General features: G+C 46.6%; 2 protein-coding genes across 3 annotated transcripts; both read left to right on the top strand.

Moving 5' to 3' along the window:
* The first annotated feature begins 35,918 nt into the window (after positions 1 to 35,918).
* LOC123447533 (mavicyanin) lies at positions 35,919 to 36,831 on the top strand. The gene has a single exon (XM_045124141.1). It carries the CDS (start codon positions 36,127 to 36,129, stop codon positions 36,727 to 36,729), a length of 603 nt encoding a protein of 200 aa, XP_044980076.1. The 5' UTR covers positions 35,919 to 36,126; the 3' UTR covers positions 36,730 to 36,831.
* Positions 36,832 to 39,965: 3,134 nt separating this feature from the next.
* LOC123450013 (serine/arginine-rich splicing factor RS31-like) lies at positions 39,966 to 43,229 on the top strand. Of its 2 annotated transcripts, none has more exons than XM_045127408.1 (5): positions 39,966 to 40,309; positions 40,747 to 40,859; positions 40,969 to 41,201; positions 42,225 to 42,601; positions 42,746 to 42,839. In XM_045127408.1, the coding sequence occupies exons 1-4, from the start codon at positions 40,204 to 40,206 to the stop codon at positions 42,583 to 42,585; spliced, it is 813 nt and encodes a 270-aa protein (XP_044983343.1). In that variant the 5' UTR covers positions 39,966 to 40,203; the 3' UTR covers positions 42,586 to 42,601; positions 42,746 to 42,839. The 2 variants fall into 2 exon arrangements, with proteins under 2 accessions (XP_044983343.1, XP_044983342.1); XM_045127407.1 differs by having other exon boundaries at positions 39,967 to 40,309; positions 42,225 to 42,556; positions 42,746 to 43,229.
* The last annotated feature ends 28,860 nt before the right edge of the window (positions 43,230 to 72,089 follow it).

Raw genomic sequence — 72,089 nt, 5'->3', positions numbered from 1 at the left:
TTCTCCTCCTCCTCGCGGCCTTATCTCCTCCCCTCTGCCTCTCGTTCCCCTTTCCCCTCTCGGATATCTCTCTCCCCGAAGCTCCGGTCGCCGTCGATCCGTCGCCTCCCGGTCCTCCCCGACCCTGCCGGCAGCTTCACAAGAACCGCCGTGAGCTCCTCTTCCCGTTCCCCCTCTTCCCGAGGCCATTCCCCTCCTCTAACCCCGTTAGCCGCCGGAGCCCGAAGGTCCTCGTCGCCAGCCATGTCGTTGTCGTCGTTGTGGTATTCCGTTCGCGAGACCGAGCTCAGAAATGAGCTCCTGGAGCTCTGTAGATGCCGTAGGGCCCCTCTCCCAGCTCGCTAGCGTCTCACAACACCACTCCCGACGATGCCCGAGCCGCAGCCGCCGCTGACCCCGTCGCCGGCGTGGATTCCGGTGACCACTGGGTCCAGCTCCTCCCCCTTTAGATGCGGCGCTTCACTAGCTAGCCGTAGCACTAAACCGCGCCCAAAACCGATGCTTGTGGCGTCCTTTAGCTCAACTCCGGCGAGTCCTTCGCCGCGCCCATGGTCGCCGCCGGCCATATTCCGGTGGGGGCTGACGTGGTCAACCTAATTACCCACTAAACATCCCCCTAGCCACTGAAAGTGGGCCCCAGGGTGGGTCAAACCCCAGTTAGGGGCTGGTCAACTCGGGGCTTAGTCCCTGGTCACTGACCAATGGACCCCACTGGTCAGGTTTGATCTGGCCCAGCCTCTGTTGACCAGAGACGTCACTGTGACGCAATAAAGGAATTTATAATATAAAAATAATTCCAAAAATGTCTAAAACTTCTAAAAATCATAGAAAATAATCTGTAAGTTCAATGAAAATAATTTATATATGAAAAAGTATCAGAAAAATTCAAGGAATCTGAATATGTCATTTTCAAACATGTTTGAAAATGTTACTAAACCCAAACATGTAGATTAATGAATAAGTTAACTCTTATAAATACTTTGGAGATGGAATTTGGAAATTATTTAAATTTCACTACAAATGATATGATCAAACACTGTCCAAATCACAAACCAGCAACCTAACATGTCATTCCATGCATGTTAAAAGCAAGTTGATGTGAGCATCAGGTCGAATCAATTAAAGTGGTATCCGAGAATACCTCGTTTGAAGTAATATTTGAATTTGAATCAAATCAACTTCAAACCTAATAAATGTTAGCTATAATAGTATACCACTTTGCATCCTCATGCCATGCTCATGCATCATCTTGTTGCATATGCTTGTTATTGATTGTTGTCACTCTTTTCGGTAGGCTCCGCTCCTCCGGATTCCACCGAATATCCGACTGACGGATATTGTCCCTCCTCTGAGCAACAAGGCAAGCAACCATTTTGATCACCCCGATAAATCCCATGTTCTCGCTCCTGCACTTACTTATTGCATTAGGATCAAATGCTTCAAATGCTTTTGCCACGTTAGTTGAAACCACTTCCTTTGCATGACCTATCCCTGTCACAGTAAATAGCTGAACCTTGCAACCTAGCATACCTGGTAGTTGCTTGAGCCATGATGTGCCTTATCCTGCTATGCATGCTATGCTTAGAGTTGTGTATGGTCTGTCATCTGGAAGATGAACAGAATTGTGAGAATGTGTTCAGTAAGTAAAGGTGGTGTGTTGAACCTGATTTTGTAAAGGTACCGGTGAAAGGCTGTGTAGGAGTACATGGCGGGTTATTTCATTGGAACCGTCCTTAGGAACTGTTCCGTGTATGTAATCCAAGACGAGATACTACCACATGCTGGGCCCCGAAATATGACCCCGCTCGACTTATTAATCGCTTAGTACTCGGTCCAAGAGTTGCAAGTAGTTTCTGGTGTTTATAGTCATGCTGGAGGCCGTGCATAGTGCTGACCTGAGAGGTGGGCTGTGATGCGGTAGGAAGTGGCACGGTGTACCAAGTGGCACCCGGATGGTGGGCTTGGGAACCCCGCGCTCACCGTTTGGGGCCGTTGCGGAAACCTCGGCCGGACTTCCGTGCGGGTTACCCTCAGATAGGCAATAGACCTGGACTAGGTACTAGTGTGGTTAACGGTCGTGGCCGACTCCCTCGCTGGGCTTCCGCTTGAAGGTTGCCGAGGTGCATGACATGCACATGGCGATAAGTGGCGAGAGCTTGTGTGACGAAGTACACCCCTGCAGGGTTATGATCTATTCGAATAGCCGCGTCCGCGGATATGGACTACTTGGAGACATATGTTGTTCATAGATAACTTCAATGGCTACTCATAAAATTGTCAAGATAAGCGTGAGTGTCCTGGACGACATTTCCGTATGGAGACGGAATCATTCCATGATAGAGTATTGTTGTGGTGTTAGTGGACTCGTGTGTTGGGGAACGTCGCATGGGAAACAAAAATTTTCCTACGCGCACGAAGACCTATCATGGTGATGTCCATCTACGAGAGGGGATGAGTGATCTACGTACCCTTGTAGATCATACAGCAGAAGCGTTAGAGAACGCGGTTGATGTAGTGGAACGTCCTCACGTCCCTCGATCCGCCCCGCGAACAATCCCGCGATCAGTCCCACGATCTAGTACCGAACGGACGGCACCTCCGCGTTCAGCACACGTACAGCTCGACGATGATCTCGGCCTTCTTGATCCAGCAAGAGAGACGGAGAGGTAGAAGAGTTCTCCGGCAGCGTGACGGCGCTCCGGAGGTTGGTGATGATCTCGTCTCAGCAGGGCTCCGCCCGAGCTCCGCAGAAACGCGATTTAGAGGAAAAACTATGGATGTATGTGGTCGGGCAGCCGTGAGAAAGTCGTCTCAAATCTGCCCTAAAAGCCCCATATATATAGGAGGAGGGAGGGGGACCTTGCCTTGGGGTCCAAGGGACCCTCAAGGGGTCGGCCGAGCCAAGGGGGGGAGGACTCCCCCCCCAAACCGAGTTGGACTTGGTTTGGTGGGAGGAGTCCCCCTCCCTTCCCACTTCCTCCCTCTTTTTTTTCTTTTCCTTTGATTTCCTTCTCTTGGCGCATAGGCCCCCTTGGGGCTGTCCCACCAGCCCACTAAGGGCTGGTGTGTCTCCCCAAAGCCTATGGGCTTCCCCGGGGTGGGTTGCCCCCCCCCCCGGTGAACTCCCGGAACCCATTCGTCATTCCCGGTACATTCCCGGTAACTCCGAAAACCTTCCGGTAATCAAATGAGGTCATCCTATATATCAATCTTCGTTTCCGGACCATTCCGGAAACCCTCGTGACGTCCGTGATCTCATCCGGGACTCCGAACAACATTCGGTAACCAACCATATAACTCAAATACGCATAAAACAACGTCGAACCTTAAGTGTGCAGACCCTGCGGGTTCGAGAACTATGTAGACATGACCGAGAGACTCCTCGGTCAATAACCAATAGCGGGACCTGGATGCCCATATTGGATCCTACATATTCTACGAAGATCTTATCGTTTGAACCTCAGTGCCAAGGATTCGTATAATCCCGTATGTCATTCCCTTTGTCCTTCGGTATGTTACTTGCCCGAGATTCGATCGTCAGTATCCGCATACCTATTTCAATCTCGTTTACCGGCAAGTCTCTTTACTCGTTCCGTAATACAAGATCCCGCAACTTACACTAAGTTACATTGCTTGCAAGGCTTGTGTGTGATGTTGTATTACCGAGTGGGTGTTGGAAATATGCCCTAGAGGCAATAATAAATTAGTTATTATTATATTTCTTAGTTCATGATAATCGTTTATTATCCATGCTATAATTGTATTGATTGTAAACACAATACTTGTGTGGATACATAGACAAAACACTGTCCCTAGTAAGCCTCTAGTTGACTAGCTCGTTAATCAAAGATGGTCAAGGTTTCCTGGCCATAGGCAAGTGTTGTCACTTGATAACGGGATCACATCATTGGGAGAATCATGTGATGGACTAGACCCAAACTAATAGACGTAGCATGTTGATCGTGTCATTTTGTTGCTACTGTTTTCTGCGTGTCAAGTATTTCTTCCTATGACCATGAGATCATATAACTCACTGACACCAGAGGAATGCTTTGTGTGTATCAAACGTCGCAACGTAACTAGGTGACTATAAAGATGCTCTACAGGTATCTCCGAAGGTGTTAGTTGAGTTAGTATGGATCAAGACTGGGATTTGTCACTCCGTGTGAACGGAGAGGTATCTCGGGGCCCACTCGGTAATACAACATCACACACAAGCCTTGCAAGCAATGTAACTTAGTGTAAGTTGCGGGATCTTGTATTACGGAACGAGTAAAGAGACTTGCCAGTAAACGAGATTGAAATAGGTATACGGATACTGACGATCGAATCTCGGGCAAGTAACATACCGAAGGACAAAGGGAATGACATACGGGATTATATGAATCCTTGGCACTGAGGTTCAAACGATAAGATCTTCGTAGAATATGTAGGATCCAATATGGGCATCCAGGTCCCGCTATTGGATATTGACCGAGGAGTCTCTCGGGTCATGTCTACATAGTTCTCGAACCCGCAGGGTCTGCACACTTAAGGTTCGACGTTGTTTTATGCGTATTTGAGTTATATGGTTGGTTACCGAATGTTGTTCGGAGTCCCGGATGAGATCACGGACGTCACGAGGGTTTCCGGAATGGTCCGGAAACGAAGATTGATATATAGGATGACCTCATTTGGTTACCGGAAGGTTTTCGTGCATTACCGGAAAAGTTTCGGGCTCATCGGTAGTGTACCGGGAGTGCCGGGAGGGGTGCCGGGGACCATCGGGAGGGGTGTCACGCCCCAAGGGGTCTCATGGGCTATGGGAAGAGATAAACCAGCCCCTAGTGGGCTGGAATAAGTTCCCACTAAGGCCCATAAGGTTTGAGAAGGAAAAAACACAAGATGGAAAGAGTTTCCAAGTGGGAAGGTGGAATCCTACTCCAAGTAGGATTGGAGTAGGACTCCTCCACCTCCAATTTCGGCCAAACCTTTAGGTTTTGAGGCTGCCTCCTCCCCTCCCTCCCACCTATATATACGGAGGTTTTAGGGCTGATTTGAGACGACTTTCTCACGGCTGCCCGACCACATACCTCCATAGTTTTTCCTCTAGATCGCGTTTCTGCGGAGCTCGGGCGGAGCCCTGCTGAGACAAGATCATCACCAACCTCCGGAGCGCCGTCACGCTGCCGGAGAACTCTTCTACCTCTCCGTCTCTCTTGCTGGATCAAGAAGGCCGAGATCATCGTCGAGTTGTACGTGTGCTGAACGCGGAGGTGCCGTCCATTCGGTACTAGATCGTGGGACTGATCGTGGGATTGTTCGCGGGGCGGATCGAGGGACGTGAGGATGTTCCACTACATCAACCGCGTTCACTAACGCTTCTGCTGTACGATCTACAAGGGTACGTAGATCACTCATCCCCTCTCGTAGATGGACATCACCATGATAGGTCTTCGTGCGCGTAGGAAAATTTTTGTTTCCCTTGCGACGTTCCCCAACAGTGGCACCATGAGCTAGGTTCATGCGTAGATGTCTTCTCGAGTAGAACATAAAAGTTTTTGTGGGCGGTGATGTGCGTTTTGCTGCCCTCCTTAGTCTTTTCTTGATTCCGCGGTATTGTTGGATCGAAGCGGCTCGGACCGACATTACTCGTACGCTTACGAGAGACTGGTTTCATCGCTATGAGTAACTCCGTTGCTCAAAGATGACCGGCGAGTGTCGGTTTCTCCAACTTTAGTTGAATCGGATTTGACCGAGGAGGTCCTTGGATGAGGTTAAATAGCAATTCATATATCTCCGTTGTGGTGTTTGCGTAAGTAAGATGCGATCCTACTAGATACCCATGGTCACCACGTAAAACATGCAACAACAAAATTAGAGGACGTCTAACTTGTTTTTGCAGGGTATGCTTGTGATGTGATATGGCCAACGATGTGATGTGATATATTGGATGTATGAGATGATCATGTTGTAATAGAAATATCGACTTGCACGTCGATGGTACGGCAACCGGCAGGAGCCATAGGGTTGTCTTTATACTAACATATGTGCTTGCAGATGCGTTTACTATTTTGCTAGGATGTAGCTTTAGTAGTAATAGCATAAGTAGCACGACAACCCCGATGGCAACACGTTGATGGATGATCATGGTGTGGCGCCGGTGACAAGAAGATCGTGCCGGTGCTTTGGTGATGGAGATCAAGAAGCACGTGATGATGGCCATATCATGTCACTTATGAATTGCATGTGATGTTAATCCTTTTACGCACCTTATTTTGCTTAGAACGACGGTAGCATTATGAGGTGATCTCTCACTAAAATTTCAAGACGAAATTGTGTTCTCCCCGACTGTGCACCGTTGCGACAGTTCTTCGTTTCGAGACACCACGTGATGATCGGGTGTGATAGACTCAACGTTCACATACAACGGGTGCAAAACAGTTGCACACGCGGAACACTCGGGTTAAGCTTGACGAGCCTAGCATGTGCAGACATGGCCTCGGAACACATGAGACCGAAAGGTCGAGCATGAATCGTATAGTTGATATGATTAGCATAGGGATGCTTACCACTGAAACTATTCTCGACTCACGTGATGATCGGACTTGAGATAGCGAATTTGGATCATGTACCACTCAAATGACTAGAGAGATGTACTTTTTGAGTGGGAGTTCTTAAGTAATATGATTAATTGAACTAATTGTCATGAACATAGTCTAATGGTCTTTGCGAATTACGATGTAGCTTGCGCTATAGCTCTACTGTTTTTTTATGTTCCTAGAGAAAATTTAGTTGAAAATTGATAGTAGCAAACTTTGCAGACTGAGTCTGTAAAACCGAGGATTGTCCTCGTTGCTGCGCAGAAGGCTTATGTCCTTAATGCACCACTCGGTGTGCTGCACCTCGAGCGTCGTCTGTGGATGCTGTGAACATCCGACATACACGTTTCTGATGACTACACGATAGTTCAGTGCAAAGTACTTAATGGCTTAGAAGCAAGGCACCGAAAACGTTTTAAACGTCACGGAACATAAGTGATGTTCTAAAGAGATGAAATTGTGATTTCATGCTTGTGCCCTTGTTAAGAGGTACGAGACCTCCAACAAAATTCTTTGACCACAAAGTAAAGGAGAAAAGCTCAATCGTTGAGCGTGTGCTCAGATTGTCTGAGTACGACAATCACTTGAATCAAGTGGGAGCTAATCTTCCAGATGAGATAGTGATGGTTCTCCAAAAGTCACTGCCACCAAGCTTTGAGAGCTTCGTGATGAACTATAACATATCAAGGATAGATACAATGATCTTTGAGCGATTCGCGACGTTTGACACTGCGAAAGTAGAAATCAAGAAGGAGCATCAATAGTTGATGGTTTGAAAAACCACTAAGTTTCAAGAAAGGCGAGGGCTAGAAGGGATACTTCGTGAAACGGCAAAACAGTTGCTGAACTAATGAAGAGACCCAAGATTAAACCCAAACCCGAGACTAAGTGCTTCTGTAATAAGGGGAACAGTCACTGAGGCGGAGCAACTCTAGATACTTGGTAGATAAGAAGGCTGGCAAAAGTCGAGAGAAGTATATTTGATATACATAATGTTGATGTGTACTTTACTAGTACTCCTAGTAGCACGAGGGTATTGGATACCGGTTCGGTTGCTAAGTGATTAGTAACGCGAAATGAAAGCTATGGCATAAACGGAGACTAGCTAAAGGCGAGGTGACGATACGTGTTGGAAGTGTTTCCAAGGTTGATATGATCAAATGTCACACGCCCCCTTTACCATCGGGATTGGTGTTGAACCTAAATAATTGTTATTTGGTGCTTGCGTTAAGCATGAACATGATTGGATTGTGTTTATTGCAATACGATTATTCATTCAAAAGGAATAATGGTTACTCTATTTGCTTGAATAATCACCTTCAATGGTTTATTGAATCTCGATTGTAGTGTTACACATTGGTGCCAAAAGATACGAGTTAAATGATGATAGTACCACTTACTTGTGGCACTGCCGCTTGAGTCATGTTAGTATAAATTGCATGAAGAGGCTCCATGCTGATGGATCTTTACTCACCTGATTTCGAATCACTAGTGACATGCAAATCATACCACATGAGCAAGGCCTTGTTTTCATTGAGATGAAACAAGATAGTAACTTGTTGGAAGTGATACATTTTGATGTATGCAGTCCAGTGAGTGCTGAGGCACGCAGTGGATATCATTATGTTCTTACTTCACTGACGACTTGAGTATATACAGGAGTATTTACTTAATGAATCACAAGTCTGAAATATTGAAAAGTTCAATTCTGTTTCAGAGTGAAGTTCGTCGTAACAAGAGGATGAACTGTCTACGATATGATCATAGAAATGAATATCTGAGTTACGAGTTTTTGGTACACAGTTAAGACAATGTGGAAATTGTTTCACAGTTCATGCCACCTGGAACATCATGGTGTGATGATGTGTCTGAACGTCATAGCCACGCACTATTTAGTATGGTGCATGCTGGGATGTCTCTTATCGAATTACCACTATCGTTTATGGGTTATGCATTAGAGACAACCACATTCACTTTAAATGGGGCACCGCGTATTTCCGTTGAGATGACACAGTATAGACTGAGGTTTAGAGAAATCTAAACTGTCGTTTCTTGAAAGTTTGGGGCTTCGAAACTTATGTGAAAAAGTTTCAGTCTGATAAGCACGAACCCAAAGCAGGATAAATGCATCTTCACAGGATATCCAAAACAGTTGGGTACATCTCCTATCTCAGATCCGAAAGCAAAGTGTTTGTTTCTAGAAACGGATCCTTTCTCGAGAAAAGGTTTCTCTCGAAAGAATTGAGTGGGAGGGTAGTAGAACTTGATGAGGTTATTGAACCATCACTTCAACCAGTGTGTAGCAGGGCGTAGGAAGTTGTTCCTGTGGAGCCTACACCAATTGAAGTGGAAGCTGATGATGGTGATCATTAAGCTTCGAATCAAGTTACTACAAACCTCGTAGGTCGACAAGGTCGCGTACTGCTGCAGAGTAGTACGGTAACCCTGTCTTGGAGGTCATGTTGTTGAGCAACAGTGAACCTACGAGTTATGGAGAAAGCGATGGTGGGCCCAGATTCCGACAAATGGCTGGAAGCCATAAAATCCGAGAGAGGATCCATGTGTGAAAACAAAGTGTAGACTTTGGTAGAACTACTTGATGGTCATGGGACTATTGGGTAAAATGGATCTTTAAAAGAAGACAGATGATGATGGTGATAAGTCACTATTAAGAAAAGCTCGACTTGTCGCAAAGATGTTTTCGACAAGATCAAACAGTTGACTATGATGAGTCTTTCTCACTCGTAGCGATGCTAAAGGTCTGTTAGAATTATGTTAGTAGTTGCTGCATTATTTATGAAATATTGCACGTAGAATGTCAAAACATTGTTTCCTCGACGGTTTCCTTGAGCAAACATTGTATGTGATACAACCAGAAGGTTTTGTCGATCCTAAAGATACTAGCAAGTATGCAAGCTCCAGTGATCCTTCAATGGACTGGTGTAAGCATCTCGGAGTTGGAATAAGCACTTTGATGAGATGATCAAAGATTTTGGGTGTGTACAAGGTTTATGAGAAACTTGTATTTCCAAAGAAGTGAGTGGGAGCACTATAGAATTTCTGATAGGTATATGTGGTTGACATATTGTGGATCAGAAGTAATGTAGAATTTCTGTAAAGCATACAAGGTTGTTTGAAAGAAGTTTTCAAAGGAGTACCTGGATTACGCTACTTGAAGGTTGAGCATCAAAGATCTATGGAGATAGATCGAAAGCGCTTAATAGAAGTTTCAACAAGATGCATGCCTTGACAAGTTTTTGAAAGAGTTCAAAATAGACCAGCAAAGAAGGAGTTCTTGGTTGCGTTGTGAGGTGTGAATTTGAGTAAGACTCAAAACCCGACCACGGCAGAATAAAGAGAATAGACGAAGGTCGTCTTCTATGCCTTAGTCGTAGAATCTAAAGTATGCCATGCTGTGTACCGCACCTGAAGTGTGCCTTGACTCAAAGTATGTTGAGAGGTACAGAGAGTGATCCATGATTGAATCACTAGCAGCGGTCAAAATTTATCCTTAGTAACAAATGGACTAAGGAATTTTTCTCGATTATGGAGGTGGTTAATGAGTTCGTCGTAAAGGGTTACGTCGATGCAAGCTTTGACACTAATCTGAATAACTATGAGTAGTGAAACGGATTCATATAGTAGAGTGGATATTTGGAGCATTTCCGAATAGCACGTAGTAGCAGCATCTATAAGATGACATAAAGATTTGTAAAGAACGCACGGATCTGAAAGTTTCAGAACCATTGACTAAAACCTCTCTCACAAGCAAGACATGATCAGACCCCATAACTATATGGGTGTTGGATTCGTTGGAATCACATGGTGATGTGAACTAGATTATTGACTCTAGTGCAAGTGGGAGACTGTTGGAAATATGCCCTAGAGGCAATAATAAATTAGTTATTATTATATTTCTTAGTTCATGATAATCGTTTATTATCCATGCTATAATTGTATTGATTGGAAACACAATACTTGTGTGGATACATAGACAAAACACTGTCCCTAGTAAGCCTCTAGTTGACTAGCTCGTTAATCAAAGATGGTCAAGGTTTCCTGGCCATAGGCAAGTGTTGTCACTTGATAACGGGATCACATCATTGGGAGAATCATGTGATGGACTAGACCCAAACTAATAGACGTAGCATGTTGATCGTGTCATTTTGTTGCTACTGTTTTCTGCGTGTCAAGTATTTCTTCCTATGACCATGAGATCATATAACTCACTGACACCAGAGGAATGCTTTGTGTGTATCAAACGTCGCAACGTAACTAGGTGACTATAAAGATGCTCTACAGGTATCTCCGAAGGTGTTAGTTGAGTTAGTATGGATCAAGACTGGGATTTGTCACTCCGTGTGAACGGAGAGGTATCTCGGGGCCCACTCGGTAATACAACATCACACACAAGCCTTGCAAGCAATGTAACTTAGTGTAAGTTGCGGGATCTTGTATTACGGAACGAGTAAAGAGACTTGCCAGTAAACGAGATTGAAATAGGTATACGGATACTGACGATCGAATCTCGGGCAAGTAACATACCGAAGGACAAAGGGAATGACATACGGGATTATATGAATCCTTGGCACTGAGGTTCAAACGATAAGATCTTCGTAGAATATGTAGGATCCAATATGGGCATCCAGGTCCCGCTATTGGATATTGACCGAGGAGTCTCTCGGGTCATGTCTACATAGTTCTCGAACCCGCAGGGTCTGCACACTTAAGGTTCGACGTTGTTTTATGCGTATTTGAGTTATATGGTTGGTTACCGAATGTTGTTCGGAGTCCCGGATGAGATCACGGACGTCACGAGGGTTTCCGGAATGGTCCGGAAACGAAGATTGATATATAGGATGACCTCATTTGGTTACCGGAAGGTTTTCGTGCATTACCGGAAAAGTTTCGGGCTCATCGGTAGTGTACCGGGAGTGCCGGGAGGGGTGCCGGGGACCATCGGGAGGGGTGTCACGCCCCAAGGGGTCTCATGGGCTATGGGAAGAGATAAACCAGCCCCTAGTGGGCTGGAATAAGTTCCCACTAAGGCCCATAAGGTTTGAGAAGGAAAAAACACAAGGTGGAAAGAGTTTCCAAGTGGGAAGGTGGAATCCTACTCCAAGTAGGATTGGAGTAGGACTCCTCCACCTCCAATTTCGGCCAAACCTTTAGGTTTTGAGGCTGCCTCCTCCCCTCCCTCCCACCTATATATACGGAGGTTTTAGGGCTGATTTGAGACGACTTTCTCACGGCTGCCCGACCACATACCTCCATAGTTTTTCCTCTAGATCGCGTTTCTGCGGAGCTCGGGCGGAGCCCTGCTGAGACAAGATCATCACCAACCTCCGGAGCGCCGTCACGCTGCCGGAGAACTCTTCTACCTCTCCGTCTCTCTTGCTGGATCAAGAAGGCCGAGATCATCGTCGAGTTGTACGTGTGCTGAACGCGGAGGTGCCGTCCATTCGGTACTAGATCGTGGGACTGATCGTGGGATTGTTCGCGGGGCGGATCGAGGGACGTGAGGACGTTCCACTACATCAACCGCGTTCACTAACGCTTCTGCTGTACGATCTACAAGGGTACGTAGATCACTCATCCCCTCTCGTAGATGGACATCACCATGATAGGTCTTCGTGCGCGTAGGAAAATTTTTGTTTCCCTTGCGACGTTCCCCAACAGTGGGCCCCGAGATACCTCTCCGTCACACGGAGTGACAAATCCCAGTCTTGATCCATACTAAATCAACTAACACCTTCGGAGATACCTGTAGAGCATCTTTATAGTCACCCAGTTACGTTGCGACGTTTGATACACACAAAGTATTCCTCCGGTGTCAGTGAGTTATATGGTCTCATGGTCATAGGAATAAATACTTGACACGCAGAAAACAATAGCAACAAAATGGCACGATCAACATGCTACGTCTATTAGTTTGGGTCTAGTCCATCACGTGATTCTCCCAATGACGTGATCGAGTTATCAAGCAACAACACCTTGTTCATAATCAGAAGACACTGACTATCATCGATCAACTGGCTAGCCAACTAGAGGCATGCTAGGGACGGTGTTTTGTCTATGTATCCACACATGTAAATGAGTCTTCATTCAATACAATTATAGCATGGATAATAAACTATTATCTTGATACAGGAATTATAATAATAACTATACATTTATTATTGCCTCTAGGGCATAATTCCAACAGTCTCCCACTTGCACTAGAGTCAATAATCTAGCCCTCACATCACCATGTGAATAAATCTAACACCCATACAGTTCTGGTGTCGATCATGTTTTGGCCGTGGAAAAGGTTTAGTCAGCGGGTCTGCTACATTCAGATCCGTGTGCACTTTGCATATATTTACGTCCTCCTCCTCGACGTAGTCGCGGATGAGGTTGAAGCGTCGTTTGATGTGTCCGGTCTTCTTGTGAAACCTTGGTTCCTTTGCTAAGGCAATGGCACCAGTGTTGTCACAGAACAAGGTTATTGGATCCAGTGCACTTGGCACCACTCCAAGATCCGTCATGAACTGCTTCATCCAGACACCCTCCTTAGCCGCCTCCGAGGCAGCCATGTACTCCGCTTCACATGTAGAATCTCCTACGACGCTTTGCTTGGAACTGCACCAGCTTACTGCACCCCCATTAAGAATAAATACGTATCCGGTTTGCGACTTAGAGTCGTCCGGATCTGTGTCAAAGCTTGCATCGACGTAACCTTTTACGGCGAGCTCTTCGTCACCTCCATACACGAGAAACATCTCCTTAGTCCTTTTCAGGTACTTCAGGATATTCTTGACCGCCGTCCAGTGATCCACTCCTGGATTACTCTGGAACCTACCTGCCATACTTATGGCCAGGCTAACATCCGGTCTAGTGCACAGCATTGCATACATGATAGAGCCTATGGCTGAAGCATAGGGGACGGAGCGCATATGCTCTCTATCTTCATCAGTTGCTGGGCACTGAGTCTTACTCAATCTCGTACCTTGTAACACTGGCAAGAACCCTTTCTTGGACTGTTCCATTTTGAACCTCTTCAAAACTTTATCAAGGTATGTGCTTTGTGAAAGTCCTATCAGGCGCTTTGATCTATCCCTATAGATCTTAATGCCTAGAATGTAAGCAGCTTCTCCTAGGTCCTTCATAGAGAAACTTTTATTCAAGTAACCTTTTATGCTTTCCAAAAGCTCTACGTTGTTTCCAATCAGTAATATGTCATCCACATATAATATCAGAAACGCCACAGAGCTCCCACTCACTTTCTTGTAAATACAAGATTCTCCAACCACTTGTATAAACCCAAATGCTTTGATCACCTCATCAAAGCGTTTGTTCCAACTCCGAGATGCTTGCACCAGTCCATAAATGGATCGCTGGAGCTTGCACACCTTGTCAGCATTTTTTAGGATTGACAAAACCTTCGGGTTGCATCATATACAACTCTTCCTTAAGGAAACCGTTAAGGAACGCCGTTTTGACATCCATCTGCCAGATTTCATAATCGAAAAATGCAGCTATTGCTAACATGATTCTGACGGACTTAAGCATCGCTACGGGTGAGAAGGTCTCATCGTAGTCAACTCCTGGAACTTGTGAAAAACCCTTTGCCACAAGTCGAGCTTTATAAACGGTCACATTACCGTCAGCGTCCGTCTTCTTCTTAAAGATCCATTTGTTCTGAATAGCCTTGCGGCCCTCAGGTAGTATCTCCAAAGTCCACACTTTGTTCTCATACATGGATCCTATCTCGGACTTCATGGCTTCTAGCCATTTGTTGGAATCTGGGGCCACCATTGCTTCTTCATAATTTGCAGGTTCATTGTTGTCCAACAACATGATTGATAAGACGGGATTACCGTACCACTCTGGAGCAGCACGTGGTCTCGTCGACCTGCGTGGTTCAACAGAAACTTGAACTGGAGTTTCATGATCATCATCATTAACTTCCTCCTCAACCGGCGTCACAACGACAGAGGTTTCCCCTTGCCCTGCGCCACCATCCAGAGGGATGAGAGGTTCGACAACCTCGTCAAGTTCTATCTTCCTCCCACTCAATTCTCTCGAGAGAAACTCCTTCTCGAGAAAAGTTCCGTTCTTAGCAACAAACACTTTGCCCTCGGATTTGAGATAGAAGGTGTACCCAACTGTCTCTTTTGGGTAACCTATGAAGACGCACTTTTCCGCTTTGGGTTCCAGCTTTTCAGGCTGAAGCTTTTTGACATAAGCATCACATCCCCAAACTTTAAGAAACGACAACTTTGGCCTTTTGCCATACCACAGTTCGTATGGTGTCGTATCAACGGATTTCGATGGTGCCCTATTTAAAGTGAATGCAGCTGTTTCTAATGCATAACCCCAAAATGATAACGGCAAATCAGTAAGAGACATCATAGATCGCACCATCTCTAAAAAAGTACGATTACGACGTTCGGACACACCATTACGCTGTGGTGTTCCAGGCGGTGTTAACTGCGAAACAATTCCACATTGTCTTAAGTGAGTACCAAACTCGAAACTCAGATATTCACCCCCACGATCAGACCGTAGGAACTTGATCTTCTTGTTACGATGATTTTCCACTTCACTCTGAAATTGCTTGAACTTTTCAAATGTTTCAGACTTGTGCTTCATCAAGTAGACTTAACCATATCTACTTAAATCGTCAGTGAAGGTGAGAAAATAACGATATCCGCCGCGTGCCTCCACGCTCATTGGACCACACACATCGGTATGTATGATTTCCAACAAGTCATTTGCACGCTCCATTGTTCCGGAGAACGGAGTCTTAGTCATCTTTCCCATGAGGCATGGTTCGCACGTGTCAAGTGAATCAAAGTCAAGTGACTCCAAAAGTCCATCAGCATGGAGTTTCTTCATGCGCTTTACACCAATATGACCCAAGCGGCAGTGCCATAAAAATATGGCGCTATCATTGTTTACTCTAACTCTTTTGGTCTCAATATTATGTATATGCGTATCGCTATCAAGATTCAATATGAACAATCCTCTCACATTCGGTGCATGACCATAAAAGATGTTACTCATAGAAATAGAACAACCATTATTCTCAGACTTAAAAGAGTAACCGTCTCGCAATAAACAAGATCCAGATATAATGTTCATGCTCAACGTAGGCACTAAATAACAATGATTTAAGTTCATCACTAATCCCGATGGTAGTTGAAGTGACACTGTGCCGACGGCGATTGCATCAACCTTGGAACCGTTTCCTACGCGCATCGTCACTTCGTCTTTCGCCAGCCTTCGTCTATTCCGCAGTTACTGCTTCGAGTTGCAAATGTGAGCAACAGAACCGGTATCAAATACCCAGGCACTACTACGAGAACCGGTTAAATACACATCAATAACATGTATATCAAATATACCTGATTTTTCTTTGCCCGCCTTCTTATCTGCCAGATACTTGGGGCAATTGCGCTTCCAGTGACCCATACCCTTGCAATAGAAGCACTCTGTTTCAGGCTTAGGTCCAGCCTTGGGTTTCTTCGGCGGATTGGCAATAGGCTTGCCGCTCTTCTTCGAATTGCCCTTCTTGCCTTTGCCGTTTCTCTTGAAACTAGTGGTCTTGCTCACCATCAACACTTGATGCTCTTTACGGAGTTCAGACTCTGCGACTTTCAGCATCGCAAACAACTCGCCGGGAGACTTGTTCATCCCTTGCATGTTGTAGTTCAACACAAAGCCTTTATAGCTTTGCGGCAGTGATTGAAGGATTCTGTCAGTGATAGCTTCTTGCGGGAGTTCAATCCCCAGTTCAGCTAGACGGTTTGAGTACCCAGACATTTTGAGCACATGTTCACTGACAGACGAGTTTTCCTCCATCTTGCAAGCATAGAATTTATCGGAGGTCTCATACCTCTCGATCCGGGCGTTCTTATGAAAGATAAACTTCAACTCCTGGAACATCTCAAATGCTCCATGACGCTCAAAGCGACGTTGAAGTCCCGGTTCTAAGCCATACAAGACTGCACATTGAACTATTGAGTAGTCCTCCTTACGTGCTAACCAAGCGTTCTTAACATCCTGATCAGCCGTAGCGGGTGGTTCATCTCCTAGCGCAACATTAAGGACATAATCCTTCTTTCCAGCTTGTAAGATTAGCTTAAGATTACGAGCCCAGTCTACAAAGTTGCTTCCATCATCTTTCAACTTAGCTTTCTCTAGGAACGTATTAAAATTCAGGATGACACTTGCGTGAGCCATGATCTTTTCTGCGTGAATTAAGGACTAGGTTACTCATCTTCTTCTAGGCTCGTGTTTCTGATCGATAGATTAAAAGACTACGGTTCGAGAGTTATATTGGGTTTCTTTTATCCCTAGGAAAAGGAAGTAAGTTTGATGATCAGAGAATTGAACTTGATAGTTGAGTGGTTACGCCATCCTATTTTTGGGTTGTCTCAAAATTTGTTTTTGAGCATTTACAGCCGTTATGCTGCCCAATTTTGCATTCAGAGCTCTAATGCTTTTGCATTACTCTCTATTTTCAGATGCCTGGCCTTCCTTCTCGTCAGGTGGTACGTCTGGCCAGGTGCATTGATGTGACGGGTCATATGGCCATGCTGGTCAGGGTGATGTCGGTGTGCGGTTACCGTTGGTACCCCGAGTACACAGTGGAGGAACAGTACCGGGACTTTAACCAGAGCCAGTATATCTGCACTGTTAGGGTATTTCCAGACTACCCTGGAGCTGAGGAGCCAATCCATTGGTCCTATGGGTTGGGAGTCACTGTTGACATGGCAGTACAAGATGCTGCCTATTCAATGTTGACCATTATGAGAGTGAGGCATGCACTATTGCAGAATTCAGAGTTCTGCTATGTTCCTGCCTCTCAGCCCCGTGAAGAGGGATACCTCAGCGGAGTCTACTTTGATTCCTCTATGGAGGATCCGCTACTGCAGTCCACTGCTGAGATGCTAGAGAACAGAGACAGGGATGCTCGTGCTCTCCGCATGGAGCTTTATGCTACCCGTGCCCGTCTGTGGACGGCTTTGACACAGCTGGCACCGGTAGTCCAGACAGGGTACAGAGATATGGAGATGCTGAACCCTTTTAGGACCCATCTTCCGGCCCACGTTGACTGGCCAGCTATAGGAGGAGTCACCCCTCTTCGGGGACCCCTACTACCACCAGTCAGGGGACCGAGGCCACATCCGTGTCCTTATGGATCCCAGGGATCTCAGGCCAGAGTGTTTCATGATCCGCAGGTTGAGCTTCCAGGCCATGGAGGTAATCTCTATGAGATGTTCTATGCGGATGCCTGAGCTGTGAGCGGAAGGATAGTATGGTAGTAGCGTACGCTCACAGTCCTGCGTGACTTGTGAAGTATGCTTGTGATGTGAAATGAATTCCGGAGGCCTAGATAAATAATGTATAGGAAGCTTGTAAGCCTCTGATGAGTAGTTTCATAATTTCAGTAGTTTGCTCTTCGATTAAGGTTGTACTGAACTATGTAAGGGTGTGTATGAACCATGGTGTATATATAGCAGATGCTTGTTACCATGTTGTTCGGATATTCATTTCCGCATTCCGTGTGTTCAGTACATTCTTAATCCATAGCTAGTATTGATATGATATTGGTCTAAGCTGTGAGTTTGTTTGTCAGGATGGTGTTCACCAGGTTGAACCGTGCCCCTGCTCATGAGCAAGGCGAGGGTAGTCAAGCGTCGCAGGAAGACCTGCCTCACCCGCCCTCTCTGGCGGAAGTTATGCTTGAGGCAGAGAAGAACAAACGAGAGACCAACCGACTATTAGAGCGTATTGAGCAGAATACGGCTCGTCAGCCTAGGAATGCCGCAGTGTCCCTCAACGACTTTGTGAAGCTGAATCCTCCAAAGTTCCATCACTCCGTCGATCCCCTCGACGCTGATGACTGGCTGTGCAGCATCTCACGCAAGATTCGCTCTGTGAATGTTTCTGAGGCCGACAAGGTGACCTTTGCGGCGTATTTTCTGGAAGGACCCGCCAATCTGTGGTGGGAGAACTTTGAAGCTATGCGTCCTGCTGAACCAGCAGCCACATGGGCAGACTTCAGTGCAGCCTTCCATCTGCACCATATTCCAGAGGGCCTGATGGACAGAAAGAGAGAGGAGTTATGTGCTTTCACCCAGGGCAAGTTGACCGTGGATGCCTATAGCCGCGAGTTCGGTAACCTCGCCCGCTATGCAACAGAGGAGGTGTCTACTGACGCCAAGAAGCAAGCAAGATTCCGTAAGGGTCTGAGCCCTGAGCTTCGTCGTGATCTGCGCCTCCATGAGTGTGCAAGCTTTCAAGCCCTGGTTAACAAGGCGATCAGTGCCGAGACTGGCCATACCGACTTTGAAGCCACAAGGAAGCACTCCCGTGACTTTGGCTCGTCATCTGGTTCCACGTTTCCAAAACGTAGGCTGTGGGTTCCGAACAGTTCTCTGCCGCCAAGATACACTCCAAGGCCATCCTACGTGGCGCCTCAGACGAATCAGACCAGCCCTCCAGCAAAAACTTATGGTGGTCCAGCTAGCAATGCTACACCACGTGCCAACCAAGTGATATGCTACAAGTGTGGAGAACCAGGGCACTATTCCCATGAGTGTCCTCAAAACGTGGGTGACAAGCAACCCGGAAAGTCCGTCGGGCAAGGCAAGTCGGGCAAAGCCTACTACATGAAGCCAACTCCTGCACGTGGCCGTGTGAACTATGTCTCAGCAGAAGAAGCTTTAGAGGATCCCGACGTCATACTGGGTACGCTTCTTGTTAATCATCACCCAGCGTCTGTTCTCTTTGACACTGGGTCTTCTCATTCCTTCATATCAGAAAGTTATGCACAGTTGCATAACATGTCTTTTTGTGATATGTCAATCCCATTGGTTGTCCAAACTCCTCGTAGTAAATGGCAAACCTCTAGGATAACCTATGACAATGAAACCCTAGTAGACATGCTAGTTTTTCTAGCCTCATTGATAGCCTTGAAATCTTCGGATATCAATATCATCTCGGGTATGGACTGGATGTCAGCTCACTATGCCAAGATTGATACTCATTCTAGAAATGTTGAGCTTACCCATCCCTCGGGTGAGATAGTCAATGTCTCTACTCGAGTTGCCAAATGCCAACTCTATTCCCTAAATGCCAACCCTCTTTCGGAACTTGAAGACATCCCGATTGTCCGTGACTTCCGGGATGTTTTTCCAGAGGAACTGCCAGGAATTCCACCTGACACAGATGTAGAATTCGTGATAGATCTTGTTCCGGGAACTGTTCCAATAGCCAGAAGACCATATAAGATGGCACCCCTGGAGCTAGCCGAACTTAAAAAGCAACTAGATGAGGCCTTGAATAAAGGTTTCATTCGTCCTAGCTCTTCTCCTTGGGCTTGCCCCGTCCTCTTCATCAAGAAGAAAGACGGAACGGATCGGATGGTTGTAGATTATCGACCAGTTAATCTGGTCGCCATAAAGAACAAGTATCCGCTCCCCAGGATCAATGATCTGTACGATCAGCTCGCTGGATCCTCAGTCTTCTCCAAAATGGATTTGAGGTTGGGATACCATCAAATCAAGATCAAGAACGGGTACATTCCAAAAATGGCTTTTGTTACTCGTTATGGCCAATACGAGTACACCGTCATGTCCTTCGGATTAACCAATGCCCCACCACCTTCTCTCGTCTGATGAATTCAATCTTCATGGAGTATTTGGATAAATTCGTCATGGTATACCTCTATGATATTCTCATCTACTCGAAGAACGAACAAGAACATGCCGAGCATCTAAGGCTGGTATTGATGAAACTTCGAGAGCATCGCCTTTATGCCAAGTTTTCAAAATGTGAATTTTGGTTACCAGAAGTGACCTATCTAGGTCACGTAATCTCTGGTAAGGGTATTGCTGTCAATCCCGAGAGAGTTCAAGCCGTCCTTGATTGGACTCAACCTGAATCGGTTAAGCAAGTTAGGAGTTTTCTTGGTCTAGCGAGCTATTGTCGTCGCTTTGTCGAGAATTTCTCCGAGGTTGCAAAGCCTCTAACTGAACTCCTCAAGAAGGATAAAAAGTTCGAGTGGCCACCATAGTGTGAGCATAGTTTTCACGAACTGAAAAGACGCGTGACTTCCGCACCTGTGTTGCTACCACCAGATTTTTCTAAGGACTTTGTTATCTATTGCGACGCCTCGCGACAAGGATTAGGTTGCATTCTCATGCAAGATCGTCATGTGATCGCATACGCATCTCGACAGTTGCGTCCACATGAGGATAATTATCCCACACATGACCTTGAGCTCGCAGCTGTGGTCCATGCAATAAAAACCTGGCGACATTACCTTCCGGGTAATCGTTGCGAAATATTCACTGATCACCAAAGTCTGAAATATATCTTCACCCAGCCGGATTTGAATCTCAGGCAAAGACGGTGGGTTGAGTTGATCACGGATTACGACTTAGGGATAACTTACACCCCGGGGAAGGCCAATGTTATGGCTGATGCACTAAGTCGTAAATCTTATTGTAACAATTTGATGCTACAACAAGGTCAACCACATCTCTATGAGGACTTTCAGAAGTTGAATCTTCATATTGTTCCTCAAGGATTTCTTTCCACCCTGGTGGCGAAGCCTACCCTTAAGGATCAAATTATAGCTGGCCAGAAGCGTGACAAGGGTATATCACGGATCAAGGAGAATATTATTAGCGGAAACGCTAAAGAATTTTCCATGAATGATCAAGGTGTTGTGTTCTTCCAGAATCGTCTAGTGGTTCCTAAGAACCTACATCTAAGGCAGTTAATTCTTAAGGAGGCCCATGATTCTCCTCTCACCATTCATCCCGGTAGTACTAAGATGTATCAGGACCTACGCCAGAGGTTCTGGTGGAATAGGATGAAGAGATAAATTGCTGAGTTTGTTGCTAACTGCGACGTTTGTCGTCGAGTTAAGGCAGAACACCAAAGGCCTGCTGGCACCCTTCAACCTTTAGCTATTCCTGAATGGAAATGGGATAAAGTTAGTATGGATTTCATTACCGGATTTCCCAAGACCAAGAAAGGAAATGATGCTATCTTTGTGGTCATTGACCGTCTTTCCAAAGTAGCTCATTTTCTCCCCGTTCGTGAGAGTATAACAGCTAGCCAGCTAGCGGAGTTATATATCTCTCGAATAGTGTCTCTTCATAGTGTTCCCTTGGAGATTAACTCGGACCGTGGGAGTATCTTTACTTCTCGCTTCTGGGAAAGTTTTCAGAATGCCATGGGGACTCACTTATATTTTAGCACTGCTTTCCGTCCTCAATCAAGTGGTCAAGTAGAAAGAGTAAATCAAATCCTAGAGGATATGCTCCGAGCTTGCGTTATATCGTTCGGTATGAATTGGGAGAAGTGCCTTCCATTCGCCGAATTTTCTTATAACAATAATTATCAATCAAGCTTGGGCAAAACCCCTTTTGAAGTTCTCTATGGACGAAGATGTCGAACACCTCTTAATTGGTCAGAAACCGGAGAGAGGCAACTCTTTGGCCCGGATATGATCCAGGATGCAGAAGAGCAGGTTCGCATTATTCGTGAAAAGTTGAAAACAGCCAGTCTCGTCAAAAGAGCCAATATGATCGTCATCATAAGGCTGTGACCTTTGAAGTTGACGAGAAGGCTTACCTTCGGGTTACACCTTTGAAGGGTACCCATCGATTCGGTATCAAGGGCAAGTTGGCTCCTCGTTACATTGGTCCTTTTCGCATTCTTGCCAAACGAGGAGAAGTTGCCTACCAGTTGGAACTATTCCTCCGCATCTTTCCAAGGTTCATGATGTCTTCCACGTATCCCAACTCAGGCATTGCTTTTCGGATCCTATCCGTGAAGTGGACCACGAAACGCTTGATCTCCAAGATAACCTTTCTTATCGAGAATACCATGTTTGTATTCTCGACCAAGCCGAGCGTACTACTAGACGTCGGAACATTAAGTTTCTTAAGGTTCAATGGTAAAATCATTCTGAGAAAGAGGCAACATGGGAAAGAGAGGATCGTCTTCGACAAGAGTATCCCGCGCTATTCCCGACGACTTCTAAATCTCGGGACGAGATTCTTTTGAGTGGGGGTGAGTTGTCACATCCCTGGAACCCTAACCAAGGTTTAGCATTGTGCTCATATTTTCTTTGCATTGCATCCAAGAAAATGGCAACAAGATCAAAGTAAGTGGTGAAGGGAAACTCAAAAACCCTAGCCACTTCTCAAATTCAAAGGAATTATAAACTTATTCAAATCAATGAACCCAAAATGGCCTCAAGAAAAGATCAACTTTTCTGATAATTCTTGAAAACAAATAAGCAATGAAGGAAACCATTTCCTTAATACTTTTGGCATTTTAAATAAATGCAAAAGACTATTGGTTTCAAGTTTTAAATTTGAATTCAAAGAAATATAGCTTTCAAACATGCTGAAAACTTTATGGGTGATTGGAAATATTCCAACTAAACACCCCAGCATTTTTCAAACTATTTATAGTTTGATTGTGAAGCCAAAATAAATGGGAAACAATGTCAGTAAATAAAACAGAACAAAATAGAAGGAAAAGAGAAAAGAGAGGCTTACCTGTTATCTGTCGCCGGCCCAGCCCACCAGGGGCTCCCCGGTTATCTTCCTCCTCCTGCCAGTAGGCACAGGAGAAGATGAGCACGGCGGCCAAGCCCCGGCCACCGCCTGCCTGCCTGCTCGCCGCTGGAGGCCCCCAGGAGCGCCAGCGCGACGCCCCGAGCCTACTTCTCCTCCTCCCCGCGGCCTTATCTCCTCCCCTCTGCCTCTCGTTCCCCTTTCCCCTCTCGGATCTCTCTCTCCCCGAAGCTCCGGTCACCGTCGATCCGTCGCCTCCCGGTCCTCCCCGACCCTGCCGGCAGCTTCACAAGAACTTCCGTGAGCTCCTCTTCCCGTTCCCCCTCTTCCCGAGGCCATTCCCCTCCTCTAACCCCGTTAGCCGCCGGAGCCCGAAGGTCCTCGTCGCCGGCCATGTCGTTGTCGTCGTTGTGGTATTCCGTTCGCGAGACCGAGCTCAGAAATGAGCTCCTGGAGCTCTGTAGATGCCGTAGGGCCCCTCTCCCAGCTCGCTAGCGTCTCGCAACGCCACTCCCGACGATGCCCGAGCCACAGCCGCCGCTGACCTCGTCGCCGGCGTGGATTCCGGTGACCATTGGGTCCAGCTCCTCCCCCTTTAGATGCGGCGCTTCACTAGCTAGCCGTAGCACTAAACCGCGCCCAAAACCGATGCCTGTAGCGCCATTTAGCTCAACTCCGGCGAGTCCTCCGCCGCACCCGTGGTCGCCGGCGGCCATATTCCGGTGGGGGCCGACGTGGTCAACCTAATTACCCACTAAACACCCCCCCTAGCCACTGACAGTGGGCCCCAGGGTGGGTCAAACCCCAGTTAGGGGCTGGTCAACTCGGGGATTAGTCCCTGGTCACTGACCAGTGGACCCCACTGGTCAGGTTTGACCTGGCCCAGCCTCTGTTGACCAGAGACGTCACTGTGACGTAATAAAGGAATTTATGATATAAAAATAATTCCAGAAATGTCTAAAACTTCTAAAAATCATAGAAAATAATCTGTAAGTCCAATGAAAATAATTTATATATGAAAATGTATCAGAAAAATTCAAGGAATCTGAATATGTCATTTTCAAACATGTTTGAAAATGCTACTAAACCCAAACATGTAGATTAATGGATAAATAATTCTTATAAATACTTTGGAGATGGAATTTGGAAATTATTTAAATTTCACTACAAATCACAAACCAGCAGCCTAACATGTCATTCCATGCATGTTAAAAGCAAGTTGATGTGAGCATCAGGTCGAATCAATTAAGGTGGTATCCGAGAATACCTCGTTTGAAGTAATATTTGAATTTGAATCAAATCAACTTCAAACCTAATAAATGTTAGCTATAATAGTATACCACTTTGCATCCTCATGCCATGCTCATGCATCATCTTGTTGCATATGCTTGTTATTGATTGGTGTCACTCTTTTCGGTAGGCTCCGCTCCTCCCGATTCCACCGAATATCCGACTGACGGATATTGTCCCTCCTCTGAGCAACAAGGCAAGCAACCATTTTGATCATCCCGATAAATCCCATGTTCTCGCTCCTGCACTGACTTATTGCATTAGGATCAAATGCTTCAAATGCATTTGCCACGTTAGTTGAACCCACTTCCTTTGCATGACCTATCCTTGTCACAGTAAATAGGTGAACCTTGCAACCTAGCATAGCTGGTAGTTGCTTGAGCCATGATGTGCCTTATCCTGCTATGCATGCTATGATTAGAGTTGTGTATGGTCTGTCATCTGGAAGATGAACAAAATTGTGAGAATGTGTTCAGTAAGTAAAGGTGGTGTGTTGAACCTGATTTGGTAAAGGTACCGGTGAAAGGCTGTGTAGGAGTACATGGCGGGTTGTTCCATTGGAACCGTCCTTAGGAACTGAGTTCCGTTTATGTAATCCAAGACGAGATACTACCACATTCTGGGCCCTCAAATATGACCCCGTTCGACTTATTAATCGCTTAGTACTCGGTCCGGGAGTTGCAAGTAGTTTCTGGTGTTTATAGTCATGCTGGAGGCCGTGCATAGTGCTGACCTGAGAGGTGGGCTGTGATGCGGTAGGCAGTGGCACGGTGTACCAAGTGGCACCCGGATGGTGGGCTTGGGAACCCTGCGCACATCGTTTGGGGCCGTGGAGGAAACCTCAGCCGGACTTCCGTGCGGGTTACCCTCAGATAGGCAATAGACCTGGACTAGGTACTAGTGTGGTTAACGGTCGTGGCCGACTCCCTCGCTGGGCTTCCGCTTGAAGGTTGCCGAGGTGCATGACGTGCACATGGCGATAAGTGGCGAGAGCGTGTGTGACGAAGTACACCCCTGCAGGGTTATGATCTACTCGAATAGCCGCGTCCGCGAATATGGACTACTTGGAGACATATGTTGTTCATAGATAACTTCAATGGCTACTCATAAAATTGTCAAGATAAGCGTGAGTGTCGTGGACGGCATTTCCGTATGGAGACGGAATGATTCCACGATGGAGTATTGTTGTGGTGTTAGTGGACTCGTGTGCGAGAAATCAAGTTGTCAAAAGTTGTTTTAAAATGTAAGTTGTCTAGCCACGAGTCAAATGGTGGCTTTCCGCATGAACCCCACAATACCTTATTGATACATTGCATGAGTAGATAGTTATCCTAAAGTCTTGCTGAGTACCTCCGTACTCATGTTAGTTTAATAATTGTTGCAGAGGTTGTTAATGACCCTAACGGAGGGTTCTTCCTAGACATCGACGACGACGAGTAGCTGGTGTCCGAGCTACGATCTGGCCCTAGGTTGGGTCTGTAGTATAGTCAGGCCATGTGCCTTCTAGTTTCACCTGTCTGTACTCAGACAGTTTTAAACACTTCTGCTGGCTTGTAACTGAATGACTGCTATGATGGGTCGAGAGACCCTTACTGTGTAATATTATGTGTGTGGCTCTTCCGAGCCTCTTAAATAAATCTTGTATGTTTATGGTTATGTTGTGATGCCATCGATGTATCTATACATATCGGTATGCCATGCGTACGTGTGTCATACTTGATATGTATAGGGTTCGATTACCTAGCCATAAACTTTAGTAGCACTCCTTACAGGGAAATGCCCCTTTGTGATCCAACGAGACACGGTAGCTCGCTACTGCTCCGGACACATTGGTTGACCGGCGTGTGTCCTTCTTAGCTGTTGTGTCTGTCCCCTTTGGGGAAATGTCACGCGATGTAATGGAGTCCTTGTAGCTTGCTACGACTCGTCTACATTCGCTGGTGACCGACACCTGCTTTACTGGGTCATGTATGCCTATCCCTGTGCGGAACTGCCACTTTGGTTTATGACTAGACATGTCGATCCGGGTTCTTTGTCATTTGAATGCTAGCGACACAATTGCATACGTGAGTCAAAAGGCGCAAACGGTCCCGGCTAAGGTAAGGTTGCAGCCGTGGGGTTAACCGTGCGTGAGACCGCAAAGGGATGCGATGTGTTACAGGCTGGATTCCTACGGCTTAGGATCGGGGTCCCGACAGACCTGACGCTCTACTGTTCCAAGGTACGCATCCGGCTCGACTTGGCCTCAGTGGCACACCCTCAGTCAAACGGCCAAGCAGAGAGGGCCAACGGCCTGATCCTAGCCGACATCAAGCCAAGGCTGGTGGCACCACTGGTCATGTCAACCGGTTGTGCTATGGAGCCTCCGCACCACACCCAACTGGTCAACCGGCTTCACTCCATTCTTTCTGGTATATGGGTCTGAGGCTATTATCCCCACGGATGTCGAGTTCGACTTGCCTCGGGTCACCCTATACATAGAAACGAAGGCGAAGGAGGCCAGAGAAGATGGTGTGGATCTCCTCGAAGAAGCAAGGGACTTGGCTTTGAGCCGGACGGCCATCTACCAACAGAAGCTGAGATACTACCACAGCAAAAAGATCAGGCCTCTCTCTTTCAGGGAGGGAGACTTGGTCCTCAGAAGAATCCAGCGCATTGCCGGCCAGCACAAGCTCTCATCCCCCTGGGAGGGACCCTTCATCATCAGTGGGGCGCTGCACAACAACGCTTACTACCTGATTGACGCCCAGAAGCCAAGGAAGCGCAAGAGGGACGACTCCGGCCAAGAAACGGAACGCCCATGGAACGCGACGTTGCTTCGCCCGTTCTATTGCTAAAAGGCAGAAGTCAAGCAAAGGAAAGAGCATGCACATGTATCTTCCTCCCTCTTCAGGGAACAACGAAGGCAATAAAAAGAGCATGCTCCATGTTTCTTTTTATTGAGAGTTTTCACTCAGTGTACGGGCTACACCGCGTACCACCTCTTGCTGGCTTAATCAAGCCCGGAGGCTACGCAGCGCGGCCCCTTGCTCGCTTTAACAGGCTCGGGGGCTCGCTAGCCGCCTGGACGGCCCACCCTTGTAAATGGACACATAGTGTACCGGCTGATCCCTGGTCCCTCGCTCGAGCCTGTGGGCTGGCTCCGGTCGCTCGGTTCACGAGGTGACGCCAGGTCAGGTCGAATACATGCAAAGTCCGTCTACACTTGGGTCGCTGGCTCAGGCTGGCTCGATCATATATACGATCTCATTCAAGACTCAAGACAGCCTCCGATTGCCGGGAACAACAAATGCGATAAAAAGAGCATGCTCCATGTTTCTTCTTGCTAAGAGTTTTCACTCAGTGTACGGGCTACACCGTGTACCACCTCTTGCTGGCTTAATCAAGCTCGGAGGCTACGCCACGCGGCCCCTTGCTGGCTTTAAACAAGTTCGGGGGCTCGCTAGCCGCTCGGATGATCCACCCTTGTAAATGGACACATAGTGTACCGGTTGATCCCTCGTCCCTCGTACGAGCTTGCGGCTGGCTCCGGTCGCCTGGCTTGCGAGGTGACGCCAGGTCAGGTCGAATACATGCAAAGTCCGGCTACACTTGGGACGACCGGCTCGAGTTGGCTCATTCAAGCCGGCCTCTGATTAGCTTATGTCTTGTTCTTTGTGTCTTGATGGATTGGGATAAGAGAAGTCAACCAGGAATCAAAAGACGGGATCATAAGCCGACACGCTTGGTGACGAATATAATGATGAATATATACATTCACAAAAGCATTGGCCCACGGCCCACGGTCGTTACATCCCTCCGGGGGTAGAACCAAAAACACAGAAGGACACCGGTTACGGGACAGCGGCCTCAGTGGTCGTCTCGGCCGCTGCTCCTGACGTGGTGGCATCACCGCCTCCGGCTCCTCCCGAGGTGGTTGCGCCGTCTCCCCCGCTGAGGGCATCAGCTCCGCCAATCCTGGAGTCGGCATACGCCGCACCGCTGGAGGCGGCAACAGATTTTGCAGCCCGGACCGCTTCGTCGGAGCTGTCGTCGGCGTCATAGGGCTGAATGCCGTGCAGATCTTCAGCGATCACACCGCCATCTTCACCCCGCTCCAAGATGAAGTCATCCCAGGCTGCGTACTCGGCGACAACGCTGGCTCTCACACAGAGCTCCTCCTCCATACCTTGCAGCTCCGCCTCTGAGCCGTCGCGCTGGGCAGCCAGCTTGCCCAAGTTCAGGTTCCGATACCATGACTTGGCCAAGCGTAGGGCCATATAAGCCCCAGACCGCGCTGCGGAGGCATGCCAGGCGTCCAGGCGCTCTCCACCCACTGCGAGCCAGCGGGCAAGCCGGCTCATGGATGCCGGCTCCACGCCCTCCGGCCACAGGGCCGCCACCATCGACGAACCTGCAACCTGGAGCTGAGACACATACTCGCCCAGGGCGTGCAGGCAGGCCCGAAGGCCCACCCCGATCTCCTCCATGCTCCAACCGGAGGTAGTGTCTACCTCCTGCCCGGCCGCGCGGCGTTCCTCACGGCACACCTCAACGGCGGTGTCGGCTGCGATCTGGGTCTCGGGGAAGAGATCTGGAGTAACGGCAACCAGGACATAAGAACACAACAAGAGGAGGAGACGGCAAAAATACCAAACACAAAACAAGGAAAAGAGACCCACGATGGAAGGCGCCGTCGGTCTCATGAGAGACCTCGAGGACCTCGCGCTCCCGCACCTTACTCGCATGAGTAAGGCGGGCGACTTCCTCCTCGAGGGTCGCAGCAGACTCCAGAGCCTTGGCTAGCTGCGTCTGCTTCTGGGCAAGGGCTTCATCCTTCTCCCTCAAGGCGGCGTCCTTGAGGTCCACCTCCTTGAGGTGAAGCGACGCGAGGCGGTCCACGTCAGCACAGTAGGAGGCCTCCTTCTCCTGCAGCGTGGCCCGCAGCCACTCCAACTCGACCCGGCCAGCCGCCTCGAGCTCCTTCTTCTCCGCCTGAAGAAGGTCCAGCTGCTCTTGGAGCCGGCCGCCGGCGTTGCACATGGCATCACGCTCCGCAGCAACCTCGCCCAGTCGGGCTTCAAGCTCGGCAATCCGGCTATCAGCCCCCAGGTGCTGGTCCCGTAGCTTGTTGTACGCCTGTACCTGAGCATCGTAAAGCGCCTGCCAAAGGGGAGAGAAAGGGAGCAGGATTGAGATTCGACCTGGTTAAAAGCCTAACCAACCCGATTCTCGGGGGCTACACCCAGTGGGTGCGCTTGTGCACCCCCACTGAAGAAAACTATGCGGGGAAAAAGGCCTCCAAGAGATTCGGACCGGTTGGCCATCAACCCGCCCGATTCTCGGGGGCAACACCCGCTGGGTGCGCTGTCGCGCCCCCACCAACGGCAAGAGAAGAGAAAGAAGTACAAATAAAAACCAAAGAAGGTAATGCCTACCTGGGTGCGGGCTTCCAGGCGCTCCATGTCGCCGCATACCACGCGGGCCGCCTGCTCCACCTTCGACCGGCTGCTGGTAAACATCGTCACCAGCTCCGGTACGCCGGAAAGAACGGTGCCGACGGGCAGTGGCCGGCGGGCCAAGTTCACTGCCCGCCATGTCTTCATGGGCCGGCTCCCAGCCCGGCCCCCGGCCCTAGGCGCAACAGGGTTGTGTTGGGGAACGACGATGGCGCCGGCTCCTGGTGCCGGCTCGACAGCCCGCTCGGGCGCCGTCCCGACCGGCGCTACCTCCCCCGCAGGAGGCGGATGAGCCGCGTCCGACGCATCCATGGTCGCCCCTGGGGCATCGGGGGCCGCGTCCGGCGCTGTCAGGTCCAGCACCGGCGCATCAGGAGCCGCTTTGGCCTTGGGAGAAACAGGGATCGTCTCCAGGTCCACCTGCTCCGAGGCTGTCGGTTCAGATGGCTGGGCCCCTTCGGTCCTTGGGGCCGGCCCGGAGGCGGCCTCGCTAGCTGGCTCCTCCGCACGGCCATGTGCGGAGGGGTCATGTATAGCCTTCGCATGCTTCTCCGCCGGCCTCTCGACCCGGCTGGGGCAAGGCTGACCCACGGCGGCCTTCTCCGCAGCCGTGTCCCACCGGCGCTTGGACTCTATCTCAAGCTCCCTCTCGGCAGCATCAGCTGCTGCCCAGCCGGCCCGTTCGGCTGCGGAGGCGGTGTCTTCATCCGCATCCTCCGCCTCCCTGTCAAACAAAGCTCCTAAGGAACAAAGCTCATCTCAAGATGGGCAAAGAAAAAAAGGGGAGGAAACCATACCCTGCAACTACCTGGACCTGCCTCCGGCCACCACCACGGCGCCTCTTGGCACCGCCTGCTCGCTGCCCGGCTGGGGGACCTGGCGCCGGCCGCTTGGAGGCCGGCCGGGAAGCTGTGGCACCCTTGCCCTTCTTCCTGACTGCCTCGTCAGCAGTGGTCGCTCCGCCACCCTGATGCCGGCCACGCGTCAGAAGTGGGCTGGTGACCTCCTCCACCTCGTCGGAGTCTTCCTCGAAGGCTGCATCAGAACAGAATGAGGCTACCTCGTTGTCATCCATCCAGTCTGCTACGACGTGTCGCTTGTACTCACTAGACGGCTCGGTCCCTTCCGACTCCAGGGGATCTTCCGAGTCGACGGAGGAGTCTGAGCGGGGCTCCATCACGCCCTCGTCCTCCATCTCAGAGGCGTCGGACACCTCCACATCGGGAGCAGGCCGACAGAGGGACCCCTGCAGGGTCTTGAACAACTACAAAAAAGGAATTCAACCAAAGGCTCAACAACGCCACCGGCTTCAAGACAAAACAACAGAGAAGAATGGAGTAAGGCTACCATCGGAGGCGGGTGAGCCCGGTTGAACGGGGACATCCCCCGTGTCCATTCCCCGCCCTCATCCATGCGGGCGGTGGAGATCAGGTTCACCCTTCGCGCTACAGCGCCCGGGGTAAACCTCTTGGTGGACAGCCGACAGGGATCAAGCCGACCGCTCATCTGGCAGACCAGATGCGGCCGCCTCTGCAGAGGCAGAATCCGGCGGACTACCATGATGACGAGAAGGTCGCGACCGAGGAGGCCGCTCTTCCCCAAGATGTCGAGGTGGGCGCAGATAAGCGCCACCTCAGGATGCGGCCTGGGAGTCTTCGCGTCCCAGTTCCGCCGCGTCGGAGGAGCGATGGCGAACGGGGGCATGTTGAGGGCGTCCTGGGCCGGGTCGACACTCTTCACGTAGAAGAAACCCTTCTGCCAATGCTTGATGGAGTCTTGCAGAGGCATCTGGGGGAAGCCAGACTTCAGGTGATGGTGCACCAGCGCGGCCCCGCACGGCGTCATGGGGCGCAGCCCCCGAAGTTTCTCCACCTCGGATTTCTCCATGGCGATGGACTGTTGCTTAAAGAAGAATAGGTTGCGCCATAGATCAACGCGAGGCTCGATCCCCACGAAGCCCTCGCACAGGACCACGAAGGCGGCCAACTGCAGTATGGCGTTCGGCGCCAGATGATGCGGCTGCAGGCCGAAGAATTGGAGCCATTCGGCGAAGAAGGAGCTAGCCGGGAGCCCTAAACCCCAGTAGAAGTGCTCGACGAAGACCACAACCTCTCCCGCGGCGGGTGCGGGAGCGGTCTCGGAGCTGGGAAGGCGCACCGACACTTGGGAGGCCGGGGGCAGCAGTCGATGGTGACGAAGCGCCTCGATGTGCCCCTCGTCGACGTCGCTGCCCAGCGAGGCCCCCAACGAGGACGCCTGCTGTGCCGACGACTTCTTCGAGGAAGAACCACCGGCCATGGCTGCGGATGGCGAAAGCTCGAAGCGGTCAACGATGCCGCAACGGCGAGGATGAAGAAGACGAAGGACGCGAGCTCTTCTTCTCAGGGCGCACGGAGGAAGAGAGCGCGGACGCAGGGCGAGAAGAGGGGTGAATGGCTTCCTCGGAACCCTCGCGTCCCATTTAAACCCCCACGAAGCGTCGTGGGGAGGGGATCCGGTGCGCGCTGGGCCCCATTAATCCCGTGTATTACGCGCGGTAACGCTCCCCTAGGCCCAACCGTCGCGGAGTAAATCCGCAGAGGATCTCCCGCGCGGAGGCCGAGGGGGCGTCGTGGCGGGACCCAGGGCCCAGGCCCGGTCCCGTCAGCAGTAATCGCCATCATTATGCCAGGCGGGGCCTGGCACGTGGCATTCTCCGGGTCAGTTACGACTGGACCGAGGCGTCGCTTCGAAGCCACCCGGTTCCGAAGCCGGCGTCCTTCGCCGCGAATAACAGCCAAAATATCAAGACAAATCAACAAGCCGGTGAGGCCGCCCGCCCGCAGGCGGCAGACCTCGCCAGCTTCGGGGACTACTGTCGGGGGGATAACCCCAGGGTAGGCTCATCAAGCCTACTCCTTCATTTCCGGCCCAATGGACATGAACGTATGAAGATTCCCAAGGCCCAAGTCTTCTGACCGGCTAGGCATCACCTGCCGGCTAGAAGACGAGGCGACCACCTTTCTGGCCAGCCAGGCAACCCCTGCCGGCTAGAATCCAGGCGGCCTCCCCTTCAGAGCCGGCCTGGTCCCGCCAGCCGGACTGAGGAGGAGGCGGCCACACTCAAGCCGGCTGACCAAGCAGGCTAGCCGGCCAAGGATTACAAGTCACATCAGATGGTAGGTCAGGAAGAGACCTCACTATTAAAGGTAGCTACGCATCAGCAAAGGTACAGGATCAGGGCGCCCGGCAGGTACGAGCGTCAGCGGCCACGCCGCCGACCTACCCCAGCTCTGATCCATCACCTAGCATAGTGTTGGACTGTCACACTCCCACTCCATTACCGCACTCGGCGTGGGGAACAGTGGAGGCGGTCGTACTACCTGCCCATGAAGAATCTCTCGGGGCAACGCTTGACGTACAGCGCGTGCTCAGCGTCGGCCTTACGCGAAAGCCCCATTGGCCAGCCGACGGGTCCCACAGGCAATCGAGACCATGGAGCCGGCGGGCCCCTCATCGACAAGACAAGACCCTTGTGGGCCCCTGGCCAGCCGGCGAAGCAGCCAGCCGGGTCCCACGCTTGTACCCTTTATCCATATTGTAGGCCGGCGGGTTCGTCTATAAAATCCCCCGGTCGCCCCCCATGCAAGGGGGCCGATCATTCACCAGTCATTCAACACTACACACTCACCAACCACATAGAGAAAGGTAGAGACGAGCCGGCTGCTCCCCTCTTCCTCCTCCCAACACAACCCCAGGAGCGACATTGTACTCTGTTCCTATACATCAAACACTCCGGCAGGATTAGGGGTATTCTCTTTACGGAAAGCCCTGAACCTGGGTACATCGTGCGTCCCATGCGTGTACCAACCTCGTTCCCAGCGTCCACCTTTGTCCCTTCGGTTCTCATCGACTTTAGCCTACCTATGACATATGTTATGAGTATTCACCGACAGAAACATATTCAAATTTAGGGATGATGGGAGTGCATACGACAATTTGTCTTACTTGCAGAAAAGATATGCGAATTTAACTTGGGTGGCAATGTTGAACTGAAGCCAAGTGTGTGGTACTCATTTGTTTTATTTGAAATGAGGTAGCAACGTAGCAAAGTAATAACACAAATGATTGAAGATCAAAAGTTGTGGGACTCATATCAAATATATTTATTGATCCGTAACAAAGCGTGAGCGTTTTACTAGTACTCGTCAGCTCAGTGTTAATTCCTCATATGTAGAGAGAGAGCGAGCGAAGAAGAAGAAGAAGAGAGAAGAGAACAAAAATGCTCGGGAGTAGCGGAAATGCATTTCGGCTCCTGGAAGAAAATAAAAAAAAATCTAGATAAAATTCATTTGTATAGTTAAACATTTTGGCTTGTGCAAAAAGACAAATTGAATACCAAAAGTTATCCCAAAATTACTATTTTTATCGATGAAACACCGTTGCTCCTTATCGCACGAAAAAGTATCAAATATGTTTGCGACACTAATACAATCATCTATAATTTTTTTAAACATTTGCTATTATTTTATGCGTTACTGTTCATCTGGAGCCAAAACACCTCTCCCCTAGAGTAGTTCCAAATTTGTAATGCTGGGGTGGAGTGGCCGTAACTAACCACCACTCGATTGACAATAAGAAGAGAGAAGAGAACAAAAGGCATATTCACACACAAACAAAAAAAGAAGAGGTCGTAAACCCTGGAAGGAAGCCATCCATCCATGCATGTGCTCCCATGTGATGACCAGCGCACGCCCATCTGGCCTTGGCTCAAGCCCAAACCAACGAGGCAATGGGATGGGATGATACAGCTCGATCGAGTATTCCGTTCCGTGTGCGTGCTTGTGCTTGTGTGATTAAGCACCCCGCAACCGCAATGGACCACACGCAAGCTTAGAGCATCTCCACCCGTTAGGTCTGAAATAGCATCACTTGGGGGTCGCAATGGACCACACGCAAGCTTAGAGCATCTCCACCCGTTAGGTCTGAAATAGCATCACTTGGGGGTCGCAATGGACCACACGCAAGCTTAGAGCATCTCCACCCGTTAGGTGGCCCAGGGGCTGAAATAGCATCATTTGGGGGTCAACCGACGAAAATAACGGCTTGAGGGGCTCAGGTTTTCAGTCCCCAAAGGTCGGCACCAGACACCTTTTTTAAGATAAATTCGTTTAAATTGAAGCTGAAATTCGACGAAACTTATATGAATTCATTGAAATTTGTACAAATTTTAAAATAAGTACATAAAAAAAAGAAACATGCCGTTGGCGCCGCCCTCCTGCCACGCCTAGTTCATGCCGAGGAGCTGGTAGAAGGCTGTGTAGTCGTCATCCTGCGCGCCGTCGTCATTCCTGCAGCCCTGCCCTGCGTCATCGATGCGGGTGGGGGCAGTCTGCGTCGGCGTCTCCTTCTCGTCATCGGAGAGGACCGATGACGCCGGCTCCTCGAGGCGGCGTCACGTGTGGCTCAATTTAACTCCGTCTGATCGATCCAAACGAACAAAAAACAGAGAAAATACATGCCCAGTTGGCTCGACGGGTTGTAGTTGGTCTGAGGGAATACTTGCCGGAGGAGGTGGCCGAGAAAATATTTGGTGCACCAGAGCTTGTAGTGGTACCGATGCACCAAACTTACATTGTGTTTTTAAAATATTTAAAAAATTAAAAAAAAAATTAGCACACTCAGGTAATATTAATGTAGGTTGTCACAAAATCTCAAGTGAAAATTTAAAACATAAGTTGACAAACAAAAATAATAAATTTAACGCTGAATAGTACGCAACATAAGTTAGGCTTCAGATTTGATCCATTATCACACTGAAGTCGAATTTGTCACTTTTTATATCTCAAAAAATATTTTTATTTTTTATATAATTTTTTCTGACATCATACGTTGATGTTATTTTTTTTTTAAGAAAAACATCGTATGACATTCGATATAGCGGTAGCATAACAAGTGCGGGTGCATCCCGGAGGTGGCCGACCGTTTTACTAGGCACGGCCTGCAGTGCAGTGCAGCGGTCAAACCCAAACCCAAACCCAACGCCAAAGGAGGCGAATCCATTCCAGACGTTACCTTTCCTCCCCTTTCCTCCCCTCCCATCATAAATAAATGCTACACTGCTCATCCATCCATGTGCTCCTCCTCCTCTTCCTCTAGCTAGCCAGCCACAAGACCCAAGACCCAATCCAAGCTCGCTCGCTGGTGCTGTGCATCCGGAGCTTGAGCTGAGAAGCAGAGGAGAGGATGGGCATGCCGACTCTGCTTCTGCTTCTGGCGGCGCTGCTGCTCCTCCTCATGTCCATGTCCATGTCCGGCTGCTCCGCGGCGGCGACGTACAAGGTTGGCGGGCTGGACGCGTGGGGGGCGCCGCCCTCCACAAAGCCGGACGTCTACATCCGCTGGGCCAAGTCCGTCCCCGTCAAGCTCGGCGACGCCGTCTTCTTCCTCTACCCGCCCAGCCAGGACAGCGCCGTCCAGGTCACCGCCAAGGCCTTCGCCGCCTGCGACGTCTCCGACCCGCTGCTCAAGCTCCACGACGGCAACTCCCTCTTCAACCTCACCAAGCCGGGACGGGTCTACTTCACCAGCGACGCCCCCGGACGCTGCCGCAAGGGCCAGAAGCTCTCGCTCGACGTGCCCGCCGCCGACGGGAAGCTGCTCAAGCCGTCCGCCGACGACGAGGCGGCTCTCAAGGCGCTTGCGTCGCTGCCGCCTGCCGCTGCCCCCACGGAGGCGCTGCCATCGCTCTCCCCCGACGACGACGACGACTCCGGCTCCGTGCCCCGGCGAGCCGGATCCATAGCTCTCGCTGCCGCCCTGTCTCTCGCCGCTGCTCTCATGCTGTGAGATGAGATGTAATCTTTCTTGTTCATCAAATCAAATCAATTCATTTTTATTTTTATTTTTTGTTTTTGTCACAAGAAGAAGAAGAAGAAGAAATTTATTAAATTTGTTTGGATTGGATTGATGTGGATGATCTTGATTTCTTCGGATCCCCAATTGGAATTGGCCTCCAATCCAACTACTCGTACTCGTGCCTCGTGTGAGTGATGCTCATCTCTTCTCTTCTCTTGTCCATGGGCTGATTAGATTAGATTAGATTAGGCTAATCTCTTGTCCAAACAGGACAGGACAGGCACAGCTCATGCGCACATGGTGGCTGCCCCACCTTTGTTTTTGTCGGTGCATCAAATCAAATCCACCTCACCTGTCTGTCTGTCTGTCACGCCAAGGAATTGAATTTATTTATGGACCTAACTAACTACTCCTACTGTAGTAGGCAGCCACACCGCATATTAATATGCGTTACTGTGCAGCGATTAGTGTAGTGTATGTGATCTGCGGATTCCTTGGCTAGCTAAGCTGGGCCTCATGTACTTTTTTTTAGGTTTGGCCTCTCGCATGAGTATAACAGTCACATGCAATATTTTTTTTGATGTTTGAAATTTAAAAAAAATTATCTATAAAACCGTTAATTCAATCGATGATCCGTTTTTATTATTGACTTTCTCGCAACGAGTTGTTCCAAACTAGATTCCATATCGACATATGTTTCGTCAACTATTTTTTTCGTTCACATTTTTTGACCGAGTTGTCATATTATTAACCACTTACTTGCCTGAAAAAAATAACTTGATTGACACTTTTTAATGTTGTTTCATACAAAGCCTTGTAGCAGTTTTCATTATACATGATATCAAAGCATGTCATAGATTGTGTTGCCAATTTCAAAATAATGTCCCTAGCAAGCCTTTAGTTGGTTAGCCAGTTGATCAAGGATGGTTAAGGTTTTATGACCATATGCAAGTATTGTCACTTGATAACTGGATCACACCATTAGGAGAATCATGTGATGACCTAGACCCAAACTATAAACGTATCATGTGATCGTGTCATTTTGTTGCTATTGTTTTCTGCGTGTCAAGTATTCATTCATACGACCATGAGATCATGTAACTCACTCACACCGGAGGAATACCTTGTGTGTATCAAACGTCACAACCTAACTGGGTGACTATAAATGTGCTCTACATGTATCTCTGAAGGTGTTCGTTGAGCTAGTATGGGTCAAGACTGAGATTTGTCACCCCGTATGACAGAGAGGTATCTCGGGGCCCACTCGGTAATACAACATCACATACAAGCCTTGCAAGCAATGTGACTTAAGTGTAAGTCACGGGATCTTGTATTACAAAATTAGTAAAGAGACTTGCGGTAACGAGATTGAAATAGGTATACGGATACCGACGATCAAATCTCGGACAAGTAAATAACCAAAGGACAAAGGAAATGTTATACGAGATTATATGAATCCTTGGCACGGAGGTTCAACCGATAAGATCTTCGTAGAATATGTAGGATCCAATATGAACATCTAGGTCCCGTTATTGGATATTGACCGAGGAGTGTCTCGGGTCATGTCTACATAGTTCTCGAACCCGCAGGGTCTGCACACTTAAGGTTCGATGATGTTTTAGTATAGTTGAGTTATATGTGTTGGTGACTGTTGGGGATATTACCTGCGGTATGACCCGCCCTATTTGGCCGGGTTAGGAAAGCGGCGACTCATACATACATGGTTAGTGTAAACCTTGGCCCAGGCCTGAGGCGTGTTGAGAGATCTTCGTCAGAAGGCTGTCAGGGCCCATGAGCCAGATGGCGGTTCAGGATTGATGAAGAAGATAAGTCGCCAAGGAGGTTTCTTGGCTTGGCAAACACGACGAATTAGAGATATGGAAGGCCATGATTTGTAACGTGGCCAGGACTTTTGTAAACCCTAGGGCCTCGACCTGTATATAAAGGCGAGTCTCTGGGGCAGATAGATTAAGTTCGCCCTCCTTGTAGTCGAATTCACCATCAATATACACAAGCAGGACGTAGGCTTTTACCTCCACACGAGGGGCCGAACCTGGATAAATCTGAGTCTCGCTTCCGCTCACCCCCTTTGAGTCGCCACCAAGGCGCGATGGCTCTTTCACTAACCCAGCTCGCTTTGAGTCACCACCAAGGTGCGATGGCCCCTTTGAGTCTCGCTTCCGATCGACCTTGGCAGGACGCTCCAGGGGATGATCCGGCGCGCCGGCCGCCTAACCCGCAACCACCTCAGCTAACGGAGGCCCGCGCGCCCCATTTCCAAACACCACGGGGTCACTTCTTGAATCCCGTGGATAACGTGCTGGCGTCAACCCGCCACGTGGAGTCTCTCCCAATTTACGAAAACTCCCCGACTGAAGTGGAGGCGAGAAATGCCATCGAGATGCTGAAAACAGCGGTGGTCCAACATGCGCAATATTCACATAGCCGTGACCGGTTACACTCCATGCCCCATGCGAGTCACATCAGGAGTCGCCATGATGACCAATATTCACATATTAAGCTCGGTCATCGTATACCTCACTCCGTTTTGTGATTCTTTTACCATGCCTCTATAATTGTCAGAGATTACGTACTTCACAATCTTAACTCCATTTAATTAATGATTTTCTAAAGTTCTCATTGTTGTCAGGTTATTCATTGTGTGTACTTCATTTAGCAGTTAGAGTGCATATTGCTCTCCATGTTCAGTACTGTGACCGGAATAACGATGTGGTTTTAGGCTCGGACATGGCAATTTCCCAATAGAAGTTTGATGTGTTATTCTTTATTTTTTTGTTTCGTAAAACAGTTATTGGTATGCTCTCTGAACCCAATAGTTTTCAGCATCCACACACGGAACCAGTGCAAACAGTGTGTTGAGGGGATCTACTTAAAAGTGATTTACTTAAGAGTGGGAGGGGCAACACGACGATGGGGGGATGTTGAGGGGAGGTCGGGGAAGTGATAGCAAGTGGCCGCACATGTGGAGGCGGGTGGTTAGGCCTGTGGAGGCCACGGGAAAGTAGGAGGAACCGTCGTAGGATAGGGGAAAAATGGTGTGGGAGGAATGGCTTGCTCCTAAATGTTGGATATTGATGTGATGGTCAAAAATAAAAGTGACTAGCATGAGAAATGTTTTTAGGTATAGATGCTCCTTTAATTCATTAACCATCATTTTTTTTTGAAGAAGCACGGGTATATAGAAGAAAAAAAGGAAGGTCACATCAAGAGCCCAGCGGCGTGAGCGAGCCCATCAAGAGCTCATCAGCCAGGCTGGCTGCACACACACACCCTAGCTAGGGTTTTACCATCCTCTCTCGCCGTCGCCGCCGCCGCCGCCGCCGGGATCTGCTCGTCGGCGCTCGATCCTTCACCGACTGGCCGGGGATTCCGAGCGCCGGAGGGACCTCATCTGACCTGGTTGGTTGGTTGGTTGGTTGGGAATCGGAAGGGAAGGGACTGACGATGAGGCCGGTCTTCTGCGGCAACTTTGACTACGAGACGCGGCAGTCCGACCTGGAGCGCCTCTTCTCAAAGTACGGCCCCATCCGCCGCATCGACATCAAATCCGGTATGTATGCTCCTCTTTTCTCTCCACTCCCTACTGACCTCTCAGGTTGCCGATTGAATCTATGTATGTATGCTCTGTGGATTAAATGAATGCCATCAATCCTCTGCTCAATGGAATGGGTGTGTTTGCTGCTTGATTTGGGTGTTTTTTTTACTACTGTACGTACTTAGGACTAGTATGCTATGCTATGCTATGCTCTGTTCTATGGATTATTACTGTGTCATCAATAAATGAATGTTTGCTCAAACGCCACATGTAGTAGTATTCACTTGTTCAATGGCATGTACCTCAACCAATTCCCTGCTTTGTTTGGCACTTTTTGCACCTTGTTTTATTTTATCCACAGACCATACCACACTTATACTCCAGTCTAGTACAGGGTAAAAGAAACAACTTTCAACCCTGTTTGCCTGTCCGTCCGTCTGCTTCTACTGCAGGCTACGCCTTTGTCTACTTCCAAGACGAGCGCGACGCTGAGGACGCAATAAGGCGGCTCAGCAACGCCGAGTTCGGCCACAGCAGGCGAAGGCTCTCCGTCGAATGGTCAAGGGTAACCTCTCACTGTCTCACTTGTCTATTCCATCTTTCCCAGTACAAGCACACAAAAGGCTGCTCTTCTCCTCTCATGCATGTGTTGGTTCGTTCGTTCATTCGTCCAGCAAGAGGAGCCCGTGCCCAAGAACCGCGACAGGCCTACAGGGGCAGATGCAAAGCCCACCAGGACGCTCTTTGTTATCAACTTTGATCCCGTCCGCACCAAAGTCGTGGACATCGAGAGGCATTTTCAGCCCTACGGCAAGATTGCAAACATTCGTATCCGCAAGAACTTTGCTTTCGTCCAGTATGAGATGCAGGAGGACGCCAGTGTAGCCGTCAACAAGACTGACAAGAGGTATCATCTGTTTGCTCTCTTCTTCCCACTGCCCATCCTCCATCCAGTATGCACAAGGCTCCTGCAAACTTTCTATCACACGTACACACAACTGATTAGTTTGTTGCTACCCAATTCAATGTCGAATGCATCTCCCCGCATACTACTGCATCTAACAATGCACCTGACTTACTGGAGTGGACTGACTCCATTATCTAGTCTGGTTTATTTGGCTGCTGAGGTGTTGAATTCTCTGTTACGTTATGTCACTAATGTGATACCTGACATTGATATTGATGCTAGCTGGATGGTCTTAGCTCTTACAATAATTATACTCCCTCCGTCTCAAAATAAGTGTCCAAACTTTGTACTAAGCTTAAGACACTTATTTTGAGACGGAGGGAGTACTTTGCATCGATATGAAAGCAAAGCTATTTTTTAGTCCCTCAAATATTATCTGCGTGCTTGCTCCACTGAAGCACCGTCGAGTCATTAACTCTCCAATATCGTAGGAATGCTTGCTCTGCTCAAGGACTGTCTAGTTCTGCTTCATACACTTTGACAAGTGGATTTGGTAACCAGTTATTCTTCTTTGAATTCTAAACCCCATTTGTCTGGGTGTTGAGCTAGATTCGTGTGGACAGCCTCAGTTTTGGTTTGCTGAATTTACACTGCCATTACATATGCAATTGCAATGTTCCCTTGTAACCCAGCTGATTTTCTAGGTTTTGAAATTTCATCAAGTATGTTTGCTGCTCAAGTTTTTCTCATTGTCTTTCATGCTTGGTATTGTCCGGCACCGGGATAATAACCCCTCTTATAATATCATACATAGCACACATGGAATAGACAAGTGGTGATTATTTTCTGGGATATTAGCTTCTACTCCCTCTGTACCCCAACTACAAGTATTTAGGTTTCTTCCTATGAACTAGTCAGATGCATCTTTAAACTGTAATATTGTCGCCATCTTGCTTTACTTGTGCGGACTTTTTACATTGCATTTCTCATTGCTGGGTGTCATTTCTTGCTGTTTCTGCGCAGCACGATATTGGACAGGGTAGTGACAGTTGAATATGCCTTCCGGGATGATGACAATGAAAGAGATGACAGACATGGCAGTCCCAGGCAAGGCCGTGACAGATACGGCAGCCCGAGACGAGGGGGTGACAGATATGGCAGCCCCAGACGAGGCGGTGACAGATATGGCAGTCCAAAGAGAGCCAACCAGGGCAGACGTCCCTACGAGCGCTCCCCTAGCCCTAGGTACCGAAGGGATTACAGTCCAGATTACGACCGCCGTCCACGTTATGATCGCCAGTATGGAGCACCATATGGTAGGAGCCGAAGCCCTGTGTATGATCGTTATGAAAGAGGTAGGAGCCCCGGCTATGGTCGTTACTAGGTAAGAATATTACTGAGTAAGTTTCTGAAAGCGTCAGAAACCATTATTATCTTTTACCCTTTGTAGCATTATCGTTGAAGTGCTTATTCTGTTTGGCGGCGCTACATTTGATTTTCTATGTCACTGATTATCATTGACCCACACGTGAAACACCTTTCAGGGTGGATGGATTTCGAAGGATCTCAAAGGAAGGAATTCCAGGGAGGATGAAGACGCTCGACCTTTTATGGCCGTGTGCTAGAACTAGAAGAGCGAGGGAAAAGCACAAGGCGATGCTAGTTTTTTCATATCAACACCTTGTGTATTTGAGATGAATAGTTCATCCATGGACCAAAGCTTCTTGATGGCCTGGCCTCTTTAACGACACGGATGATATAGGCCTCTTGATGGCCTGGCCTCTTAACCAACTAGGACGGTGAATACCACCTGACAAACGTGCGACTTTGGAGAACTAGTTTGTTTGTCTCTTCTTGCTGCCTGTATGCTATACCAGTCAAGGCCCAAAATATGTATGCATGCTGTGTTTGCCATCCATTGGTGTCACGAAAGCTAGTAGTAATATGGATCGGAGGGAGTATCTTATTTGTTTTCCCAATGATGGATCTTATTTTATATTTGACTGAAAAATCATTTTCTACTTGAAATTCAGTGGGGAAAAAGAATTTGCATTTCATTTTTATTTTGAGAAAAATTTGCATTGCAGCCCACTCTGTTTCACACAGACTATCAAGTCTTAAGGTGCCTCATAAAATGAATTTTGATATATTATATGTCTGCAGCGACCAACAACTGCCATCTTGTGTTTTTTTTTTGAGATGGCAGATGGCAGTGCAGTGCAGTGCCATCTTGTCTTGTGTTTTCTCACCATAAGCTGTGTATGCACCAAAGTTCCGGCCTTTGCACACAGCTGACATTGGTACTACCGCTTCCTTGCCAGCGATGATACTTCCGGTTAGTATAGGAGAAGAGGACTTTGCGAAAATATACGACGTCAGCACCACAATACCGTGCTCTAAATACGCTCAAGTAGAGAGATTATCCATGGAGCAAAAAACAAACGCTAGTTGGCCGAAAGTCCGTCCGAGCGGTACTACTGCTTCCACCATAACGGTACTTTCGCTTAAATGATGCGAAGGCACCAACAAAACATATAAGAGGAAGTGTCCATTGCACCTCATGGTAGTGGAGCAGTACTACCGCTCTCCAGCGCGTTACCTCCGCTTATATGAAACCGAGGAGACCTAAGATAGATCAGAACCTCAAAAGTGCAGGGAAAGGAAAGGGGTGCATATGTATACGTGATAATTCCACCCACCTTTGCAAATGCGGATCCCCTCTTGATAGTACGGATTTTCCTACAACTCAAATCCACCGACACTAAATCGGTAGAAAATAACCGTTCTCTCTTTTAACCGTTGAGGGGATAAAATAACCGCCGAGGGATGAAAACAATCTCGTGCCACTTGTTAATCTCTGAAAGCTTCACTAGTGGAGAACATGGCCTTAGTCCCGGTTGGCAATGGTCTTTAGTCCCGGGTCACCAACCGGAACTAAAAGGTGGGGACTAAGGGTGTGTTTGGTTACTGTCATCAAGTGGAATGTAACGGGTCCATTCCGTTTCCGAGGGTCATTCTCGTGTTTAGTTGGGTAGAGGAATCGGAACCAACTGATTCTCCGGAACGGCATATTCCCCCAAGATACGGAATGCGCTGGTACCTCCAAATCGGAGGAACCACGCGGAACCGAGCAGGTGCGGCTCCCTCTCCCTCTCTGGCGTCGCCCTCTCCCTTTCCATCTCGAGCGCCACCTCTCCGGCGCCTCCCTCTCCCTCTCCAGCGCCGCCCTCTCCCTCTCCCTCTCCGGCGCCGCCCTCTCCCTCTCCCTCTCCGGCGCCGCCCTCTCCCTCTCCCTCTCCGGCGCCGCCCTCTCCCTCTCCCTCTCCGGCGCCGCCCTCTCCCTCTCCCTTTGCGGCGGCTCGAGGAGCAGGTGCGCGGCAGCCCGAGCAGGTGCGGCGACGGCCCGAGCAGGTGCGCCGCCCTCTCCCTTTCCATCTCCGGCGCCACCTCTCCGGCGCCGCCCTCTCCCTCTCCCTCTCCGCCGCCGCCCTCTCCCTCTCCCTCTCCGCCACCGCCCTCTCCCTCTCCCTCTGCGGAGGCTCGAGAGCAGGTGCGGCGGCGGCTCGAAGAGCAGGTGCGGTGACGGCGACGGACCGAGCAGGTGTGGCGGGGGCGACGGACCGAGCAGGTGCGGCGGCGGTGGCAGGCCCGTTCCATCTATTGTTTTAACCAAACATAGGAACGCAACCTGGTGGAATGGAATGTCATGGAATCATTCCATTACGTTCCACCTCGTTCTTCAACCAAACACACCCTAAAGCCCCCACCCTTTAGTCCTGGTTGGCCGCGAGCGTGCGGTGGGGCTGGAGGACCTTTAGTCCCGGTTAGTGACACCAAACGGGACTAAGGATTTTGTGTTTTTTTGTTGGGTTTAGGGTTTTAGGGTTTATTTTTTTTGAATTTTATGGTTTGTTTTTCCTTTTCCTTTTGTTTTTTCCATTCAATTTATTTTCATTTCAAACATATTTTACGCTACTACATACTGTACACGTTGATGCATATATAATATAACTTCTCGTACGACCATACATATATATACATAATTTGGTATATACAATTTATCCTACAATTTGGAGATCATTTCATGCAATGGTATTCTCCGCTTTGAGATATGACCTCGATAAGCAAAGATCCCACAATTTCCTCTTGAATTTTTCGTAGGCGGTTCTATGGTAGGAACTTCTCCCGCATGGCTTCAATCTTTAAAGAAGGAGATCAATATAAATATATTAGTTGTGTGTATATATATTAGATGTGTTGGAAAACGTTGCATGGGAAACAAAAAATTTCCTACGCACACAAAGACCTATCATGGTGATGTCCATCTACGAGAGGAGATTAGATCCACATACCCTTGTAGATCGCGGGAAGCGTTAAGAAACACGGTTGATGTAGTGGTACAACTTCGTGATTCAAATTACCGTCGTCCCACGATCCATCCCATGATCCGTTCCGATCTAGCACCAAACGGACGATACCTCCGCGTTCAGCACACGTACAACTCGATGATGATCTTGGCCTTCTTGATCCAGCAAGAGAGACGGAGAAGTAGATGAGTTCTCCGGCAGCGTGACGACGCTCCGGTGGTGGTGATGATCTACTCCTGCAGGGCTCCGCCCGAGCTCCGCAGAAATACGATCTAGAGGAAGAATTACGTGGTATAGGTTTGAGTTGCACGTGGCAAAAGTTGTGTCTCAAAAGCCCTAAAACCACTAGTACATATAGGAGGAGGGGAGGGGCTAGCCTTGGGGCTCTGATCCATTCTGACTAGTTTTTTATGCTATTACTCACAAATTTTGGGTCCCGGGGTGATACGAACGTTCGTGGAACTTCGGGGTCCGGTTATGGGGACCTCGTCTAAACTCGCAGATTTGGTCCATTCTGGCCAGTTTTGTGTGCTATTACTTACTGTGTTTGGGTCCCGGGGCGCTACAAACGTGGAGGGAACTCCTGGGTCCAGTTACAGGGGCCTCGTCAATAATCATAGATTTGGTCCAGTTTTGTATAATATTACTCACTAATTTTGGGTACCGGGGCGATCCGAACGTCCCGCGAACTCTAGGGACCGGTTAAGGGGACCTCATTAAAACTCGCAGATTTGGTCCATTCAGGCCAGTTTTCCATGCTATTACTCATTGATTTTAGGTCCCGAGGCGATACGAACGTTCCGCGAACTCCAGGGACCGGTTACGGGGACCTCGTTTAAACCCACAAATTTTGTCAATTCTAGACAGTTTTCCATGCTATTACTCACTGATTTTGGGTCCTTTGGTGATATGAATGTTAGGGGAACTTCATGGTCCGGTTACGGTGACCTTGCCAGAACTCGTATATATTATACATTCTAGCCAGTTTTGTATGCCATTACTCACTGATTTTGGGTACCGGGGCGATCCGAACGTTCCCCTAACTTTGGGGTCCGGTTACGGGGACCTCATCAAAGCTCGCAGATTTGGTCCATTCTCGCCATTTTTCATGCTATTACTCACTGTTTTGTTCCTGGGGCGATACGAACGTTCGGGAACTTTGGGGTCCTATAACGGGGACCTTGTCAAAACTCGCAGATTTGGTCCATTCTAGCCAGGTTTGTATGCTATTACTCGCTGTGTTTGGGTCCTCGGGTGCTACAAACATTCAGGGAACTCCTGGGTCTGGTTACAGAAACCTCGCCAAAACTCATAGATTTTATACATTCTGGCCAGTTTTGTATGCTATTACTCACTGATTTTGGGTATTGGGGAATCGAGATGTTCCGCGAGCTCCGGGGACCGGTTACATGGACCTTATCAAAACCTACAGATTTTGTCAATTCTGGCCAGTTTTCCATGCTATTACTCACTGATTTTGGTTCCCGGGGCAATAAGAACCTTCGGAGAACTTCGGGGTCCGGTTACGGGAACCTCGTCAAAACTCACAGATTTTATACATTCTGTCCAGTTTTGTATGCTATTACTCACTGATTTAGGGTACCGGGACAACCCGAACATTTTGCGAACTTCGAGGTCGGGTTACAGGGACCTCGTCAAAGCTCGCTGATTTGATCCATTCTGGCTAGTTATCTATGCTATTAGACACTAATTTTGGGTACCGGGACAACCCGAACATTTTGCGAACTCCAGGTCCGGTTACGAGGACCTCGGCTAAACTCGCAGATTTGGTCCATTCTGGCCAGTTTTGTGTGCTATTACTCATTGTGTTTGGGTCCCGCAGCGCTACAAACGTGCGGGGAACTTTTGGGTCCAGTTACAGGGACCTCGTCAATAATCATAGAGTTCGTCCACTTTTGTATAATATTACTCACTAATTTTGGGTACCGGGGCGATCCGAACGTCCCGCAAACTCTAGGGACCGGTTACGGGGATCTCATCAAAACTCGCAGATTTGGTCCATTCAGGCCAATTTTCCATGCTATTACTCACTGATTTTAGGTCCCGAGGCGATACGAATGTTCCGCGAACTCCAGGGACCGGTTACGTGGACCTCATTTAAACTCACAGATTTTGTCAATTCTAGACAGTTTTCCATGCTATTACTCACTGATTTTGGGTCTTGTGGTGATACGAATGTTAGGGGAATTTCGTGGTCCGGTTACGGGGACCTTGCCAAAACTCGTAGATATTATACATTCTAGCCAGTTTTGTATGCTATTACTTACTGATTTTGGGTACCGGGGCGTGCTGCCTCTTGAGCTTGCGTTGGTTTTTCCCTTGAAGAGGAAAGGGTGATCACCCAACGCTATAAAGGGGTTGTCAATCCCTTCAAGATTGATTGCAAAGTGAGATCTGAAGGCGGAAAGTGCAACGAAGTAAAAGTGTAAGGCTGAAAATATGATGTGAAGTAGACCCGGAGGCCATAGTGTTCACTAGAGGCTTCGCTCAAAATAGCAAATATGACGGTGGGTGAACAAATTACTGTCGAGCAATTGATAGAACCGCAAAGTCATGACGATATCTAAGGCAATGATCATACATATAGGCATCACGTCTGAGACAAGTAGAGTGATACTTTCTGCATCTACTACTATTACTCCAGACAACGACCGCTATCCAGCAGGCATCTAGTGTATTGAGTTCATGACAAATAGAGTAACGCCTTAAGCAAGATGACATGATGTAGAGGGATAAATTCATGCAATAGATATAAACTCATCTTTTTACCCTTGATGGCAACAACACGATGCGTGCCTTGCTACCCCTTCTGTCACTGGGTGAGGTCACCGCATGGTATGAACCCAAAACCAAGCACTTCTCCCATTGCAAGAATCATAGATCAAGTTGGCCAAACAAAACCCACAACTCGAAGAGAATTACAAGGATATGAAATCATGCATATAAGAGATGAGAAGAAACTCAAATAAAATTCATAGATAATCTGATCATAAATCCACAATTCATCGGATCTCCACAAACACACCGCAAAAGAAGATTACATCGGATAGATCTCCATGAAGATCATGGAGAACTTTGTATTGAAGATCCAAGAGAGATAAGAAGCCATCTAGCTACTAGCTATGGACCCGAAGGTCTATGGTGAACTACTCACGCATCATTGGAGAGGTCATGGTGTTGATGAAGAAGCCCTCCGTATCCGAATCCCCCTCCGGCAGGGCACCATAACGTGCCCCAGATGGGATCTTGCGGACACAGAAGCTTGCGGCGGCGAAAAAGTATTTTCGTGGATCTCTCTCGCAGTTTTGGATTTTTCAGGAATTTATAGGCGGAAGAGGTAGCGCAGACGAGCCACAGGGGCCCACAAGCCTGCCTTGGTTCTCAAGTCTCGTGTGTATCTCCTGTTCCGGAAAAATCTTTCGGAAGTTTTATTCCGTTTGGACACCGTTTAAAATCCTCCTCTGAAAAGGGTCAAAAAACACGGAAAAATAGGAACGGGCACTTGGCACTGAGTTAATAAGTTAGTCCCAAAAAATATATAAAAGGCATACAAAATATACAAAGTTTGACAAGATAATAGCATGGAACCATAAAAAATTATAGATACCTTGGAGACATATCAAGCATACCCAAGCTTAACTCCTGCTCGTCCTCGAGTAGGGAAGTGATAAAGACAAATTTTTTGATGTGGAATGCTACCTAGCATAGTTGTCCTTTGTAACTTCTTTCATGTGACATGAATGTTCAGATCCGTAAGATTCAAAACAATAGTTTGCTATTGACATGAAAACAATAATATTTCAAGCAAACTAGCAAGGTAATCATGAACTTTCGAAACAACAAGGCCAAAGAAAGTTATCCCTACAAAATCATATAGTCTGGCTATGCTCCATCATCCCCACACAACTAATTTAAATCATGCACAACCCCGGTATTGACCAAGTAATTGTTTTCGCACTCTTACTTTCTCAAACCTTTTTCAACTCTCACGCAATACATGAGCGTGAGCCATGGATATAACACTATGGTAGAATAGAGTGTGGTGGTGGTTGTGAGACAAAAAAAGAGGAAATGGTCACATTGACTCGGCGTATCAAAGGGCTATGGAGATGCCCATTAATAGATATCAATGTGAATGAGTAGGGATTGTCATACAAAGGATGCACTAGAGCTATAAGTATGTGAAAGCTCAAAAGGAGAACTAGTGGGTGTGCATCCAACTTGCTTGCTCATGAAGACCTAGGGCAATTTTGAGGAAGCCATCATTGGAATATACAAGCCAAGTTATATAATGAAGATTCCCACCAGTATGTGGTGGTGACAAAACAAGAGGCTCTCAATCATGAAGAACATGGTGCTATTATGAAGCACAAGTGTGGAAAGAGATAGTAGCATTGTCCCTTCTCTCTTTTTCTCTCTTTTTTTGTTTTTTGTTTGGGCTCTTTGGCCTCTTTCCATATCTCTTTTTTTTGTGGGCAACTTTGGCCTTTTTTTATTATTTCCTCACATGGGACAATGCTCTAATAATGATGATCATCACACTTTTATATACTCACAGCTCAAAGCTTAGAACGATGATGACTCTATAGGAAATGCCTCCGGCAGTGCACCGGAATGTGCAACGATCTAGCTTGGCGTATGATGTTGAAACATCTCGCTAGCTATCTTACAATCATGCAAATGCAATATGAGAGTGAGGACACAAGTCATGAGACGGAACGGTGGGAGTTGCATGACAATATATCTCGGAATGGCTATGAAAATGCCATAGTAGGTAGGTATGGTGGCTGTTTTGAGGAAGGCATATGGTGGGTTTGTGCACCGACAAAAATTGCGCGGTACTAGAGAGACTAGCAATGGTGGAAGGTGAAAGTGCATCTATACCATGGACTCACATTAGTCATGAAGAACTCACATACTTGTTGCAAAAGTTTTTATTAGTAATCGAAACAAAGTGCTAAACGCATACTCCTAGGGGAAGGGTTGGTAGGTGTTAACCATCGCGCGATCCCGACCTCAACACAAAGGAAGTAATACTTAATACAAAGTTTTGTTTTCATACCCACATGCCACATAACCTCCTTTACCATATAGCATTTTGACGCTCTTACCAATTTACCTCCATTACCAAATACCACCTCACCAACACCATAACTAGCACTAAGGTTGTACTAAGCAAATACAAGGTTTCGTTTTGGGACCCATAGGCCACATACGACCAAGATCAGATTGAATTTATCCTAGAGTAAAACTTGTTCAACTCGACGACCAAGACACTTTTATTATTGATTTGTTTTGTTCAATTCCATCTTGCTTTTGATCAATATATGGTCTTTGCGCGGGATTATGATGAAAAACACCAAAATATGAATCCAAGAAGCTAGCAAACGAGGCTAGTTTTGGATGCCTGCTATTGCAACAAAAGACCTTCCAACGGCGCCAGAAATAGGTGTGTTGACGGCACCAGGAATCCTTCTGCTACGGCTATGCCTTAAGGGACTTCCTAGGCAAATATGCAAAGGATTTCCCCCGTGGCCTTGGAGCCTTGCGTTGGTGTTCCCCCGAAGCGAAAAGGGTGATGTAGTGCAGCGGTGGTAAGTATTTCCCTCAGTTTGAGAACCAAGGTATCGATCCAGTGAAGGAGTATCACAAGTGCGTGCGCAAACACAAAAAGCTTGCTCCCAGCGCTATGAAGGGGTTGTCAATCCCTTATAGATTGTTCGCCAAGTGAGAACTGAAAGCAACAAAGTAACAAAGCAAAGTAAAAGCGAAAGTGGAAACGATAGGTGTGAATAGGCCCGGGGGCCGTAGTGTTTACTAGTGGCTTTTCTCATGAAAGCAAGTAGATGGTGGGTGAACAAATTACTGTCGAGCAATTGATAGAACCACGCAAAGTCGTGACGTCATCTATGTCAATGATTATATATATATAGACATCAAGTCCAAAACAAGTAGACCGATACTTTCTGCATCTACTACTATTACTCCACACGTCGACCGCTATCCAGCATGCATCTAATGTATTAAGTCCAAAAGAACAGAGTAACGCCTTAAGCAAGATGACATGATGTAGATGGACAATCTCATATCTACGACAAAGCCCACCTTGTTACCCTTGATGGCAACTACACGATGTGTGCCTTGCTGCCCCTACTGTCACTGGGAAAGGTCACCACACGGTAAGAACCCAAAACCAAGCACTTCTCCCATTGCAAGAATCATAGATCTAGTTGGACAAACAAAACCCAAGACTCGGAGAGACTTAAAAGGATATCAAATCATGCATATAAGAAATAAACAAAGACTCAAATAGATATCATAGATAATCTGATCACAAATCCACAATTCATCGGATCTCGACAAACACACCGCCAAAGAGGATTACATCGGATAGATCTCCATGAAGATCATGGAGAACTTTGTATTGAAGATCCAAGAGAGAGAAGAAGCCATCTAGCTACTAACTACGGACCCGTAGGTCTGAAGTGAACTACTCACGAGTCATTGGAGGGGCGATGATGTTGATGTAGAAGCCCTCCAACTCCAAAGTCCCCTCCGGCAGGGCACCGGGAAGGGTCTCCAGATGAGATCTTGCAGAAACGTAAGCTTGCGGCGGCGGAAAAGTATTTTCGTGGATCCCTTGATTTTTTTCTGTATTTTAGGGAATATATAGGCGAAGGATCTAGGCCAGGGGGGGCGAGGGAGGCCACAAGCCTGCCCACCGCCGCCCCTGGTGGCGGATGGGGGGCTTGTGGGCTCCGTGTAGCCCTCCTGGCTTGGCCCACAAGCCCCCCGATCTTCTTCCATCCAGGAAAAAATCATTTCGGGAATTTTATTCCGTTTGGACTTCGTTCCAAAATCAGATTTGAAAAGAGCCAAAAACACAGAAAAAACAGGAACTGGCACTTGGCACTGAATTAATAAGTTAGTCCCAAAAAATATATAAAAGGTACATAAAACATCCAAAGATGACAAGATAACAACATGAAACCATCAAAAATTATAGATACGTTTGTGACGTATCAAGCATCCCCAAGCTTAACTCCTGCTCGTCCTCGAGTAGGGAAGTGATAAAGAATGAATTTTTGATGCTTTCATGCTACCTAGCATAGATGTCCTTTGTAACTCCTTTTATGTGACGTGAATGTTCAGATCCATTAGATTCAAAACAATAGTTTTCTATTGACGTGGAAACAATAATAATTCAAGCAAACTAGCAAGGTAATCATGAACTTTCAAAATAACAAGGCCAAAAGAAAGTTATCCCTACAAAAGCATATAGTATGGCTATGCTCTATCATCATTGCACAACGAATTTAAATCATGCACAACCCCAGTATTGGCCAAGTAATTGTTTCACACCTTTACTTTCTCAAACCTTTTCAACTCTCACACAATACATGAGCGTGAGCCATGGTTTTAGCACTATAAGTGGTGTGGAGTGTGGTGGAGGTTTGCAAGACAAAATAAGGAGAAGATGATCACATTAACTAGGCATATTAATGAGCTGTGGAGATGCTCATCAATAGATATCAATGTGAATGAGTAGGGATTGCCATACAAATGATGCACTAGAGCTAAGAGTATGTGAAAGCTCTTAAAGAAAAGTAGTGGGTGTGCATCCAACTTGCTTGCTCACGAAGACCTAAGGCAATTTTGAGGAAGCCTATCATTGGAATATACAAGCCAAGTTATATAATGAAAATTTCCCACTAGCTATATGGTGGTGACAAAATGAGAGACTCTCAATCATGAAGATCATGGTGCTTAATATGCACATGTGTGGAAAAGTGGTAGCATTGTCCCTTCTCTCTTTTTCTCTCATATTTATTTTTATTTTTTTGGTGGGCTCTTTGGCCTCTTTTTTTTTATTTTGATGGGCATCTTTGGCCTCTTTTATTTCCTCACATGGGACAATGCTCCATCAATGATGATCATCACATTTTCAACTCAAAACTTAGAGCAACGATGATTCTATATGGAATGCCTTCGGTAGTGTACCGTGGCAATGATCTAGCACGACATAGACATTATTGGAAACATCATGCTCGCTATCTTACGATCATGCAATGGCAATGTAGACGTGGTGGAACATGTCATGGTGGTAGTTGCATGGCAATATATCTCGGAATGACTTTGAAAAAGCCATAGTAGGTAGGTATGGTGGCTGTTTTGAGGGAGGCTAATGGTGGGTTTTGTGCACCGACGAAAGTTGCACGACACTAAGAAGATAGTGATGGTGGAAGGTGAAAGTGCATCTAAACCATGGACTCAACATTTGTCATGAAGAACTCATATACTTGTTGCAAAAGTTTTATTAGTAATCGAAACAAAGCATTCAACACATACTCCTAGGGGAAGGGTTGGTAGGTATAAACCATCGCGCGATCCCGACCGCCATGCAAAGGATGACAATTAATAGACTAATCATGCTCAGATTTCATCACATAACGGTTCACCATATGTGCATGCTACGGGAATCACTAACTTCAACACAAGTATTTCTAGATCCACAACACCTTACTAGCATAACTTCAATATTACCATAACCACAACTCAAAACTAATTCAGATGAATCAAACTTCTCTAACTATTCAATGCACATGAAGGTGGAAGTTTTAGTATACCTTTGGATAACTACCCCTTTTGAGACTACTTTCAAAGCATAGATCAACTACCAAGCCACACACCGCTGTGCTCTAAAAGATATAAGTGAAGCACACATATCAAAAGTATCTAGCTCAAAAGATATAAGTGAAGCACATGTGAGCTGAATTGTCTACCAAAAGATATAAGTGAAGCTCGACAAAATCACGGTGAGTGCATGTCTCTCTCTCTAGGTGTGCAGCAAGGATGATTGTGACACAAAAAAAATAAAAGACTCCTACGATACAAGACACTCCAAGCAAAAACACTTAACATGTGGTGAATAAAAATATAGCCCCAAGTAACGTTACCGATGGATTGAAGACGAGAGAGGGGATGCCTTCCCGGGGCATCCCCAAGCTTAGGCTTTTACGGTATCCTTGAATCTCTTGGGGTGCCTTGGGAATCCCCAAGCTTGAGCTCTTGCCACTCTTTATCTCTTTGTCCATAAGAACTTCACCCAAAATTTGAAAACTTCACAACACAAAACTTAAACAGAAACTCGTGATAACATTAGTATGAGAAAGCAAACCACCACTTCCTTAGATACTGTAGCAAACTTAAATTCTACTTATGCTGATGTTGGGTTACTGTATTTTCAATCTTCCATGGCTAATACCCCCCGATACTATCCATAGTTTCATCAAAATAAGCAACCCACACAACAAAAACAGAATCTGTTAACAGCAGAACAGTCTGTAGCAATCTGTATATTTCGTATACTTCTGGTACTTAAAAAACTCTGAAAACTTACGGCAGTCTGAAGAATTTGCGTAGCAATCAGCACGAAAACGAATCAACTCAAAAGCTCTTACAGAAAAAAATGAAAATTCTTTTCGTGAGCATAAAGTTTCTGTCTTTTCCAGCATGACCAAACGATCATCCCCAAGACTAATAATAACGGTTTTGCTTGGCACAAACGCAAAAAGAAACAAAAAAAACACAATCATAACAGAATTATGAAAGTGTGGAAAACACAAAACAGAAAGAAAAAGGATAGATTCGTTCGGTTGCCTCCCAACAAGCGCTTTTGTTTAACGCCCTTAGCTAGGCAAAAGGTGATGGAATCATGTATAGTCATCTTTGGTGCTCAAACCATAAGTAGCCCTCATCATAAATTCATAAGGCAATCTTATTTTCTTTCTAGGAAAGTGCTCCATGCCCTTCTTTAAAGGAAATTGAAATATAATATTCCCTTCCTTCATATCGATGATAGCACCAATAGTCCTTAGGAAAGGTCTACCAAGAATAATGGGACATGAAGGATTGCAATCTATGTCAAGTACAATGAAATCCACGGGTACATAGTTCTTATTTGCAACAATAAGAACATCATCGATCCTTCCCATGGGTTTCTTGACAGTAGAATCCGCAAGATGCAAATAAAGAGAACACTCTTCAATCTCATGAAAACCAATAATATCACATAAAGACTTTGGAATCGCGGAAACACTAGCACCCAAATCACACAAAGCATTGCACTCATAGTTTTTGATCTTGATTTTTATAGTAGGTTCCCACTCATCATGAAGTTTTCTAGGTATAGAGACTTCTAGTTCGAGCTTCTCTTCAAGAGATTTCATCATAGCATCTACGATATGCGCGGTAAAGGCTTTGCTTTGGCTATAAGCATGTGGAGAGTTTGCAATGGATTGCATCAAAGAAATGCATTCAAACAAGGAGCAATTATCATAATTGAATTCCTTGAAATCCAAAGTGGGAGTTTCATTACTACCCAAAATTTTGATTTCTTCTACTCCACTCTCCACACCTTTATCATCAAGATGGGTGGACTCCGAATCATTGGGGCGTTTTTCAACCAAAGTGGATTCATATCCAGCCCCTCCATCAATAGGTTTGACATGCGAAAACAAAGATTCAAGAGGAGACACACCAAGCACTTTAAGATCTTCGTGATTTGCATCACTAGAACGCACCCTTTTAAACCATTCATGCCTAGCGCGAATTTGGGTGGTTCTTTCTTTGCTCTCATTCATGGAGACATGCTTAGCTTTAAAGTTTCATCCAAGTTGACCTTGGGAGGAGCGCATCTAACTTTCAAAGCATCAATATCACAAGACATCCTATCAATGCTCTTAGCCAAATCGTCTATTCTGAGTAGTTTTTCCTCTATGGACGCATTGAAAATCTTTTGAGAGTTGATGAACTCTTTGATATTACTCTCTAAATCAGAGGGTAATTTGTTGTGATTTCCATAAGTGTTGTTGTAGGAATTGCCATAATTGTTAGAGGAGTTACTAGGAAAAGGCCTAGGAAAATAGTTTTCTCTAAAAGCATTGTTGTTGCCAAAATTGTTCCTACCAACAAAATTCACGTCCAAACTAGCGTTGCTACTCTCAATCAAGGAAGATAGTGGCATGCCATTAGGATCTACAGTAGCGTTTCTACTAGCAACCAAATTCATCAACTCGTCCATCTTAGCACTAAGCGAGTTAATTTCTTCTATAACGTGCACCTTTTTGCTAGCAGGTGACTTTTCAGTGTGCCACTTAGAGTAGTTGGTCATGATATTGTCTAGGAGTTTTGTAGCGTCTCCTAACATGATTTCCATGAACGTTCCACCTGAGGCGGAGTCCAAGATATTGCGGGAAGAAAAATTCAAGCTATCGTAAAAGATTTGTATAATCATCCACAAACTCAAGCCATGAGCGGGACAATTTCTAATCATAAGCTTCATCCTCTCCCAAGATTGTGCAACATGTTCATGATCAAGTTGCTTGAAATTCATGATATCGTTACATAAGGAGATGATCTTAGCCGGCGGAAAATACTTGGATATGTAAGCATCTTTGCACTTATCCCAAGAATCGATACTATTTTTAGGCAAAGAAGAAAACCAAGTTTTTGCGCGATCCCGCAACGAGAAAGGAAAAAGTTTCTACTTAATCACGTCATTACCCACATCTCTTTTCTTTTGCATATCACAAATTTCAATGAAGGTATTGAGATGGGATGCGACATCTTCACTAGGAAGGCCAGAGAATTGCTCTTTCATAACAAGATTCAGCAAAGCTGCGTTGATTTCATACGATTCCGCACTAGTGGCGGGAGCAATCGGAGTACTAATAAAATCATTATTATTGGTACTCGATAAGTCGCAAAGTTTGTGTGACGCCCCCGGTTCAATCGTACGCTAACCATACACGCAAATGCGTACGATCAAACCCAAGGACTCACGGGAAGATATCACAACACAACTCTAGACACAAATAAAATAATATCAGCTTCATATTACAAGCCAGGGGCCTCGAGGGCTAGAATACGAAAGCTCGATAAACACACGAGTCAGCGGAAGCAACAAATATCTGAGTACAGACATAAAACATGGGGTACCTTAGAGAAGGCTAGCAAAAAAGATACAACGATCGAACGAGGTGAGGCCTCCTGCCTGGGAACCTCCTAACTACTCCTGATCATCAGCGGCCTCCACGTAGTAGTAGGCACCGTCGGGGTAACAGTCGTCGTCGGCGGGGATCTCCATCTCCCGGGCTCCATCATCTGGTCGCAACAACGGATCGAGGGGAGAAGAGGGGGAGCAAAGCAGCGGTGAGTACTCATCCAAAGTACTTGCAAGTCTTACATCAGAACTATTCTTATTATGCATCAGTATCAAAGAAGGGGGGGGGGGGTTATATGTGGACTGACTGCAACAATGCGAGAATAGAGAGAGAAGGCCTAGTCCTATCGAAGACTAGCATCTTCAGGGTCTTGCAGCAATAGACGAGAGTAGAACAGGGGTAAAACATTAATAGTCATATTGTTGCAGCAATATTAAAGTGAGGTCACGCCTAAAGATCCTCCCTCGACTCCCTGCGAGGAAGCAATCCCGAGACAAACTAATTCCAGTTAAGTAACAATTGTAGTTGTATAAGATCGGGGCACAACTCCAAGTCGTCCTGTAACCGTGGACACGGCTATCCGAATAGTTAATTTTCATCCCTGCAGGGGTGCACCACATGTAACGTCACGCTCGATAACACTCTGGCCGGACATACTTTTCTGGGTCCTGCCCGGCCTCGGAATATCGACACGTCGCAGCCCCACCTAAGACTAATCAGAGAGGTCAGCCCGCCGGTCTAAATCCTAAGCGCAAAGGGTTCATGGGCCCAGTTCCCCTCCGCGCTCCTGCACGATGCGAGGGCGGCCGACGTCAGTCCTAGCATCCCTTAATCACAAGCGCAATGCATCTCGGGACCACTCGGGCGCGTGCCACTATGATTGCTGACATCTGAAAAGCTTCGGCTGATACCGCGACGCCGAGTACCCATAATTCTTCCCGCGTAGATGGTTAGTGCGAAAAGGTCTCCGACCAACCCAGATCAAATACCCAAATTCATTAACATTTTAATTAGGCCAACAACACAGTCTCACGGGAATCCACCCGTCTTACAACTAATCACCAATGATCCTAGTAACATGGTCGAGTAACTGCGTGGTTGTAACATCGGGGGGGAATCCGAGGTATCACCCTCGTTGGATTTTGAATGATGTACCCGTCAAGGTGGGCTTAGAGGAATCACCCTCGGGGGTCCCACACTTGAGGGGTTGCACGACAGAGGCGTCATCGGGAATGGTGAAAGAGGAATCACCCTCGATAACCACGACCAACTAGCTATACTACAGAGATATTGTTGGAATTATGCCCTAGAGGCAATGATAAATATAGTTATTATTATAATTCCTGTATCAAGATAATCGTTTATTATCCATGCTATAATTGTATTGAATGAAGACTCATTTACATGTGTGGATACATAGACAAAACACCGTCCCTAGCAAGCCTCTAGTTGGCTAGCCAGTTGATCAAAGATAGTCAGTGTCTTCTGATTATGAACAAGGTGTTGTTGCTTGATAACTGGATCACGTCATTAGGAGAATCACGTGATGGACTAGACCCAAACTAATAGACGTAGCATGTTGATCGTGTCATTTTGTTGCTACTGTTTTATGCGTGTCAAGTATTTATTCCTATGACCATGAGATCATATAACTCACTGACACCGGAGGAATACTTTGTGTGTATCAAACGTCGCAACGTAACTGGGTGACTATAAAGATGCTCTACAGGTATCTCCGAAGGTGTTAGTTGAGTTAGTATGGATCAAGACTGGGATTTGTCATTCCGTGTGACGGAGAGGTATCTCGGGGCCCACTCGGTAATGCAACATCACACACAAGCCTTGCAAGCAAAGTGACTTAGTGTAAGTTGCGGGATCTTGTATTACGGAACGAGTAAAGAGACTTGCCGGTAAACGAGATTGAAATAGGTATACGGATACCGACGATCGAATCTCGGGCAAGTAACATACCGAAGGACAAAGGGAATGACATACGGGATTATATGAATCCTTGGCACTGAGGTTCAAACGATAAGATATTCGTAGAATATGTAGGATCCAATATGGGCATCCAGGTCCCGCTATTGGATATTGACCGAGGAGTCTCTTGGGTCATGTCTACATAGTTCTCGAACCCGCAGGGTCTGCACACTTAAGGTTCGGCGTTGTTTTATGTGTATTTGAGTTATATGGTTGGTTACCGAATGTTGTTCGGAGTCCCGGATGAGATCACACACGTCACGAGGGTTTCCGGAATGGTACGGAAACGAAGATTGATATATAGGATGACCTCATTTGATTACCGGAAGGTTTTCGGAGTTACCGGGAATGACGAATGGGTTCCGGGAGTTCACCGGGGGGGGGGGGGCAACCCACCCCGGGGAAGCCCATAGGCCATAAGGGTGGCGCACCAGCCCTTAGTGGGCTGGTGGGACAGCCCAAAAGGGCCCTATGCGCCATAGAGATAAAAATCAAAGAGAAAGAAAAAAAAGGGAGGTGGGAAGGAAGGGAAGGACTCCCACCCACCAAACCAAGTCCAACTCGGTTTGGGGGGGGGGAGTCCTCCCCCCTTGGACTCGGCCGACCCCCTTGGGGCTCCTTGAGCCCCAAGGCAAGGTCCCCTCCCTCCCACCTATATATACGGAGGTTTTGGAGCTGATTTGAGACGATTTTCCCACGACAGCCCGACCACATACCTCCACGGTTTTTTCTCTAGATCGCGTTTCTGCGGAGCTCGGGCGGAGCCCTGCTGAGACAAGGTCATCACCAACCTCTGGAGCGTCGTCACGCTGCCGGATAACTCTTCTACCTCTCCGTCTCTCTTGCTGGATCAAGAAGGCCGAGATCATCGTCGAGCTGTACGTGTGCTGAACGCGGAGGTGCCGTCCGTTCGGTACTAGATCGTGGGACTGATCGCGGGATTGTTCGCGGGGCGGATCGAGGGACGTGAGGACGTTCCACTACATCAACCGCGTTCACTAACGCTTCTGCTGTACGGTCTACAAGGGTACGTAGATCACTCAGCCCCTCTCGTAGATGGACATCACCATGATAGGTCTTCGTGCGCGTAGGAAATTTTTTGTTTCCCATGCGACGTTCCCCAACAGATATCATCAGGAGTACTTAGCGAGGTGTCACCCTCGGTACTCGATAGTATCTCTGTAGCGTCGTACAACGAAGGGGGCTGTATGTGTTGTGTCGGGTCTGGCTCGTCGATCAGGGATCGAGGTTTGAGAACAAGCGGGGCAACTGAAATACGGGGTTAGAGGGGATGACTGCTCCACCTATACTAGGCATATTAAAGGTACATGACTGAAAGTAGCAGTTCATCAAAAACAGGCTATGCATCAGATATAGGAGCTAACTACAACAGTAGCAAAATAGTAATGCAAGTAGTAGGAAGAAAGACATAGGCAATATAGGAATGATCAAGGGGGATTTCCTTGCCTTGCTGCTCTGCGGCAAAGGACTGATCGGCAGGGTCGTAGATGTACCCGGCATCAGCGTCAGTCTCGGGGTCTACCGGTAAGAAGAGGGGGAAGAAACAATAAATAATAGCAACGGTGCAACACAAAGCATGACATGGCAAGATGGAGGCTAGACATGAGCTAACGCAGCAACATCCGTCATAGACGGGTCGAAAGAATATCTGACGATATTTTGCGGGTCTCGGGATACTACCGTTTATACTGGAAACGATGGAAATGTTCCATGTTTGCTATGCTAGGGACGCGTGACAGACGAATGGACCCTGTATCCGGGTTCGTCTCGTTCTGCTGATCAACTTTCATGTTGAAAATATTTTGATGTGACTTATGGATTATTTAATATTAAATTTTAAAGTTTTATTCAATAATTAGGAATTAAAAACAGATTTAAATAATTTAATAAAAAGCTATTATGACATCAGCATGATGTCATGCTGACATCAACAGTTGACTGGTCAACTGACCAGCGGGTCCCGAACGTCATAGGCACAAGTTTTAATTAAGATTAAATATTAATTAATCAGATTAATTTAGTGGGGGGCCCACGTGTCATACTCTAATTATTCTAATTATCCAATTAATTAATTTAACTAATATATCTATTTATTTATTTAATAAAAACATTAACATTATTTTTATTTTTTTAACTATCGCGTGGGGCCTCCCTGTCATAGACAGCGGGTGCGTTGGCCCCACCGGTAAGTGACGTTAGGCCATATACTCATCTTTTTTCACAGATACATAATCATGCAATTATCGAATTCCTCCAAATACCTATATACGCAATACATACATCGCATCTCATACATACATACATACATACGACATCTAATACATCTTTTATTTTATTTTCATTTAACTCTCAACACTCCCATCTTTCTGTATGTTAACAGAGTTACAAAGAACTCTCTGCTCTAACTCAACATAGAAGAACACATCTCCAAATCTTCCTACCGGTCACTACCGTCGACAGATCGGAGTCCCGTTTGCCGGAACGGAACCGGGACGGTGAGGGGAACGCGATGGTGGGAGGAGCCCGAGGAGGGGCTCACCACGTTGATGAGACGGACCGGTGAAGCCGGAGTTCGCGGGAAGGCGGAGGTGACGGTGGTGATGGCGCGGTTCCGGTGGTGACGGTGACGGCGAGGACGGTGGTGGCGGCGGTGACGGTCGCCAGAGAGGGCCTCCCGGAGTCGTGGCCGGAGAGGTGAGCCCTCCGATGAAGGGGCCGCCGGATCCGGCGAGGTGGAGGTCCTCCTTGCCCGGTCCCTCCTGGACCGAGCGGAAGGAAGGGCCGACAGGGGTCGGGGCCAACCGGCGGGGTGGGGGCGCCGGAGCTTGGCCGGTCGGGGAAAGGTGGGATGGCTCGGTGGGGGGGGGGGGGGGTGAGGCAAGGTGAGGAGTAGGGGGCCTCGGGGTGGCTCGCCGGTGAGAGGAGGAGGCCGAGAGGGAGGTGGCCTCGGCCGACGGTGAGGGAGAGAAGAGGGAGGCCGGTGGGGGAGGGGGTGAGGGGCCGATCTGGGGGAGGGAACGAGAGGGAGAGTTGGGATCGGGGGGGGGGGGCGACGGGGGTCTGTGCGTGGGGGTGAGTGGATGGTACCGAGAGGAGAGGGAGGGAGACTCTCGGTGGGGAGGGGTAGGTGGGACGGGAGGTGTCGGTGGGGGTGGGAGCCTCGTGACCGAGAGGGAGACATCTCGTGGGAGGGGGCCCTCAAGGGGAGTTGGCGGCAAGGTGGGAGGCGAGCGGGAGGGGGGCTGGTGGCGGCTAAGGGGAGCGAGGGGAGCCACGGGGTTCACTGCTTGCTAGCTAGGGTTTGGTGCTTGTGGCTGGCTGGGCCACTTTGGCCCAGTCGGCCAGGGGGGGCTCGGTTGCCTCTTTTTTTTGTTAGTTTCTATGTTTTAATTATTTTAGTAACAAAATCATTTATAAAAAGTAGAGGACATGCCCAATATTAAAAAGGTAATATTAGGCAGCAACATAAAAAGTTTAGGGGCCTTTTGAAAATAATTGAAACTTACACACATCAAAAAGGACATTTAATAATTGTTTTGTCATTGATATAAATGTCTTACAGGCACTAAACCAATTGATAAAATGTTGGTTCAATTTTTTGAATAGCTTAGGGAATAATTGTAACCTAGGCATGATTTTTAATTTGAAGTTTGCAAAACTTTTAATTTCACATCCCAAATAATTTTGAATTGCATAGGGATTCGAACGAGAGTTTGATTCCTACAGTGATCACACATGGCTTAGCAAAATGGATTAACATAAACCTCAGAATACCGTAGCTTGATTACAGAGTTTACTGTAGCACAAATCCAGGGCGTCACAGTTTGGTGTTTTCAGCCATGATGACTTCAACAAACAAACAAGCACACAAGCAAGCAAGAAAACCGGCAAAGGAAAACGACAAAAGGCAAAAGGCAAAAGAAAACGGCAAAGGAGAAAGGCAAATGAAAACGGAAAATGTGAAGTGGGGGAGAGGAAAACGAGAGGCAACTGGCAAAAAAAAGTAAATGCAAGAGATGAGTTTGTGAGACCTACTTGGATAGATCTCTCCTTCCCCGGCAACGGCGCCAAAAATACTTCTGCTACTGCAACAAAAGACCTTCCAACGGCGCCAGAAATAGGTGTGTTGACGGCACCATGAATCCTTCTGCTACGGCTATGCCTTAAGGGACTTCCTAGGCAAATATGCAAAGGATTTCCCCCGTGGCCTTGGAGCCTTCCGTTGTTGTTCCCTCGAAGCGGAAAAGGTGATGTAGCGCAGCGGTGGTAAGTATTTCCCTCAGTTTGAGAACCAAGGTATCAATCCAGTGAAGGAGTATCACAAGTGCCTGCACAAACACAAAAAGCTTGCTCCCAACGCTATGAAGGGGTTGTCAATCCCTTATAGATTGTTCGCCAAGTGAGAACTGAAAGCAACAAAGTAACAAAGCAAAGTAAAAGCAAAAGTGAAATGATAGGTGTGAATAGACCCTGGGGGCGTAGTGTTTACTAGTGGCTTCTCTCATGAAAGCAAGTAGACGGTGGGTGAACAAATTACTATCGAGCAATTGATAGAACAGCGCAAAGTCGTGACGTCATCTATGGCAATGATTATATCTATAGGCATCACGTCCAAAACAAGTAGACCGATACTTTCTGCATCTACTACTATTACTCCACACGTCGACCGCTATCCAGCATGCATCTAGTGTATTAAGTCCAAAAGAACAAAGTAACGCCTTAAGCAAGATGACATGATGTAGATGGACAATCTCATATCTACGACAAAGCCCACCTTGTTACCCTTGATGGCAACTACACGATGTGTGCATTGCTGCCCCTACTGTCACTGGGAAAGGTCACCACATGGTAAGAACCAAAACCAAGCACTTCTCCCATTGCAAGAATCATAGATCTAGTTGGCCAAACAAAACCCAAGACTCGGAGAGACTTACAAGGATATCAAATCATGCATATAAGAAATCAGCAAAGACTCAAATATATATCATAGATAATCTGATCACAAATCCACAATTAATTGGATCTCGACAAACACACCGCCAAAGAGGATTACATTGGATATATCTCCATGAATATTATGGAGAACTTTGTGTTGAAGATCCAAGAGAGAGGAGAAGCCATCTAGCTACTAAATACGGACCCGTAGGTCTGAAGTGAACTACTCACGAGTTATTGGAGGGGCGATGATGTTGATGTAGAAGCCCTCCAACTCCAAAGTCCCCCCCGGCAGGGCACCGGGAAGGGTCTCTAGATGAGATCTCGCAGAAACGGAAGCTTGCGGCGACGGAAAAGTATTTTCGTGGATCCCTTGATTTTTTTTCTGTATTTTAGGGAATATATAGGCGAAGGATCTAGGTTAGGGGGCGCCAGGGAGGCCACAAGCCTGCCCACCGCCGCCCCCTGGTGGCGGATGGGGGGCTTGTGGGCTCCATGTAGCCCTACTGGCTTGGCCCACAAGCCCCATGATCTTCGTCTGTTTGGGAAAAAATCATTTCAGGGATTTTATTCCGTTTGGACTCCGTTCCAAAATCAGATCTGAAAAGAGCCAAAAACACAGAAAAAACAGGAACTGGCACTTGGCACTGAATTAATAAGTTTGTCCCAAAAAAGATATAAAAGATACATAAAACATCCAAAGATGACAAGATAACAGCATGAAACCATCAAAAATTATAGATACGCTTGAGACGTATCAATGCCCGCCCAGACACACGAAAGGGGAACGTGGCACATCCCATTGGCTAAGCTATTGTGATCAATATGTTGTTGCCAGTCTCCTTGAGGGTTCCTTCCCAATGGGCAGTAGACCAAATCTGTTGGAAATTATTTAATTATACAATGGGGTATTCTAAGTGCAAGAGTGTCCTTGCAGCCATGATGCATAGTGATCCATCACCACCTCATATCATTGTATTGCTCTTACCACTTTTATCTCCGTTGGCATATAAGACTTTGACACTCTTACCGATTTATCTCCATTAGCATATAGTAACCTACCACTAGCACAACTAGTGCTACAACACTAAGCTAGTTCTACAACAGTAAGTTAGTACTAAGCTAGTGCTACAACATTAATTTAGTACTAAGCTAGTGCTACAACACTAAGCTAGTGCTACTGTACTAAGCTAGTGCTACAACACTAAACTTGTGCTACATTACTAAGTTAGTACTAAGTGAATACCAAGTTTGGTTTTAGAACCCACATGCTACATAACCTCCATTACCGTATAAGACTTTGAAGATCATACAATTTACTTCCATTACCATATAGTACCTTGTCTATATTACATTTAGCATTAAGCGCGTGCTATAGTATCATATCAGTACCCAACGAATACAAGGATGTGTATTGGGACCCATAGGCCACAAACGACCTAGGATTAAAATGATCCAATATTAGAAGTTGTTCAAATCGACAAGTCAAAGGCTTTTAATATTGACTTTTTATGCATTCAATTCCATCTTGGACTCCAACAAATAGTTAGTCTTCGCGTAGGAACAGGACGAAGAGCGTGAGAATCAGAATCCAAGCTAGCAAGCAAGGCCGATGACTACCGCCCGCCATGACCCTTGAAAGGAACATCCAATTGGCTAAGATACTCCATCTGATGTGTCCTATATAGCCTCCTCATATGTTCTTCTAACCTCGTGATGGGCTGAATCTGTTGGGAATGACTCTAATGCACAACGTCGAATTTTAAGTGGTAGAGTGCCTTTGTATCAACTTCCATTTAGATCCATCACTACCACATATCAGTTTTCTGATCTTTCCAGTTTACCATCATCATCATATAATGTTTTTACCGATTTACCTCCATCAGCATATAACTTAGTGCTAAAGTACTAAGTTAGTAGTACACTAGTACAAAGTTTGGTTTTCGGACCCACATGTGATATAAACTCCATTACCATATAGTATTTTGACGTTCTTACGATTTACCTCCATTACCAAATAGTACCTTGCCATTATTATAGCTAGCACTAAGGTAGTTCTACATTACTAAGTTAGTACTAAACCAATACAAGGTTTCGTTTCGGGACCCATAGGCCACATACGACATCAGATTAAATTTATGCAAGACTAATAATGGAAAATCTTTGCACCCAGAAGCTTTTATTATCTTGCATTTCGATAAACAGTTGGCCTTTGCACCGGATAATAACGGAAAACATAAAAGTATGAATCCAAGCAGCTAGCAAATGAGGCCGGTGTTGGCTGCCCGCCCCGACACACGAATGGGGACCCTAGCCTGTCCCATTGACTAAGCTATTCCAATCGATGTGTCTTCATCAGCCTCCTCGAAGGTTCCTTCCCAATGGACGATGAGCTGAATATGTTGGGAATTAATTAAATACGCAGTAGGCATTCTGAGTGCAAGATTGGGCTTGCAGCCATGATTCATTGAGATTCGTCACCACCATATATAAGTTTGATTCTCTTACCACTTTACCTCTATTAGCATATAACACTTTGACGCTCTTACTGATTTATCTCCATTACCACGTAGTACCTTACCTTTGTTACATCTAGCACTAAGCTAGTACTACAATATCACGTTAGTACTAATCCATGACCAATTTTGGTTTTGGAACCCACATGCGACATATCCTCCATTACCATAGAACGCCTTGATACACTTACCGATTTACCTCCGTTAGCATAGAGTAGCCTACCACCATTACAACTAGCACCACGCTAGTGCTACAACATGAAGCTAGTGCTACAACACTAAGTTAGTCCTAAGCAAATATAAAGTTGGGTTCGACGACTCACATGCTACATAACATCCATTACCATATAACAGTTTCAGATCATACTTACTTACCTCTATTACCATATAGTACCTTGTCTATATTACATTTAGCATTAAGCGCGTGCTACAGTATTATGTCAGTACCAAGCTAATACGAGGGTTTGTATTGAGACCCATAAGCCACATACGACCTTGGATTGAAATGATCCAATATTAGAAGTTGTTTAGAACGTGGAGTCAAAGGCTTTTAATATTGATTTTTTATGCATTCAATTCCATCTTGGACTCCGATAAATATTTAGTCTCCATGCAAGAATAGGAGGAAGAGCCTCAAATTTAGAATCCAAGCTATCAAGTGAGGCTGGTACCGGTGTCTACTGCCCGCCAAGACTCATGAAACGAACATCCCATTGGCTAAGATACTCCGACTGATGTGTCCTATATAGCCTCCTAATAGGTTCTTCCAAACCCGCGATGGGCTGAATCTATTGGGAATGACTCAAATGCGCAACGTGAAATTCTAAGTGGTGGAGTGGCTTTGCATCAACGTTCCATTTAAATCCATCATTACCATATATCAGTTTGCCGATCATTTTAATTTACCGTCCTCACCATATAGTGTTGTTACTGATTTATCTCCATCAGCATATAATACCTTGCCATTATTATAGCTAGCACTAGCATAGTGCCTAAGTACTAAGTTAGTAGTAAACCAGTACAAAGTTTGGTTTTTGGACCCACATGTGACATAACCTGCACTACCATATAGCATTTTGACGTTCTTACCGATTTACCTCCTTTACCAAATAGTTCCTCATCATTATTATAGCTAGAACTAAGGTAGTGCTATAGTAATAAGTTAGTAATAAGCCAATACAAGATTTCGTTTTGGGACCCATAGGCCACATACAACCTCGGATTGAATTTATCCAAGAGTAAAAGTTGTTCAGATCGAGCACCCAAATGCGTTTATTATTGATTTGTTTCATTCAATTCCATCTTGCATTTCAATCAATAGCTGGTCTTTGCACCTGATAATAACATAAAATAGAAAAGTATGAATCCAAGCAACTAGAGAACGAGGCCGATGTTGGCAGCCTGCCCCTACACACAAATGGGGACCCTGGCACGTCCCATTTGCTAAGCTATTCCAATCGATGTGTCGTCATCGGCCTGCTTGAAGGTACCTTCCCAATGGGCGGTGAGCTGAATATGTTAGGAATTACTTAAATATGCAGCGGGCATTCTAAGTGGAAGATTGGGCTTGCAGCCATGATTCATTGAGATTCATCACCATCATATATAAGTTTGCTGCTCTTACCTCTTTACCTCTATCAATATACATACCAACACTAGTTTTTCATTTAGAACTTCTTTTTTGATAAAACTTTGAATTTATATTTTTGATGATATAATACATCACGTAAAACAAGAAAAATACAAAGTCCTCACATAACCAAATATTGGACCCCTCTTTATTATATTTCCTCTATATATCTAAGTTGCATCTACATATTAGTGGTCATGTTCGTTATTGGGTCCTGCATGTCATGTATCGTTAGCGAGCATGGGTTGGTTAGTGGGCCTCACATGTCATATTGATCTGATGGGGGACATAGAAGTCAGGTAGAATGTATATTCAGTTATCTTAGACATGTGGAGACAATTGACACGTAGCCATGACACATAGGAAAAAGTATAGCTCACGTGTCTGCCGAGTCCCCCACGTTCAAGGCTAAATAAGGCCTTAGCCAAACTAGTCGTCAACCCGTGCGATTGCACGGGCCGGCTAGTTATTTAAACAATAGCTTAGTGGTACAATCTTTAAAAATATTGTTTATACATAAAAAAGGAAAACTAACTACGATTCCATAGACTTTGTATTAACCTCTTGAAATAACGTCATCATCCAAATAAAATGAATGGTTGGACGATTGTACACTCTGAACATCAGTAATACAATGAATTTGTTATCACATATAAATTATCAAGACTCCCGGTACCAAATATAACTTAGTCAAAGTTGGCAGCAGTACACCGTATCATCTCTCTTCCCTATAACTGCTTAAAACAAACATCTCTTTGCGGTAAATAATAAAAATATATCTTTCATTAATCCATTAGTAGCACCATTTACATATCTTTCTAACCATAAATCAAGTGGAAGTGCTATTGAATATTGAATGGTTATACAGATGAGATATATTACTATCGATCACTTATGTCATGTATGTACACCGACGTACAAAATATAAAAAAAATACCTTCAGTAAACGTGAAAAAAAACTGGACTATGTATATAGTTGAACTCAGAACCTTTGGAACATGCACCAAAATTACATGTTGTTTCTAATTAGAAGGAGAAATAAAAATCTTATATGTACAGAAATTTTAATGTATAAATGAATGTCTCCTTGTTTTGAAACCCCGAGGAATAACAATACACCAAATTATAAGCGGAAGCATGCAATCATACTTCCTTGCAAGTGATCCCTCTTTTATCGCCTTTTTATTGGATATCAATAGACCATATCTTAAAAAATGTGATCATGCCAAAGGTGGAATTAGTACCATCTAAGCTAGCCTTTCTATGGTTCTGATGACAACTTCAATTGTCTTGAGGAAAGTAAATATATTTTTTCATGGATGATTTTGTTTGTTCTATGCTACAACATGAGTTATGTGTGGTTTGCAGTAGTATTTAGGTCACAAACAATCATCTCATAATTTGGAGATGGAAAATAACGTTGACTGGACTGCATCAAGTACAAAGAAGAACTTCCTCCCAAAACTAGCACTATTGGCGACATGGGCAGACAGCCACACTGCATGTATAAGAACTCAGTTTTTTCCTAGGAAGGATACAATTAATGTCATGAATGTAAACAATATGAACGAACCGGTACGTCCGTTGATCATGGTGCACACCTATTGTGACCTTTGTTGAAGCACCATTACCCTGGCTTCCGACACCTTTTCCTGCAATTAGTGAACATCATACATAGAAGATCAAGAATTATTTTTACATCATGGTGGACATACTAAAATAACTATTTCGTAACACTTAGTGGTAGACTCATCTTCAAGACTTGGAAAGTTTCTTAATGCACTAAAACAAAACCAACCAGCTGGCTGGCAATGACATGTGTCAATCGGTACTCGGTAGGCCCAATGATTAAATCTAACAATCTGCAGTACTCGACTGAAACCAAACCAGGGAGCTCACCCGGGATCATCAAGGGTCTATTTGATCTCTGATTCAGGTATTACCTAGGACATGGGAAGGCATATGTAACTTCTCCACCTTCCATGGGCATGGCACAATAGATCATTTATAACTCTAATCATACTGAAATCCAATCATTTATATATGTATGCGTATATTTATTTCATTTATTCATCGTCAAGTGTTGAACTATGCATCCATTAATCCTACTTATCCATTAGTTCCATATATGTATAACTAAAAGTACAATGGAGATAAATCATGGGGCGTAAAAAAGAGATCACACCTAACATTAAAGGAGCTAGAGCATGGCCACCGTATATTTGTAAAGATAATGGATTGAGGCAATATGTTTAGAGGCGCATGAGCTGAATGGAGAGGGCATCCTGCCTCCGGTGACGACATACATGCGAGGTTCCTGATGGCAAGGGAAAGAGAGAACACATAGGATCGGGCATGAAATAACTTGGGAGGGTTTCGAAGTAGGAGACACCGCTCAGATTTCGCATCCTTTTTCTTTCCAAAGGAAACGTGGAGAGGCCAAGGAGAGTGAAACGTGGGGAGATCAAGGTCAGTACGACTCCCATGACCATAACAAAGGGTATAAAAATCAAGGATTTAGAACATGGTCTTAGAACAAAACTGCTGAAAGCCATTGCTCGAGACCTTCAATCGAAGCAAGACTAAAAAGTTATGATTTTAATAAGACTTTATACGGAAGAAAATGGAAATATAAAGAATGAGCCATGAAGTGCATGGGGGACAACAGTCTGAGGTTTAATGCATAAATATGGTGTAAGAAAGTTCTAGACCACGTATGGAATGTAATGTTCAACAGTAGAGGCTGTAGAAAAGCTGAATAGGACCGGCCAAATTTGAGCTGGAACTGGTATTGCTAAATTCCTCCTCCATTTATGGCATACCTACACACGGAGGTTAGCCCATGTGAATATATGTTTTTGTTGAATATGAAATAACCATAATTTTTTTAATGATACATACCTGATCGAGAAACCATGTTAATATATAATCAAGATTACTGATTGCTGATCTATGGCATCAATCAGCAGTGGTCGAGTGCTAACATACCTGATCGGAAAAACATGGATGGAAGCTGCCGCTGTTGCCATCATTCAGCAGTGGTTGAGTTCCCACGTACCTGAAGGGACATAGGAGAATACGTAATTACATATCCCTGCATCCGAGATGAGGGTAGAGTACCGTTATCCCACCGCCCAAGAGATGTCTGGCTTGTATAGATATTGATCACTGCTGCCGAAGTTGCACGACGCGCGTTTCCCCATTGCACCGGCCTAGCATGAATCAATCGGAAGGTAGGCGAGCATCCCCCGCCAGATCGGGTGGCAAAGGCAATCAGATACTTTTTCTTTCCGTTTGACGATGATGCGCGGCATATGGCAAACAGGAGCTCGATCAGGTAGGGCAGCGGCATGCCGGTTTTTGTTTTTGGAGATCGAGAACATGAAAAGAGATGGCATGGAAATAAAAATTGA

Source organism: Hordeum vulgare, chromosome 4H, assembly GCF_904849725.1.
Source record: "Hordeum vulgare subsp. vulgare chromosome 4H, MorexV3_pseudomolecules_assembly, whole genome shotgun sequence".
In the NCBI taxonomy this organism is placed as follows: Eukaryota; Viridiplantae; Streptophyta; class Magnoliopsida; order Poales; family Poaceae; genus Hordeum; species Hordeum vulgare.
This window is presented reverse-complemented; position numbering and strand designations above follow the sequence as displayed.

Bases quoted from the DNA above. Each gene is read 5' to 3' on its own strand.
- LOC123447533 (XM_045124141.1), top strand. From the start codon at position 36,127: ATGGGCATGCCGACTCTGCTTCTGCTTCTGGCGGCGCTGCTGCTCCTC.
- LOC123450013 (XM_045127407.1), top strand. From the start codon at position 40,204: ATGAGGCCGGTCTTCTGCGGCAACTTTGACTACGAGACGCGGCAGTCC. The intron at 40,860-40,968 runs GTAACCTCTCAC...TCATTCGTCCAG, and splicing joins TCTCCGTCGAATGGTCAAGG to CAAGAGGAGCCCGTGCCCAA. The intron at 41,202-42,224 runs GTATCATCTGTT...GTTTCTGCGCAG, and splicing joins GTCAACAAGACTGACAAGAG to CACGATATTGGACAGGGTAG.